General features: G+C 39.8%; 1 non-coding gene across 1 annotated transcript; it reads right to left on the bottom strand.

Moving 5' to 3' along the window:
* Positions 1 to 51,853: 51,853 nt before the first annotated feature.
* On the bottom strand, positions 51,854 to 51,961 carry LOC148571732 (small nucleolar RNA R71). Its single transcript, XR_015908470.1, has one exon. It is a non-coding gene; the product is annotated as a small nucleolar RNA R71 (small nucleolar RNA).
* Between the last annotated feature and the right edge of the window lie 20,128 nt (positions 51,962 to 72,089).

The raw sequence follows: 72,089 nt of genomic DNA, 5'->3' as shown, positions 1-72,089 counted from the left end.
CAGAAGATTGCGGAGGATCCACTACACGGACTCGAGGAGTAGGGATCATTCTCCTCGGGACGGGAGAGCTCGGCATGGACAGTTTCGACGTCACCTGTGAAGATCCTTCCCCGTCCGTTTTGGTCTAGATGTTCTGAGTGGCAGCAGCCTTTCTTGCCTTCTTGAAAGCTTTCATCGAGTCATTATTATTGGCCATCTCTGTAAAATAGAAACCAGCAGTTTTATAGACCAGGAAAAAAGACGAAAGCAAAGTAAAAACAGGAAGCAATATATATCAAGTAATACCCAGTGCAGTTCGAACAAGGGAGGGGTCCCCCAAGGATTTTTTAGTATCTAGATGAGGAGGTTCCCCCCAAAGGTCCTCCAAAACAGTTACTAAAGCCTGCTCAATCTCGTCGAGCATTTCCCACGTATATTGGGATACTACTACATTCTGCTGCCAACTCAGAGAGAAGGATGGCTCATCATTCGCTTCCAAAAAAAAGGGGCGAGCTCCCTCAACAGCTCGAATCTTGAAGAAATAATTCTTGAAGTCCCTAAAAGACTCATCATACATGGTAAAAACCTTATGTCCTTGTGCAGATCTAAAAGAAACCCACGAGGCTTTCTTTTTCGAAGAAATCCTAGGCTTAGTTTAAACAAACAAATGAAGGAAAAGAGTTTGAGAAGGGGTAACATCCAATTCTTGGCAAAGAAGCTGAAAAATCTTAATAAAACCCCAAGAGTTCGGATGAAACTGGGACGGAGCTACATTACACGACCATAGCAAATCGGTCTCAAAAGAAGTAAAGGGAAAAGTGATGTCCAACTGGCTGAAAAAATAGTCGTAAGCATAAAAGAAAGGGCGCTCCCCTTGGGTCGGGACAGGGAAGCAAACCCTCTCCTCGGAGTCAAGTGCCACCAATTCATAATTCCTCTCTTGATCTCTACTCTTGCAGAGACGGTGATGTTTTCTAAGCTCTACGCAAAATTCAAAATTGGCTAAAGAAACACACAGCGACACCAGGGAGTCCAACCAATCAAACATCCTCTCGGGAACCTTAGAAGACGCCTCGACAATATTTTTGTGAGAAGACATGGCCAACTAGTCCTACAAACAAGAAAAGAAGATCGGATTACTAAAAAACATCTCGGACAAAAGACAAAACAACTCGGCTAGTATGGTTCAGACAGCACAAACAACAAAAGGAAAACCCCAGGACCCATACAGAAGGTCCAGGGGCATCCTTTGGAGGCAGTCAGGGAACAAGGATTCAGGAAAACCTACAAAACTAACATCCCAACAAAACTCGCATCAAAGACAGAGAGAAACCCTTTCTCAAAAAAGCAGCATCCCCAGAAAGCTACAAATCAAACAAAACCGAAGTAGCTACCTTCCAAATTTACAGTCTCAGCTTATTAGCAAGCAAAATAGAAAAACATATCAAGAAGAAGTCATCAAAGATGCCACCTTTTCACAGAGAAATAAATTCCCCCAAAAAAAGCAAAACAACACGAAGAAATAGTCATTATCTTTCACGGAATTCATCAGCAAAACCTATCAACATGACAAAAAGGAACAGTCTTTCGAGAAAACAAGCAGTATGAACCCTAGAATGCGAAGGGACCATTTCAAAAGCAAGATAAATCCCCCAAACAGTAAACAAGCAGGCGCACAGTGATACGATAAAGATTCAGATTTTCCAAGTCGAGACGTCAAGAGAAAAATCGAAACTCTATCAAAAGCCGAAGGCAAAACGACGAAAGAAGTACAAGGAAAGAAAAACCAACCTGAACAAAGGAGGAAGCTTTGAACGAGATTGAAGATGGAGAGATGAAATCACCCATAAATCACCAAATGACGCCGCAATGCAAAAAATGCAAAATTCAGGCGAAAAAAGAAAGCGAGAGAGTAAAGGGGGAAATTACAAAAGCGAAGAAGAGAAACCGTTTTTGGGTGTAAAATTCAAAATAAATGAGCCAAGGGAAACGGAGCACTAAAAAACAATTAATAAAGGTATTAAACCCTCGCACGTTCCCAAGAACAGAGCGCTAATACAAAAGTGCGTGCTTTTAGAAGAAAACGTTCCACATTCAAAAAGGAAGACTCTACAAAGAAAGAAGTCGACAAATGCTCGAGTTCGGCTTCACCAGAGAAAGATCAAAGTCCTAAAACTAAGCTCAAAAAGAAAGACCAAGCTCGAGCAGGGGCACTGTTCATACCCTGGGTCGAGCTATCCGACCCGGGATGTTTAGCGACAAGACGACCGACCTCTTCAGGTCCGACTATCCGACCTCTTCTCAAAGAGCTCGGCCAAACTGCCAGGAAAGCCCAGTAAAGGGCCCAAATAGAGGAACACGACCCAAGTCCAAAGGCAGTCCAAGCCTATAGAGATAAAGGCGGTTCCCTTGAAGATAAGCTGACCTCACCCAAAGATAAGATAAAGATAAGATAAGATACGATAACTAACTTATCTTATCTAAGAAGGTCAGTCCACGCTATTATGAATATACTGGAGCACCCAGGTATAACTCATACTCTGATTCTACTAAAAACCTGCTTAATACCCTTGCTAACTTGAGCATTGGAGTCCCTTGCAAGTACCCCCACACTCTCGTGACGAAGGATCAGCAGTGCAGCCGGTCCAACAAGTCGGACACGACAGCTCTGGCCGCCACTCACCAGCCGGACACGTCAGCATCGACCAGTACGGAAGATCTCGTCCGAGATCGACCTCCAGTTTCAGGTAACCCTCGAAACACACCTCAACACTTTATCCTTTTTGATTTAATTGCTTTTCTTAGAAGTAGTTTAAACTCTATTACTTTAGATAGTTTAATTTTCAGTCTCACATTTGTGTTACATTACCATATTAGGATTAGTTTACAATTGTAGGTTAGAAAGTTTGATATTAGCTTTGGTAGCTAAATTTTCTTTACACTCTTTTATTTCTTTCTATTCTGGAATTGCAACTTGATGAAGGCAAAAATCATGATGAGTGAATGGGCTGAGAACTAGCTAAACTTCTAAGTTTGGTGTGGCCTCCCACCCACTTAATCTAGGCTTACAAACAATTAATAGCTTGATTTTGAAGAGTAAGCCCAGAGATTATGTTTGGTGTGGCCACCACCAAGGATCACCTAGCAGCCCAAGTCACCTAATTTGAAAGCACTTAATGCTTTGGGTAAGAACATGAACGTGGTTTAATGAGTTCAGAGGAATTGGAATCAAAAGAAAACGAAAAGATTGATGTTACTCCATTCTTATGAACACATTAAATACACAATGATGGAACCAATTTATTAAGATGGCAAAGAATTAAGTTTGGTGTCCCAAGGGACACCCATCAGTTACAATCCAAATCACTCTTGATGAGAAGGAATGTGAAGGGGGTTCTTTTGTCATTACTAATGGGTTCAGTTTCAATTTTAGGAGAGAAGATGGGGCCCACATGGTAAACAACTCACAAAGCAAGGAAGTCAAAGTGTACTTGCACTTTGGAACTCAACACATGTAGAAGACACTGTGAGAAAAGAGTTGGCACCTCTTCCCACGCTAGGCGCCACTCTCCAAGTTGGAAAATATTTAACCCTTTTTATTTCCCACCCTTCGAACCACACCATTCACCCATTATAAAAGCCTCACCTCCCCATCTCCTATCCCACTTCAACAGACCCCAATCACACACGAAGAGCATACACCCCTCACCTTCCTTTCTCTTTTCATCTTCTACTATCTCTTTTCTTACTTTCTTTCTTCTTTTTCTTGATTGGGACAATCAAGTCCTAAGTTTGGTGTTGGAGCAAAACCTTGTTTTGCTTGCTCTTTCTTGCAACCCCCATTTTTTCACAACCTCAAACACACTCTCTCAACCTAATAGCACCACCAAAAAGCTCAGCCTCAAAGAAAAGAAAAACCAAGGAGCCAACCTCTGGATCTTCAAGCTCCTTCAATGACTACAAGTTCCTCTCCGCATTCAACCAAAATCAATTCTATGGTTGGATGAGTGAGAGGGAAATCATTCCAGAAGTTGGGTTTCAACTACGGAAGAATGAGCATATTGAAATCAACATTGAGATCAACAATACGGATTGGTCACATCTATGTAACCCACCAAGGAAAGTGATAGAGAGCTTGTTGAGGGAATTCTATGCTAAGGCAGTGCCTCAACCAAGGCAACACTATGGCTACATTAGCTATGTAAGGGGGAAGTCCATTGACTACAGCCCCTCTAGCATAGAAAGAATGCTAATGGTGAAGAGGACAAGCTCCACTCGGAGCTATGAAGAAAGAATAAAGCAGCAAGACCCTGGATTTGATGAGATCCTGAATAAAATTTGTGTGATGCATGTGCGTTGGATAAATGATAAGGATGGGATACCCAACCAACTGAGGAGAAGAGATTTGAGCCCCCAAGCTAGAGGGTGGCTAGAATTTGTGAGGAGGTCCCTAATCCCCACATCCAACACTTCAGAGGCGACCAAGGAGAGAGCTGTGCTCATCTACAGCATCATGAAAGGAGAGAACATCAACGTGGGGGAGATGATTGCCAACAACATCAACCAAGTACTAAAAAGCACTAGTGACAACACAAGGTTGGCATTCCCCAGCATTATACAGAGACTATGTGATGAGGCTGGAGTCGAAAAGATCATTGATGAAGTTCTTGTGAAGTAAGACAAATTCATAACTACCAAAAAGATGGCCAAGGTGGTGGCTATTCACCCACTCAACAGAGCCAGAGAATGAAGAGCTCATGCTCATGAACCACAACAACAACAAGAAGAGGAAAAGGAAGAAGAGTAACCTCAATTCCTGGCACTTCAACCACCACCACAATACCAATATCAGCAATTTCCAGAAGGATTCAACTGGAAACAATTGCAAGGAGATGTACACCAAATGAAGGGAGACCTACACCACTTGAGGGAAGATGTCAACCAACTCAAGGAGACTCAACAACAACAATGGAGCCAAGTCAACCAAAACATTCAACAACTCCAAGGGAATTGGGAGCATATGAGGAAGGAGCAGCAAGAACAATTTGACTCGGAAGAGGTGCGAAGTGCACTGGACAAAATAGTAGAACAAGGCAAATGGCAACAGAGGAACTTGGCCGAATTCAGACATCTCTATGATGCCAGAACCATATCCATGAGGCAGTATGACATCAATACAAAAGCGAAGCTGAATCACTTGTGTAACGCCGTGGCCGCTCTAAACCCAGGATACCCAACCTTCATGCAAGGAATGGAAGAGCTAAGTGCAAGACAAGAGGAAATCCTAGCCAAATATAAGGAAGATGAAAGGAATTATATGAGGAGGGCAGGATTTTGGAAGCCCAAGGATGCCAAAGCACAAGAAGGTTCCTCAAAGCCAGATGAAGGTGGCTCCTCCCCTTCCAAGAAGAAGGACAAAGGGAAAGGGCCAATGAACTAAAGATGAAGCTTCTCAAGGTTGTTGAGTCCCATGGTTGACACTTTCTAATTTCTGAAATCCTGTTTATGCTTTTGCTTTATTTACTTTTTGAATAAATAATCATGCTAGGATAGTTTATGTTTTATGCTTAGTTTTAATTCCTGTTTGAAGTCTTTATGAGTTTTTTTTTACAAGAAAGAAAATGCCATGTATTTCAAGTCCTCATTTCAACATAAATAAAAGTAGAGCTTGTCTCCATAAGAGTTACTGTGAGTTGTGCAAAAATATCAAGAGAGACCAAGGCCAAGAGAGATCATCAAACAAACTAAGAAATAAGAAACTAAGTATGGAACCTTGGATGAATTAAAAAGAAAATGAGTCATGGAGAGCAACTAGTCCTAGAAGGTATAATAAGGGAAGGTTAAAGGGTGTTCCTTGAATATCCATTGAACCAAGAGGTAGTAAGTAATAAAGGCCCAAGGCTCTGAGCATCAACTACTGGATAGAAAACAAAACATTAAAAAGCTCAAAAAGAATTAAAGATCTTAGTATATGCTTGTGGTGAAGATGTGTCAAGAAGAGACCTGGGCAAGTAAATTCTTAGGGGTGTCTCAACACCCAGTACCCTAAAACCAACTGGTTTGGGAGTGCTAATTGAAAGCTTAATTAAAGGGTTGTCTTGAGACAAAACACTTAGAGTCGTGGTCAAGAAAGCAAAACAACCATTACTACTTCAAGGTGACAATCAATAGAAAGGACCCCTAAAGCTTATACCTGAAAGAACCCTCAAGGACCCAAGAGCTTTTCATGACATTAAAACATTCATACATATGTTGAACACTTAGTCTTACTCTTAGTTGTATTGCAATCATTCAAAGCCAAGGCCTCAAGTTATAAAGGCTTTACTCACATTGATTTGCTTGGGACAAGCAAAGCTTAAGTTTGGTGTTGTGATGACTTGCATCATCTACCCTTATTTCTTGCATAAAAAAGATCATAAAAGAGCATAAATCTCATTTGATCAGTACAATTCATGCATTATTTGATGAATATTATGGTACACTACTTTGAAATGAGTTGTGCTGAATTTCAGGTGAAAAAGGCATCAAAAATGGGTAGAAGACAAACAAGAAGCTGGGCGTGTGAAACTGGTGTGCCACTTGGGAGCAAACGCCACAAAAATGCACTAGCGTGGCACGCCAGTACTAAATTCCAGAGGGGAGATCCAAGCATGCATGGGGGCGTGGCACGCCAGGGACTGGGCGTGGCACGCTAGTACAAAATTCCAGAACGCAACAATGGAGGAAATGAAAGGGGCGTGGCACGCCATGTTGGGTGTGGCACGCCTAACCCATCAACTACTATGGGCGTGCCACTTGAGCAAAGGGGCGTGGCACGCCAACTCGCCATTCCAAGAAGAACCTCTACTATGGCGTGCCACTTGGTATCGAAGGCGTGGCACGCCAGCTCTAAGAAGTCACTTGGGCGTGCCACTTGAGATCCCAGGCGTCGCACGCCAAGCTTGAAGAGTTCACAAATCCATGGGCGTGCCACTTGAACAGCATGGCGTGGCACGCTGGTACAATAATCTAGAGAAGGGGCTGAAGGCAATTGAAGACTGGGAGTGCCACTTGAAGTCGAAGGCGTGGCATGCCAACCTTTCAACCTCGCTTAGGCGTGCCACTTGAGCAACCAGGCGTGGCACGCAAATGCATAAAGATAACAAAACAAGGACTGGATGTGCCACTTGGTATCGAAGGCGTGGCACGCCAACCCAAGCATGTCACTATGGCGTTCCACTTGAAGGCTGAGGCGTGGCACACCAACTACTGGAACCAAGGCAAGATCATGAGCGTGGCACACCAGCCTTTAGGCGTGGCACACTGGTATAAGTTTCCACAGAGGATGAAGGAAGTCAATTACATGGGACGTGCCACTTGGTATCGAAGGCGTGGCACGCCACTCACTATTCTTCACTTGGGCGTGCCACTTGAATCCCAGGCGTGGCATGCCAGCGTCATTCAGAGAGAAAAGAAGCATTGGGGCGTGCCACTTGAGTTCATGGCGTGGCACGCCAAACAGAGGAACCACTCACTCACAAATGGGCGTGACACGCCAGACCCTGGGCGTGCCATGCTAGTTCAACTTTCTAGAAAAGCTTAGCCAAGCATAGAGCAAGGGCGTGGCACGCTAGACCCTGGGCGTGGCACGCTAGACCCTAGGCGTGCCATGCCAATTCAAGTTTCCAGAGGCAGAGATAAGTGGAAAAAGGCAAAGGACGTGCCACTTGAGTTCGAAGGCGTGGCATGCCAACACAAGAATTCCACTATGGCATGCCACTTGAGCTCGAAGGCGTGGCACACCAAGGTTGATAGAGATATGAGCGTGCCACTTGAAGGATTGAGCGTGGCACGCCAAGCTAGAAATGAAGGGCACGTGACACGCCAGTAAAGTGCCAGCCACACGCCAGCCACACGCCAGCTGGGAAGTCACGCTTATTGAGTGTTTTCTTTTCCCTCCAAAATGTAATTTTCCTTTTTCACTTTTGTAATTCTTTTATTTTACTTGGAGTAGTATAAATACCTCAAGGAGTACTGAAGAGGGGGGGTTAAGCAGTCAGTTTTAGATCCACTTTTACACTTCACTTTTGAGTACTTTTTGAGCTATGAGTAGCTAACTTCCCTCTCATTGAGAGAGGGAGCTCTGTTGTACTTGATAGATTGATAATAGTGAAATTCTTTTTCTCTTCATCTTCTCTTTGATTTGGTAGAAGGAATTTCGTTCTTAATGCTTAGTGTTCAATTACCTTGGAAAAGAGATTGAATGCAATTGGATTTCATGGGAACCTTGGGAAAGGAAACATGAAACCATGCTTGAAATCCCTTCTCACACTTGAGTAGAATCTGGGTTTTGGTGTTTGGATATGTGACATATAATCCTCCCTCTACTTGGACCTATAATGGTGTGTGGTATAATCAGGGACCAAGCATATCTCTCTTCATGAGCAATTAGACCAAGGAATTGGCTATTGATCAAGATCTGAGAGATTGAGTCACCAAGGGATTGGGGCTCAATGAATCATGATTGCCAAGAGGTCAATGAGTTGCATGATTGAAGAGGATATAAGCTAGATTTGATCCAAAGAGACAACATCTCCCAATCTTAATGAATTTCCCCATTCTCATCTATCCATTTCTTTACAGCTTTATTTTACATTCAGTAATTCCCCATTCCCATTTACATTCAAGTCATTTATGATTCTACACTTTACATTCTGCCATTTATATTTCTGCACTTTATTGCTTTTCTTTATATTCTAGTCATTTACATTTATGTTATTTACAATTCTGCACTTCACAATCTTATTGATCCGCTTGACTAATTCATCAATTAATTAAAACTGCTCGAATTTGCCAATCTCTGTGGATACGATCCCACTCCACTGTGGGTTATTACTTGACGATAATTTTGGTGCGCTTGCCAAAAGAACTAATTCATTAATTTTTGAATGGGGTGTGAATTGGACTCATCATGGTGTTTATGTATCAGGCAAAAAACGTAAAAACAAAACACTTAGAGTCAAGGTTAGGCTCAAGTGCAAATGCACTCCCTCAAAGCTCAAGGCTCTGAGCATCAATGATTAGAGAGTAAAGAAAAGAAATAAATGAGCTTAAAGAAGTCCTCTAATTAAATGCTTGTGGTGCTTATGTATCAAGTGGTAATACTTGAAAATAAAGCATTTAGAGTCGTAACTTTGTTATCAACTCATGGGGCAAGGCACCCAAAAGGAGAAGCTAATAAGAGAATGTAAAGCTTGTTTCAAGGAAGAAATATACGGAAAAGATTTCATAAAATGAGCTAGATAGAAGCATCAATCATTTACTTTTCTTTTGTGATTGTAGCATGCATAGAAAATTAGCCTACCATGAATATTAACTTGCTATTCTTCTCACCTTCGTTTGTCAAAACTTAATGCATGATATTTTCTTGCTTGGAGACAAGCAAGGTTTTAATTTTGGTGTTGTGATGACATGTCATCATGTCATATTTTTCTATGCTTTTTCATACAAGAAAGTGATTATTAATGCTTAATTATTGAGTAATTTTGTGCTTAAATAGTATATGACTTTGATCTTTTGATTTTACAAACTTTGTAGGAAATAAGTGGAAAAAGAAGCAAAAAAAGCACAAAATAAGCTAAAAAGGAGAAAAGAGGAATTCTGGGGCACATTTTAGAACTTGGACACACTTTGGAGCCTTAAGCCACGCTTTTAAAAGCGTCACCCATGATTTAAACAAAGAAAAGGCTCTTGGCGTGAAAACGTCACGACACGCACGCGTCGAGCAAGGAATTCTTAAGAACCACGCATACGCGTGCATGACGCGTACGCGTGGAAATGTCTGGCGCTCATTGATAAACCACTATTTTATGGTTTATCTTGTGCTCAATTGAGTGGATTTTATCAACTCTTTACCCACTTATTCATACTATTTGCATGGTTTTATATTTTCCTTCCTAATTATGTGCTTTGATTGAAAACATACTTCTTTGGCCTTAAGTTCCCTATGTTTAAGTCCTCTCTTATTACCATTAGATGCCTTGATATGTGTGTTAAGTGATTTCAGAGATTACAGGACAGGAATTGCTCAGAGGATGGAAAGGAAGCATGCAAAAGTGGAAGGAATACAAGAAGTTGAAGGAACTGCAAAGTTGTCAGCCTGACCCTCTCGCACTAAAACGGCTATAACTTTAGCTACAGAGGTTCAAATGATGCAGTTCCAGTTGCGTTGGAAAGCTAACATCCATGGCTTCGATTTGATATATAATATGCCATAGTTATCCTGACGCTAAGTGACGCGAACGCGTGCCCCACGCGGACGCGTCGCATCTGCGAATTGCAATCCGCGCGAACGCGTGGATGACGCCTCTGCGTCACTTTCCCACGACCAGTACGTACCAGAAAACGTTGGGGGCGATTTCTGGGCTATTCTTGACCCAATTTTCAGCCCAGAACACACAGATTAGAGGCTATAAAGTGGGAGAATGCATCCATTCAGAGAGAGTCTCCAATTAGTTAGTTTTCATGATTTAGATTTAGTTTTGAGAGGGAGATTCTCTCCTCTCTCTTTAGGATTAGGATTTAGAATTAGGATTTTATTCGCTTTCAGGATTATCTCTTTTTATCAGGTTCAACATTCCTTTTTAATTACTTGTCCTCTCAATTTAGTTTATGAATTCTTCTATGTTACAGATTACTCTTTTGAATTAATGTTATTTGAGGTATTTCAGTTTACAATTGTTTCTTTTATTATATTACTATTGCTTCCAATCTGAAGGCATTTTTATTCCAATAGATTTACTTTTCCCTTTTTGGTCTTGGTTAAGAAATCAGTAACTCAGGAGTTATCAAACTCAAACATGATTGATAATTGTTATCTTTGCTAATTGAATTGAACTTCAATAATCCCAATCTTTCCTTAGGGATTAACTAGGATTTGAGGATCTAACTAATTAGTCACTTGACTTTTCTTCACTTTAAGTAAAGACTAACTGAGTGGAATTAAGATTCAATCTTCATCATCATTGATAAGGATAACTAGGATAGGACTTCTAATTTCTCATACCTTGCCAAAAGTTTATTTTACAGTTATTTATTTACTTTACAGTCTTTTACTTATTTCAATTGCAATTTAAATTACTTGTTCCTCATCTAAAAAACCCCAATTTACAATCTTCATAACCAATAATAAGAACATACTTTCCTGCAGTTCCTTGAGAAGACGACCCGAGGTTTAAATACTTCGATTATCAATTTATTTAGGGGTTTGTTACTTGTGACAACCAAAACGATTGTAAGAAAGGTTGATTGCTTGGTTTAGTAACTATACTTACAATGAGACTTGTGACAACCAAAACGTTTGTACGAAGGGATTTCTGTTGGTTTATAAACTATATCTACAACGCAACTATTTTTATAAAATTCTTTACCGGCAAAAAAAAAACCTAACGTCAAAATGGCACCGTTGTCGGGGAACTGCAATCGTGTGCCTTATTATTGGTTATTGTAAATATTTTTCTTTTACTTGTTTATTTATCTTTATTTTTCTCTTTTTATTTCCATTAGCTACTATGAATTCTCACTCCTCTCGCTTCGAGTTTGGTTCTAATATTGTTGAAAGGAGTGAAAGTTATAACAGGAACATGCATCAAGGTCAGAGCAATCAAAGATGGATGGAGCCAAGAGGATCTGATCAACCCTTTAGGCAACAACACCCTCCAAGATATCATGGACAAAGACCATTCTATAATGCATACCAAGCAAATAGACATGGTGGACAACCTTGTGGTTACCAACAAGCCCCACCCTGCGCTTATAGGCCATCCTCTCAACATAACTTCGCACCACCACACTCACAAGCTCCTTTTCACCATTCGCCACCATATGATCCTCATTTACCCCGATTCCAATCCAATTACTCCCAAACACCACCACTTCCCAATGTACCACGTCCAAATCCATCACCCCGAGAATCAGAGGTTCGCCTCAAGGAAACAGTAGATCAACTTCAAATAACCCTTTATCAACTGGAGCAAGCAATAAGTCAATTATCTTCTAGACATTCGAACATTCAAGGACCTCCCACAACTCCGTGTTGACAATCTAATGATGAGCGTAGCATGAAGGAGATACTAGAAACTCCAGTGGACAGAACAGGGCATGACTTCGTACTAGAACAAGTAGAGGAAGCTGTCATTATACAAGAAGAAGAGTTGGTTGAAGACCAAGGAGACGCTGAGCCTCTATGGGAATCCAGAGTTGTGGAGAATTCTGTCAAGGACGTTACAATTGATGCTAAGGAGGATAGTATACAACCCCCAAGGTAAGTCTTTTATGAGGAACTAGACGGAATACTCCAAGAAGTAAGCTTCCTTGATGATGATAGTCACGAGTCAAGTTCTCCTAGTAATGAACTTGCATCCGCAAGTGAATTCTCTGAGATCGAAGAGTCTTCCCCAAGTGAATATGAAGACGATGCGGAGGTAGATTTCTCTCAACCTCCCGTTTATGACTTAAGTGACGAGGAAGACATAGAAGACTTTGATCAGGACATGGATGCAATTGAAGAAGTCTGCAAGACAGTGAAGAAATTCACCGAAGAGCACAAGGGAGTAGAACTCACAAAACCACTGGAAACACCTATCCCAAGGCCACTACCACCCAATACAAGCTTTAAGTGGGTACAATCCTTAACCTTTAGCTTTACTTTTCCACTTGAATATGGTTTGCTTAAAACAGATGGCCAGCTTAGAGCTCTCTGCGGCTTTAAGAGTAAGAGGGAAATGGCTCGCGCTCAAAGCTGGTGCACAAGGTTCAATAAGGTTCCACGCTTCAACTCGAAGTGCACGGATTGGCATCATAATCAATCGAATGGATCTAGGAAAACGTTTGATCACCTTTGTGAGAATCTACTTTCTAAACCGCCCAGATGGAAATATATAGATCAAGACGAAGGCAGATCTAAAAGAGCAAAGTTTGGGATCCTAGAATCTATTCTGACATTCGTCACCCCGGGAGCCTGAGAATATGTTTGAAGCTGCTCAGAAGCTTTACATGCCTAGTTTGGGACCCCGGAGGCTATTGGCATTCCAAACATTGGTGGAGATTTCTGGACGAATTTAAGCGCAAGCCGCCATAACAGGAAGCTCATCCAATGTCCAACTTAAGGACTTTAACTAAAAGTGCTAGGTGGGAGACAACCCCCATGGTATGGTCGTTTCTTTTTCAGTTTTATTTCGTGTTATTTATGTTTATTTTTATTTCCTTTTCATTTGAACCTAAATATTATTCATTCACATTACATACTACATAGTTGCATACCTGCATAAAAAAAAAAAGCGTGCGACGCGACCGCATCGCTCATGCGATCGCGTCAGTTGCACAAAATGACCCACGCGGTCGCGTCCCTGACGCGATCGCGTCACTTGCACAACACCAATCCCACGAGACAGCGTGAGCGACGCGATCGCGTCGCATGGATTGCACCACCACCACAGAGGAGACAGAGAGTTGTGCTGAAACGACGCTGGAATTGTGCATTTAGCACAATTTCCAGCGACGCGGTCGCATGCCTCACGCGACCGCGTCATTCATAATTTACTCATTCCATGCGATCGCATCACTCACGCGATCGCGTCGACCCCCATTTCACCCCCACCATGCGACCGCGTGCCCCATGCGACCGCGTGCCCCACACGATCGCGTGGATTTAAATTTACTAACCCCCTGTGACGCGAACCCTACCCATCGCGCCCCCAAACCCTTTCTCCTTCTACTCCCCTGCAATTCCTTGAGAAGACGACCCAAGGTTTAAATACTTCGGTTATCAATTTATTTAGGGGTTTGTTACTTGTGACAACCAAAACGTTTGTACGAAGGGATTTCTGTTGGTTTAGAAACTATATCTACAACGCAACTATTTTTATAAAATTCTTTACCGGCAAAAAAAAACCTAATGCCACTCATTTGCAACGAGAACGCTACGTTCACTAAGCCAGCATTTTCGGGCAAGTTAAAATTTGGAAGCAAAGTTTTGCAATCGACGCGCACGCGTGCTTGACGTGAACGCATCGATGGTGCACTTGGCACAAAGCATGCGCACGCGTGGCTGGCGCTGAAGCCTGAATTGAGATTTTGCTACCCGCACGCATACATGACGCACACGTATGGAGTAGCATTCACTAAGCTAACATAGCACTCGATAAGGAAACGCTATCAATTACGGGTACGCATGAAAAGAGCGCGCGAGCTTTGGGAGCTGAAGATTGATAATGACGCGTACGCGTACATGACGCGTACGCATCGGTGGGCGAAAAATGCAAAAGCACGCGCACGCGTAAGGGACTCGTACGTGTGGGTGCCCGAACACTCCGTTCTCTAAATGAACGCAACGCTCTCCTGGAAGCTACAACTCTGCTCAGTTTGTCTGATTCCAAGCCCAATTGAAAATTCAAAGCAAGCAAAGCCTAGTATCATCACTCAAAGGCACAAGAGATAGTTAGAATAGGAATTTCATTAGAATTATAATTTGTTTTCAATTTTAGTTTCATTTTCATTTTGTAAAGCCTATATAAAGGATTCAGTTTCATTTCAAAAGACACGCACAGTAGGAGTAGGAGTAGAATAGAGGCTCAGGCTGGAGGATTAGAGACTCCAGATCTCTCTTGGAGGATTAGAGACTCCAGAGAGCTTAGCATAGTTGATACTCTTTTATATTTCTGCACTTTTTACAATTCAGCTTATGTAATCCTCTGCTACAATTTTCTTTTTTCTACAAATTTTACATTTCTGTTCATGTTCATCAGTTTCAATTACTTTCCTGCAATTTAAATCTTCTGCAATTGTTCTGAGCTTTGATTTACTGCTTCATTTAATTTCTAGCACCCAACTCCCTTTACATTTGATGCAATTTACTTTCCTTGTCATTTAAGCTTCACTGCAATTTACATTCTGCACTTTATATTTTCTGCAATTTACTTTCTGTTGCTCTAGTTTTCATTCAATTCACTACTGTTAGCTTGACTAAACTGATCACCTCACTAAAGTTGCTTGATCTATCAATCCCTGTGGGATCAACCTCACTCTTGTGAGTTATTACTACTTGATGTGACCTGGTACACTTGCCGGTGAGTTTGTGTGGAATCATTTTTCCCTCATCAACGCCCAAAGTTCAAGTGGCACACCCAAGTGAGAAATGGTAGTTGGCGTGCCACGCCTTCGACACCAAGTGGCACGGCCATGTGTTTTGCCCTTCATCTCCTCCTCTGAAAATTTGTACTGGCATGTCACACCCTGATGTTTAAGTGGCACGCCCAAGTGTTGGATTAGAGTTGGCGTGCCACGCCTTCGACACCAAGTGGCACACCCAAGTGTTTGGGTCTTCAACCTCTTCACTAGAAACTTGAACTGGCGTGTCATACCTTGATGCTCAAGTGGCACGCCCAAGTGATGACTAGAGCTGGCGTGCCACGCCTTCGATACAAAATGGCACGCCCAAGTGGTTGTCCCTTTCTGGATTGATGAACTGGCGTGCCATGCCCAATGGTTCAAGTGGCACGCCCATAGTGTTTGATGGACTTGGCGTGCCACGCCCCTTTTTGTGGCCTTCAACATTGCTCTCTGGAAAATGATACTGGCGTGCCACGCCCAGTAGGTGGCGTGCCACGCCCTTGTTAAAACCCAAACATTCCTTTCTGAAAATCATTACTGGCATGCCACGCTTGGCTCCTGGCGTGCCACGCTCATGTAAAAGCTTTGAGGATCCTTTCTGGAAGATACAACTGGCGTGCCACGCCCATATACTTTCATGGCATTTGTTCCACGTGGCACGCCAGTTTCACACGCCTAGCTTTATTTTGTTGTTTTCTTCCCTTTTTATTGCTCTTTTCACCTGAAATTCAGCACAAACCTGTTTCAAAGCAATGTACCATAATATTCATCAATTAGTTCATGAATTACAATGATTAAATGAGATTATGCTCTTTTATGGTCCTTTTTAGATAAGAAAAAAGGGTAAATGATGCAAGTCATCACAACACCAAACTTAAGCTTTGCTTGTCCCAAGCAAATCAATGTGGGTAATTTTTAATTGGATTGAAACTTGACCTTAGAGAGATGCATTCACTACCAAAGCTAGGATTAAGTGTTAACTCATGCATGAATCTTATTTATTTGATGTCATAATGAACTCGTAGACTCTTGAGGATTCTTCCAAGTATTTGTCTTAGGCTCCCTTTCTATTGATTGTCACCTTGAAGTAGCAAGGATTGTTTCTTTTTCTTTGATTGTTCTTTCATTTTCAGTTCTCCTTTTGCATTGACCACGACTCTAAATGTTTTGTCTCAAGATGACCCTTTAATTAGGCTTTCAGTTAGCACTCCCAAACTAGTTGGCTTTAGGGTACTAGGTGTTGAAACACCTCTAAGAATTTACTTGCCCAGGTCTCTTTTCTTGACACATCTTCACCACAAGCATCTACTAGGATTTCTAACTCTTTTGAGCTATTTAGTGTTTCCTTCCATCCTAGTAGTTTATGCTCAGAGCCTTGGGTCTTTGTTGCTTACTACTTCTTGGTTCTATGGATATTCAAGGGACATCCTTAGCCTATACTTGTCATACCCTCTAAGTCTAGTTGCTTATCATGACTTATTTTCTTTCAAGTTCATCCAGGGTCCTATACTTAGTTCCTTATCTCTTAATTTTGAATGGTCTCACTTGGTCTTAGTCTCTTTTACTCTTGTTTTTTCAACAACTCACCATAGACTCTTATGGAAACAAACTATTCTTTTATTGATGCTAGTAATACTTGAATAACATTCTTTCCATCTTTTGCATGTAGGTTGGATAATTGGGGTTCATGTTGGCTACTGCGTTATACAAGTAGCTCAATTTTGTTTGTACGTAGCAGTCATATTCCCTTCTTGCTATGGTTCTGGCTTCATAAAGATGCCTAAACACGGCAAGGCTCCCTAGTTAGGGTTGTTATTGTTCCATAATTGTTCTGAGGATGCCTTGCATCTCTTCCCAGTTGAACTAGTCTTGCTGCTCCTTCATGTGCTCCATACTTTCTTGGAGTTGTTGTATGTCCTCATGCACTTGGTCCCAATGTTGTTGTTGTTCCTTGAGTTAGTTGACGTCCTCTCTTAGATAGTGTATATCTCCTCTCATTTGGTGTATGTCTCATTGCAATTGCTCCCAGTTGAACCCTTCAGGAAATTGTGGGTATGGTGGTGGTGGAAGTGCTAAGTATTGTGATTGATCTTTAATTTCTTCTTCTTGTTGTGGTGGCCCTTGTGGTACATGAGCATGAGCTCTGTGCTCCCTGGCCCTCTGAAATGGGTTGACAGCCACCACTTTGGACATTTTTTTGGAGGTTATGGGCTTGTCTTGATCCACCAACACTTCATTAATAATCTTCTCGACCCCAGCTTTAACACACAGCCTTTGGATGATACTTGGGAAGGCCGACCTTGTGCTGTCCTTGGTACTTTTCAGCACCCTATTGATATTGTTGGCGATCATCTCCCCAATATTGACATTTTCTCCCTTCATTATGTTGTATATGAGCACAGCTCTCTCCAATATCACCTCAAAAGTGTTGGATGTTAGGTTGAGAGACCTTCTTACAAAGTCCAGCCACCCTCTAACTTGGGGGCTCAAATCTCTTCTCCTCAGTTGGTTGGGTTTCCCATCTTTGTCATTAATCCACTGCACATTCAGAACACATATTTCGTTGAGGATTGATGATTGGACTTTTGTGTGGTCTAGAATTCACAGTTGAAGTCTCGTTGTAAAGTATAGCTTCTAAACTAACAATAATCCTTTCATGCAAAAATTTGGTTGTTACAAGTAACAAACCCCTAAATTTATAAACTGAAGTATTGAACCTCGGGTTGTTCTCCCTAGGAATTGCAAACAAGTGTTCTTGTTATTGGTTATGAGTTGTATATTTTGGGGTTTTTGATGAGAAACATGAAAAGTAAATGGAAATGAAATTCAAATAACAAAAGGTCTTGGCAAGGTTTGGTGGTCAAGGATCTCTATCCCTATCACTAACCACAACCTGAGAATTGGCAAGGATCAACCCCATTAAGTCATCCTCTAACTAATAAAGGAAAGTCAAATGAGCTATGTTAATCCAAGTCCATAAGTCCTAGTTCTCCACCAATTCAATTAGTGAGATCTAGAGTTAATGGCTCCCAATCGTCAATCAGTTAGACATTAGTAACTCAAGAGTTTCCAAGTTACCTCCCCAAGCCAAGAGCATTAAAATCTACTCTAACATCTTCTCAAGCATTTTGACAAACACTTGGAAGGCAAAAGAATAAAGCATAGTAAATCAACAACAAGAGTAAAATCTAACAACAACTAATTGCAAAGAATTAACAACAACAACTAAAAGAAGCACAATTATTATGAATTATCTTAACTTGAATTGTAAGAAAAGAGAAGGAACAAGAGTAGATCTACAACAAAATATAGAAGCAACATAAAGGAAATTATAACAAAAGAATAGAAGAAGATGATTGCAACAACAAAGAATTAAGAAGCAAAAGTAGAGGGAAGCATGAATGAAAACCTAGATCTAAGAACTAATCCTAATCCTAATTCCTAATCCTAGAGAGAAGTGAGAGCTTCTCTCTCTAAAAACTAACTTTCCCTCCAAAACTAATCTAAACTAAACTAATGATCAAAAATATCTTAATTCCCCTTTAATCCATGGCTTAAATAGCATCAGAAATGAGTTGGATTGGACCCACAAGGCTTCTAAAATCGCTGGCCATGAGTTCCATTAAGTGAATTGTGTGCATCCATCGGCGCGTACGAGTACCGTGCTCATCCGCGCCCATATGCGAAATACAACCATGGAAAATCTTATATCATTTCAAAGCCCCAGATGTTAGCTTTCTAACGCAACTAGAACTGCATCATTTGGACCTCTGTAGCTCAAGTTATGGTCAATTTAGTGCGAAGAGATCGGCTTGACAGCTTTTGCGATTCCTTCATTTCTTCATGAGTTCTCCATTTTTACATGCTTTTTCTTCATTCCATTGATCCAATCTTTGCCTCCTAAATCTGAAATCACTTAACAAACATATCAAGGCATCTAATGGAATCAAGGTGAATTGAATTTAGCTACTTTAAGACCTAAAAGCATGTTTTCACTCTTAAGCACAATTAAAGGAGAAGTTATAAAACCATGCTATTTCATTGAATAAATGTGAGGAGAACATGATAAAACACTTTAAATTCAACATAAGATAAACCCTACAAATGGGGTTTATCAACCTCCCCACACTTAAATCAATCATGTCCTCATGCTTAAACCAAGAGAAAGCAAATGGTATCAACATTTATTCAATGTAAACTAAACTGTATGCAACCTATCTAAATGAATGCAACTAAATGCAAAATGAGTCTACCTACTTAGTTAAAAATAAATCAATCTTCCAAGAGCATGTATAAATGGGTAGGGCTAAGATCCTATAACGATTCATGAATCCTACCAATTCAAATATCAAGATGAAGTTCAAGTAGACTTGCAAGAAGAAAGCTCATGAAAGCCGGGAATCACGGAATTGAGCATCGAACCCTCACCGGAAGTGTTTGCACTCTAGTCACTCAAGTGTATAGGGTCGATTCACTCAATTCTCTCCTAATCATGCTTTCCAAGATTTGTTTTTCATCTAACAATGAACAATTATTCAATGCAAGCAAACATTCATCATGAGGTCTTTTCATAGGTTGTAATGGGGTTAGGGTCAAGGTAGGATCATATATGGTTAAGTGAGCTAAAAATTTGAATCTTTGATCAACTTAGACTTCCCACCTAACCTATGACAACCTATACAATTCAAAGCTAACCTAACTACCCATTCTTCACTTTTTCACATACTCATGCAATTTCTTTTTTCCATTTTACAACACATATGCATTGATTATTATTGAGCTTCACTTCGGGACATTTTGTCCCCTTTTTTATTGTTTTTCTTCTTTTTCTTTCTTTTTTTTTCTCTTTTTTTTCTTTTCTTTTCTTTTTCACATTTATTTTTTTTCTTTTTCTTTTGTTTTTCTCATTTTTTTCTTTCTTTCAAGCTACATACAAGAACATCAATGCATAAGGTATATACATTTAATCAATACATGAGCATGCACCCAATTTCCAATTATAGAAATACAAAGCACCCTTTTATCCCAACCAATGTTCCTAAATCTCTCCAAACTTAAATAATGAACACTCTCACTAGCCTAAGCTAATCAAAGATCCAAACAAGGGACTTTTATTGTTTTTCTCTTTAGGCTTATAATGTGCTAAAATAAAGAACAATTGGGGTAAGCGTAGGCTCAAAATTGATTAACAATGGGAGTAAAAGGTGGGCTATTTGGGTAAGTGAGCTAATGAAATAATAGCCTCAATCATATAAATGCATGAATACACAGAATAATGGACATATAGATTCAAACAAACCAAAGATTACAATCATAGAAAGAGAATAATGCACACAAAAAGGAAAATAAGTGGTTATAAGATGTAACCACACCATTAGGCTCAAAACTCACATACTTGTGTTCTTAGCTCAAAAACCATGTTCCAAAATACATTCTTCAAGCAAGTACAATAAAATGTTTTTTTTAAATTGGTAGGTTGATAGGGTGCCCTAAAAACAATTTTTCAATAATTTTTCTTGGAAAAGAAATCATCACCCTAACTAAGTAGTCCTAACATAAAAAGAAATGGTGAAATATGTACAAATTCTAACTAACATGAATCCTATCATGCAATGCAACAACTAACTAACAAAGACAAAAATTAAGAATTGGTGTTGAAAACAGGAAATTGTTACCCATGGAGATCGGTCAGATGACCTCCCCACACTTAAAAATTTTTACCATCCTCGGTGCATGCAAAGAAGAGTAAAGTGGACGGGTTGCTACAACTATGAGCTCCTTCAAAAGGTTGTGCGGATGACTTATTCGTTGCCCTATTTCGAAGCTTTTCCTTTCTCCCTTCTTGGTGGCTAACCTAAAAGGAAAGAAAAGGAAAGAAGAATTAAGCCTATAACAAAGATATCAAAGCAAATAGAACATAGGCGGGGGCTAATGCCAAATGAGAGTAAGGTGCTCACTACATGTTAGCTACACATGTAAGTGAGAAAGCAATATAGACAAAGGGCATATCAACTAATACTTGATGCAAGAGTAAAGTCAAAGCATGAAGAGCACATTGAGCATCAAGTTCAAATAAGAAAGAGTGGGTCATGAGAGACAATATGAGATCATATTAATGTACAAAGACACAAGAGTCATACAAGATGAAGCATTGATTTAAAAGTTTCATCACCCAACAAGATCAAACAAGTCTAGAGGCACCAAAATAATGCAAGAAATTCTCAACAATTGAGTAGGAAAATGCAACACCATTATTAAAATAAAGAACTCGGAAAAAAATAAAGTAAAAACAGGCTATAAAAACAAAATTGAAATGTAAAGAATAGAAGTAAGCGAATGCGATAAACAAAAGAAAATGGAAGATGAGAAAAAAAACTCTATTTTTTTTACCGGCGCGGATGCGTCATGCACGCTTACACGCCGATGTGCATATTGGCAGAAGGGCGCGTACGCGCCAGGTGCGCGCACGCGTACAGGTGGTTGTGCTAGTGGCACAATGTTGGCCCAAGGTTCGCACAAATCTCTGGTCCATTGCCCGGAAACTGCGTCTGTGGATCGGCGCGCACGCGGCATGTGCTCGAGCGCGCGCATATGAAAAATAAGGACATCGATGCGTAAGTGCGCAGTGCACGCACGCGCACACGCAGTTGTGCTATTGGCCCAGCTTTTGCGCAAAATTGGCCCAACTCTCTGGAAAGAATATGGGCCTGCATATACGTAGGGATGCACACGCGCACAACGTGTATACGCGTCCTTGAATCCCTTTTTTTTTAGAAATACTATAAACAGCTAAAAATCTCCCTAACACTACCTACAACTCAAGATCAACTAAAATGCAGAATTAACAAAAAATTTCAAGTGCAAACAAATATAACTTGCACTTTAAACTACATGAAGAGGAAAACTACCTATAATGGCAACTCAAATCACTTATTAATCAAAGATACAAGAGAGTGGAAAGAGTGTACCATGGTGGGGTGTCTCCCACCTAGCACTTTTAGTTTAAGTCCTTAAGTTGGACATTTTGGGAAGCTCTTGTCATGGTGGCTTATGCTTGTTCTCATCCTTGAATCTCCAAGGATCCTTGCTCCTCAAATGGTTGACAGAAGTTCCAACCATCTTCACCAAGTTTGGATGGAGTTCCACCCAAGATATGAGCTCCCATAGTTGGTCTCCCTGCTTCGATCCGAGGTCCCATATCTTATTTTTGCACCCGTCTTCTCGTTGATCTTCATGAATTTTCCGTTCGGGTGGTTGACAAGTATGACAAATGGAATTCTCTTTAGCGCACCAAGTCTTCCTCCTAGACCCATGTAAAGTAGCATTCATCCAATCATAGTCCCTATACTTTGAAGCTTTGACCTTGATGAGCCTAATTCCAAACCTCCAACCACTACACAACTCCTTTTTACTCTTAATTCCTCAAAGAGCTCTAAGTTGACCATCATTTTCAATTAAACCATATTCAAGTGAGAAAGTAAAGCTTAGGGATAAGAGTTTTAGCCACTTGAATATTGTGTTGGATGGTGACTTGGGGAGGGAGACCTCCCCACACTTAGACAATACGAGGTCTACTTCTTTAGGCTCTTCTTTAGTTGTTTCCACCTCTTCGCAAGCTTCTTCAATTTCAACCTTTTCCCCTTTATCATTTGGCTGGGTGTTGTCTTTAAGAACTTCAATTTCTTGCCCAATGAGAGGTGATTAAATTTTGGATAAGAATTCATTAATAAATGAATTCATCTCTTGATCAACCTCTTCATATTCTTCAATTTCGATATACGCCAATTCAACTTTTTTCCCTTGGTAGCTTTCTTCCGATTCGCTCTCTTTCTCATTGCTCACTAAGGGTATGGGAGGTCATGCACATTCTTCTATAATTTCAACTTCATGTCCAATGGAAGAGGATTCCATTGTAGAGAGAAATTCATCCATGATTGAATCCATCTCTTGATAAGCTTCTTCCAAGTCTCCAACGATGATATGCCTTGGAGGTTGTGCACCCTCATCAACATCAATATCAAGCTTCTTGAAAGAATGCTCCATGATGCCACATTCCCTTAGACTTTTAACATCTCCTAAATCTTCAACCATTTCTTCCTTTTCTTCAATGATCATAGGCTCCTCCAATTGTTCTAACACAAAATTCGACTATTCCTTCTTCTCCACCGGATTTTTCAATTTCTCCTTCATACTTTACTCTTCTTTTGCTTTTTCATATATGGCCACGGAAGCACCTTGAGTATTTAAGCATTGGTAGGCTAAAGTATGTACTACTTTAGTCAAGTTAATCACAAACTCTAGGGTGTTCCTTTGCATATCCGCTTGTCCTTGAAGTAGCAAGGTAAGAGAATCATCTATTAGGGCTTGAGGTGGATAAGAGGGTTCATTATTTTGGAGAAAGGGCTCATAGTGGGAAGGTGATTCTTCTTGGTAAGGGTATGGAGATGGTGTGCATTGAGGTGGTTCTTGATAGTAGTCATGATATGATTGTGGTGGTTCTAGAGGTGCTTGCTCATAATGGTCATGAGAATATGGTATGGGTGATTGGTCATATGATGGATATGAATCATAGGAAGGTGCTTGGTGTAGAAAGGCTTGTGAGTATGGTTGAGGTTCATGTTGAGGATAAGAGTCATAGGCACATGATGTTGGTAATTAATTTTCACAAAAAGTTTCACCATAGCCATTGAATTGACATGCATTAGGATGTGAATTATACCTATGAATATTCAGAGGTTATTGCCTATAGGAGTGATCAATTCCTTGAGGCTCCTCCTATCTTTGTTGGTTCCATCCATAATGAGTGTTGATGAGCGGATATTTTATACGCTTTTTGGGGTTAATTTCATATAGTTTTTAGTGTGTTTTAGTTAGATTTTAGTTTATTTTCAGTAGCTTTTAGGAAAAATTCATATTTCTGGACTTTACTATGAGTTTGTGTATTTTTCTGTGATTTCAGGTATTTTCTGGCTGAAATCGAGGGAGCTGAGCAAAAATTTGATTCAGGCTGGAAAAGGACTGCTGATGCTGTTGGATTCTGATCTCCCTGCACTCAAAATGGAGTTTCTGGAGCTACAGAACTCCAAATGGCGCGCTTCCAATTGCGTTGGAAAGTTGACATCCAGAGCTTTCCAGAAATATATAATAGTCCATACTTTGCTCAAGGATAGATGATGTAAACCGGCGTTCAACACCAGTTCTATGCTGCTGTCTGGCGTCCAGCGCCAGAAACAAGTTATGAGTTAGAGTTCAACGCCAGAGTTAGATCCAAAGTGGCATTGAACGCCCAAAACAGCCCTATGCACGTGAGAAGCTTTAGTCTCAGCCCCAGCACACACCAAGTGAGCCCCAAAAGTGGATTTCTGCACCATCTATCATAGTTTACTCATTTTCTGTAAACCTAGGTTACTAGTTTAGTATTTAAACAACTTTTAGAGATTTATTTTGTATCTCATGACATTTTTAGATCTAAACTTTGTACCTTTTGATGGCATGAGTCTCTAAACTCCATTGTTGGGGGTGAGGAGCTCTGCTGTGCCTCGATGAGTTAATGCCAGTATTTATGTTTTTTATTCAATCATGTTTGTTCCTATCTAAGATATTCATTTGTGCCTTATTATGATGAATGTGATGATCTGTGACACTCATCACCATTCTCAACCTATGAACGTGTGCCTGACAACCACCTCCATTCTACATTAGATTGAATGAGTATCTCTTAGATTCCTTAATCGGAATCTCCGTGGTATAAGCTAGAATCCATTGGCAGCATCCTTGAGAATCCGGAAAGTCTAAACCTTGTCTGTGGTATTCCTAGTAGGATTCTGGGATTGGATGACTGTGATGAGCGTCAAACTCGCGAGTGTTGGGCGTTGTGACAGACGCAAAAGGATAGCGAATCCTATTCCGGTATGATCGAGAACCTACAGATGATTAGCCGTGCGGTGACAGCGCACCTGGACCATTTTCACTGAAAGGAAGGATGGTAGCCATTGACAACGGTGATCCTCCAACATACAGCTTGCCATAAGAGGGACGTGCGTGCGTGAAGAAGAAGATAGAGAGAAAGCAGAGATTCAAAAGGCAAAGCATCTCCAAAACTCCAACATATTCTCATTTACTGCATAACAAGTAACCTTTAATTCATGCTCTCTTGTTCATTTGCAAGTCAATTGATAGCCACTAATTAATATCCTGACTAAGAGTTACAAGATAACCATAGCTTGCTTCAAGCCAACAATCTCCGTGGGATCGACCTTTACTCACGTAAGGTATTACTTGGACGACCCAGTGCACTTGCTGGTCAGTTGTGCAGAATTACATAGTGTGAAGTAATTTTCGTGCATCAAGTTTTTGGCGCCGTTGCCGGGGATTGTTTGAGTTTGGACAACTGACGGTTTATTTTGTTGCTTAGATTAGGAAAAATTTTTCTTTTTGGTTTAGAGTCTTTTATTATTTATACATTGTTAAAATACTTTAAATTTATAGCTCAATTAGTTAGAGCGTGGTGCTTATGTTCTTGGTAATTGGCTATCCTATTTTTTAAAATCTTTTTCAAAAATAATTTTTCTTTGAATAAATCTTGTGCCAAACTCTAAGTTTGGTGTTTTCTTGTTGATTTTTCTTTGTTTTTCGAAAATTTTAGTTTGGTTTTCTAAAAATTTTATGTTTGGTTTTCTTTCTTCATGTTCTTGTGTTCTTGTGAGTCTTCAAAGTGTTCTTGAGTTTTCCTTGTATCTTGATCTTAAAATTTTTAAGTTTAGTATTCCTTAGTGTTTTCCCTCCAAAATTTTCGAAAACAAGGAGCATTAGATCTAAAAATTTTAAGTCTTGTGCTATTTTATTATTTTTCTCTTTCCTCACTAAATTCAAAAATATCTTTTCTCTCTATTTTTAAAAACAAATTTTCGAAAATTATTTTTAAAATTCAGATTTTTCTTTTTTCAAAAATTTAAAATCTTTTTCAAATCATATCTTTTTCAAAACTTCCTGATCACTTTCTCTCTCCTCATTTTTTTTTGAAAAATATTCACCTATTTTTATTTATTTTATCTTAATTTATTTTATTTTCGAAATAATTAAATAAATAAATAAATAAATAAAAATAAATATTTTTTTTATCATCCCCCTTTCTCCATCATGGATCTAAGTGGAAATGAACAGTCCAGGAGGACTCTGGGGTCATATGCTAACCCCTCTACTGCTTCATATGGGAGTAGTATCTGCATACCCTCCATTGGAGTCAGTAGCTTTGAGTTGAATCCTCAGCTCATTATCATGGTGCAGCAAAGCTGCCAATATTCCAGTCTTCCACAGGAAGAACCTACAGAGTTTCTGGCACAGTTTTTACAAATTGCTGACACAGTACATGATAAGGAGGTAGATCAGGATGTCTACAGATTATTACTGTTTCCATTTGCTGTAAAAGACCAAGCCAAGAGGTGGTTAAATAACCAACCTAAGGCTAGCATAAGGACATGGAAACAGCTGACAGAAAAATTCCTGAATCAATACTTTCCTCCAAAACGGATGACACAGCTAAGGCTAGACATCCAAGGCTTTAAACAAGGAGATAATGAATCTCTTTATGATGCCTGGGAGAGATACAGAGAGATGCTAAGAAAATGCCCCTCTAAAATGTTTTCAGAGTGGGTTCAGTTAGACATCTTCTATTATGGGCTTATAGAAAGAGCTCAGATCTCTTTAGATTGCTCAGCTGGTGGATCTATCCACATGAGAAAGACAATTGAAGAAGCTCAAGAGCTCATTGATACAGTTGCCAGAAATCAGCATTTGTACCTAAGTAGTGACTCTTCCATGAAAGAAGAGGCTAAAACAGTAACTGCTGAACTCAGTCCTGCAGAGCAAGCTGCTGAATTCAATCAACAATTGGATTTTCTAACAAAGCAGTTAGCTGAATTCAAGGATAAACTACAAGAGACAAGGATAGCTAATATAAACATGGAAGAACAATTGAAGCAAACAAAGCAGCAGTTGTCAAGACAATTAACAGAAGAATGCCAAGCAGTCCAATTAAGTAGTGGGAAAACATTAAATACCCCACCTCAAGGCAGCAAGAAGCCAAGAAATGAGCAAACCATCCAAAATCCACCAGAGGACAGTAAGAGCCCAGGGAAAAATAATTCTGGCGCTAAAACGCCAGAAACAAGCAAGGATCTGGCATTGAACGCCCAAAAGGAGCACAGTTCTGGCGTTCAGAAGCCAGGAAGAACTGGGAAGCTGGCGTCTAACGCCACTCCAGCTCCTAACTCTGGCATTCAATTGCCAGTGAGGGATCAGACACACACAAGTGTTGATGACAACCCATCTAAAAAGGCTTCCTCAACCACTTCTGTAGGAAATAAACTTACAGCAACTAAGATTGAGGAATATAAAGCCAAGATACCTTATCCTCAAAAACTCCGCCAAGAGGAGCAGGATAAGCAATTTGCTCGCTTTGCAGATTATCTCAGGACTCTTGAAATAAAGATTCCATTTGCAGAGGCACTTGAGCAAATACCTTTTTATGCCAAGTTCATGAAAGAGATCTTGAGTCATAAGAAGGATTGGAGAGAAACTGAAAGAGTTCTCCTCACTGAAAAATGCAGTGCAGTCATTCTGAAAAGCTTCCCTGAAAAGCTTAAAGACCCTGGGAGTTTTCTGATACCATGCACATTAGAAAGTAATTGTACCAAGACAGCTTTATGTGATCTTGGGGCAAGCATCAACCTAATACCTGCATCCACTATCAGAAAGCTTGGTTTAACTGAAGAAGTTAAACCAACCCGGATATGTCTCTAACTCGCTGATGGCTCCATTAAATACCCATCAGGCGTGATTGAAGACATGATTGTCAGAGTTGGGCCATTCGCCTTTCCCACTGACTTTGTAGTGCTGGAAATGGAGGAGCACAAGAGTGCTACTCTCATTCTAGGAAGACCCTTCCTAGCAACTGGACAAACTCTCATTGATGTCCAACAGGGGGAAATAACCCTGAGAGTCAATGAGGATGAGTTTAAGTTGAATGCTGTCAAAGCCATGCAGCATCCAAACACATCAAAAGACTGCATGAAAGTTGATCTTATTGACTCTTTGGTAGAAGAGATCAACATGGCTGAGAGTCTTGAATCAGAGTTGGAAGACATCTTTAAAGATGTTCAGCCTGATTTGGAGGATTCAGAGGAAATGAAAGAGCCTCTGAAATTTCCTCTGGAAGAGGAAAAACCTCCTAAAGCCGAGCTCAAACCATTACCACCATCCCTGAAATATGTATTTCTGGGAGAAGGTGACACTTTTCCAGTGATCATAAGCTCTGCTTTAGATCCACAGGAAGAGGAAGCACTTATTCAAGTGCTAAGGACACACAAAACAGCTCTTGGGTAGTCTATAGGTGACCTTAAGGGCATAAGCCCAGCTAGATGCATGCACAAAATCTTATTGGAGGATAATGCGAAACCAGTGGTTCAACCACAGAGGCGGCTAAATCCGACCATGAAAGAAGTGGTGCAGAAAGAGGTCACCAAATTACTGGAGGCTGGGATTATTTATCCTATTTCTGACAGCCTCTGGGTGAGCCCTGTCCAAGTTGTCCCCAAAAAGGGAGGCATGACGGTGGTTCATAATGAAAAGAATGAACTGGTTCCTACAAGAACAGTTACAGGGTGGCGCATGTGTATTGACTACAGAAGGCTCAATACAGCCACCAGAAAGGATCATTTTCCTTTACCATTCATAGACCAGATGCTAGAAAGACTGGCAGGTCATGATTATTACTGCTTTTTGGATGGCTACTCAGGCTATAACCAGATTGCAGTAGATCTCCAGGATCAAGAGAAAACAGCATTCACATGTCCATCTGGAGTGTTTGCTTATAGAAGGATGCCATTTGGGCTGTGTAATGCGCCTGCAACCTTTCACAGATGCATGCTCTCTATTTTCTCTAATATGGTGGAAAAATTTCTGGAAGTCTTCATGGATGACTTCTCAGTATATGGAGACTCATTCAGCTCCTGTCTTGATCACCTGAAACTAGTTCTGAAAGGATGCCAAGAGACCAACCTGGTTTTAAACTGGGAAAAATGTCACTTTATGGTGACTGAAGGGATTGTCCTTGGGCATAAAATTTCAAACAAGGGAATAGAGGTGGATCAAGCAAAAATAGAGGTAATTGAAAAATTACCACCACCTGCCAATGTTAAGGCAATCAGAAGCTTTCTGGGGCATGCAGGATTCTATAGGAGGTTTATAAAGGATTTTTCAAAAATCGCAAAACCTCTGAGCAATCTGCTAGCTGCTGACACACCATTTGTGTTTGACACAGAGTGTCTGCAGGCGTTTGAAACGCTGAAAGCCAAGCTAGTCACAGCACCAGTTATTTCTGCACCAGATTGGACAGTACCATTTGAGCTAATGTGTGATGCTAGTGATCACGCCATTGGTGCAGTGCTGGGGCAGAGGCATGACAAGCTTCTGCACGTCATTTATTATGCTAGCCGCATTTTAAATAATGCCCAGAAAAATTACACAACCACAGAAAAAGAATTGCTTGCAGTGGTTTATGCCATTGATAAGTTTAGATCATACTTGGTAGGATTAAAGGTGACTGTGTATACTGACCATGCTGCTCTCAAATATCTACTCACAAAGCAGGATTCAAAACCCAGGCTCATAAGATGGGTGTTGCTTCTGCAAGAGTTTGGTATAGATATAAGAGACAGAAAGGGGACAGAGAACCAAGTGGCTGATCATCTGTCCCGGATAGAGCCAGTAGAAGGGGCGTCCCTCCCCTCTCCTGAGATCTCTGAGACTTTTTCGGATGAGCATTTATTTGCCATTCAGGAAACACCATGGTTTGCAGACATTGCAAACTATAAAGCTGCAAGGTTCATACCCAAAGAGTACAACAGGCAACAAAAGAAAAAATTAATTACTGATGCAAAGTACTACTTGTGGGATGAACCCTATCTCTTTAAGAGATGTGCAGACGGAATAATCCGGAGATGTGTGCCTAGAGAAGAAGCACAGAGGATCCTATGGCATTGCCATGGATCACAATATGGAGGCCATTTCGGAGGTGAGCGAACAGCCACCAAGGTCCTCCAATGTGGCTTCTATTGGCCCACACTCTATAAAGATTCCCGAGAGTTCGTACATAACTGTGACAGTTGCCAAAGAGCTGGTAATCTGCCTCATGGTTACGCCATGCCTCAACAAGGAATCTTGGAGATTGAGTTGTTTGACGTATGGGGAATTGACTTCATGGGACCTTTTCCACCATCATACTCAAACACTTATATTCTGGTGGCTGTTGACTACGTATCAAAATGGGTAGAGGCCATTGCCACACCCATCAATGATACTAAAACAGTGCTGAAGTTCCTCCAGAAACATATCTTCAGCAGGTTTGGGGTCCCTAGAGTACTAATCAGTGATGGGGGCACTCACTTCTGCAACAAACAGCTTTACTCTGCCATGGTCCGGTATGGGATTCGCCACAAGGTGGCGACTCCATATCATCCACAGACTAATGGACAAGCTGAAGTCTCTAACAGAGAGCTAAAAAGAATCCTAGAACAGACTGTAAGTACCCGTAGAAAGGATTGGGCAAGAAGCTTGGATGATGCTCTGTGGGCATACAGAACAGCATTCAAAACTCCTATAGGGACTTCCCCATACCAACTTGTGTATGGTAAGGCATGTCACCTGCCCGTGGAACTGGAACATAAAGCCTACTGGGCAACCAGATTCCTAAATTTTGATGCCAAATTAGCTTGAGAAAAAAGATTGCTCCAGCTAAATGAACTAGAGGAATTCAGATGCACTACTTTCGAAAATGCCAAGCTTTATAAAGAAAAATAAAAAAAATGGCATGACAGGAAGCTGTCATCTAGAATCTTTGAACCAGAACAAAAGGTTCTGTTGTTTAACTCTAGGCTCAGGCTATTCCCCGAGAAACTGAAGTCCCGGTGGAGGGGACAATATGTGATTACAAGTGTATCACCATATGGTTATGTGGAGCTTCAAGATATTGATTCTGATAAGAAGTTCATTGTTAATGGACAGAGAATCAAGCACTATCTTGAAGGCAATGTTGAGCAAGAGTGCTCAAGGCTGAAACTAGATTAAAGCTCAGCAAGGTCCAGCTAAAGACAATAAAGAAGCGCTTGTTGGGAGGCAACCCAGCCATGGGGCATCACTTCCTCTAAGCATTTTGCCCTATTCTTGATTTTATTTGTTTATATAAAGTTCATTGATCCTAAGGTAAAGAGTCAATTGTATAAGTTCACAGGGTTATAGAAGGATTCTGCACGCAAAACAGAGAAAAAGAGCTCACTGGCAAGAAAACGCCAGTAAAAGTCTGTTTTGGGCGTTCAACGCCCAACAGAAGCATCCACTGGGCGTTGAACGCCAGTAAGGATAGCCATCTGGGCATTGAACGCCAGAAAGAAGCTCTTTCTGGGCGTTTAACGCCAGATTTACAGCGTTCTGGGCGTTCAGAAAAACGCCCAGTAACAAAGGACTTCCGGGAGTTCAACGCCAGAAATAAGCAGCAGCTGGGCGTTGAACGCCCAGGAGAAGCAGCATTTGGGCGTTGAACGCCCAAAACATGCAGCGTTTGGGTGTTCAAATGCCAGGATGGTGGGGAGGAGGTAAATTCGTTTTTTTTCATATTTTTCATCTTAATCCTAATTTTCATGTTCCAATTCATGATTTCTTGCATAAACATGTTAAGAACCCTGATTTCTAAAATCCCTAATTTCTAAAAACCCTTCTTTAAAAATATTAAATGTATCTTAATCCATAAGCACAAATCCTTTTTTTTTCAATCCAACTCAACTCTTTTTTAAAATTTTCAAAACAAATCTCTCTCTTTTCATTCAAAAATCTTTTCAACTATGCAATATCTTTTTCAAATATCCATACTATCTTTTTCAAAATTCCAAATCTATCTTTTTTAAATATTTTTCATATCTTTTGTTATCATATTTTTTTTCTAAAAATCATATCTTCTATCTTATCTTTCTCCCTATTTTTCGAAAACCCACCCCCTCTCCCTTTAAATATGGGTTCGGCTTCCCTCCCCTCCCATTTACCATTGCACCTAGCTCTCCTTCTCTCCCTCTCCTTTCTTTTCTTTTTGCTTGATGACAAGCAAACCTCTAAGTTTGGTGTGCTTATTCGTGATCACTAAGATCAAGGCTCCTAAAGGAAAACAACCCACTCCAAGAGGCAAGAAAGAAAGAGTTCCAAAACCACTTTGGAATCAAGGGAAGTTCTTAACTAAAGAACATTCAGACCATTATTACAAAATAATGGGTCTAAGATCAGTGATCCCGGAAGCTAGATTCGAGCTGAAAGAAGACGAATATCCGGAGATCCAGGAGCAAATTCGAATCAGGAACTGGGAGATCCTAGCTAATCCTGAATCGAAAGTGGGAAGGAATATGGTCCAGGAGTTCTATGCTAATATGTGGCATACAGACAGGCAAAGACTATCTGGATCTGCTATCTATGACTATCAGACCTTGGTCAGAGGAAAGATTGTTCATACCCATCCTGACAAGATCAGGGAGATCTTAAAGCTACCTCAGCTGAAAGATGATCCAGACTCCTTCAATAGGAGAATGATGAGAACAGACAAGGGCCTGGATAAGATTCTAGAGGATATATGTATCCCTGGAGCCAGGTGGACCACCAGCACGAAGGGTGTTCCAAATCAACTCAAAAGAGATGATCTCAAACCAGTCGCTAGAGGATGGCTGGATTTCATTGGGCATTCTCTGCTGCCCACTAGCAACCATTCTGAAGTCACTATTAGAAGAGCAGTGATGATCCATTGCATCATGATGGGAAAAGAAGTGGAAGTTCATCAACTGATTTCAACTGAATTTTACAAAATTGCAAACAAAAATTCCAAAGATGCCAGGTTGGCTTATCCAAGCTTGATTTCTATGCTCTGCAAGGACGCTGGAGTAAGGATGGGAATAACTGAGTATATCTCAATTGAGCAACCAATCACCAAAGCATCAATGGAAAAACAACAAGCACAGGATGACCCCATCAAGAAGAAAACACAGGAATTTCTCCCAGAAATCCCTCAATATGAATACTGGGAGTATCTTGAAACATCAGTTACCAAGATGCAAGAAGCTATGGAACAAATAATGAAAGAACATACGGAACAAAGTAGCATTCTTTGCTATTTGATTAAAGAACAGGAGGAGCAAGGGCGCGACTTAAGGGAATTGAAGCGCCAGAAATTATCTCTTGAAGGACCAAGCACCCCGCAGATTAGAGGAATATCCACTCCCCAGAACAAAGGTTGTTAAATTCCAATCTTAGCCTTAACTCTGTGATAACTGTTCTTATTCTAGTTTTACCTTAGGAGTCATATAGTAGTAATTAGTATCTATATTTTTGATTTTATCTCCAATTAAGCTATAATTTAATTTTCTCATCATCATCAAACATGAATAAAATAGAAGAATTTCTTTAGAATAAGAGGCAATAATTTTCGAGTTTTTAATAAGAACATTCTAATTATTTACATATGGTGGCAATGCTTTCTGTCTTCTGAATGAATGCTTGAACAGTGCATATGTCTTTTGAATTTGATGTTTAAGACTGTTAAATATGTTGGCTCTTGAAAGAATGATGAACATGAGACATGTTATTGATAATCTGAAAAATCATAAGAATGATTCTTGAAGCATGAAAAAGCAGCAAAGAACAAAGCTTGCAGAAAAAAAAATTATAGAAAGAAAAAGAAAAATCAAGCAGAAAAAGCCAATAACCCTTAAAACCAAAAGGCAAGGGTAAATAAAAAGGATCCCAAGGCTTTGAGCATCAGTGGATAGGAGGGCCTAAAGGAATAAAATCCCGACCTAAGCGGCTAAAATAAGCTGTCCCTAACCATGTGCTTGTGGCGTGAAGGTGTCAAGTGAAAACTTGAGACTGAGCAGTTAAAGTCAAGGTCCAAAGCAAAAAGAAGAGTGTGCTTAAGAACCCTGGACACCTCTAATTGGGGACTTTAGCAAAGCTGAGTCACAATCTGAAAAGGTTCAACCAATTATGTGTCTGTGGCATTTATGTATCCGGTGGTAATACTGGAAAACAAAGTGCTTAGGGCCACGGCCAAGACTCATAAAGTAGCTGTGTTCAAGAATCAACATACTAAACTAGGAGAATCAATATCACTATCTGAATTCTGAGTTCCTATAGATGCCAATCACTCTGAGCTTCAATGGATAAAGTGAGATGCCAAAACTGTTCAGAAGCAAAAAGCTACTAGTCCCGCTCATCTAATTAGAATCTGAGCTTCACTCAAAAACTCTGAGATATTATTGCTTCTTAAATTATTTGTATTCTATTTTATTTATCTAGTTGCTTGAGGACAAGCAACAGTTTAAGTTTGGTGTTGTGATGAGCGGATATTTTATACGCTTTTTGGGGTTAATTTCATATAGTTTTTAGTGTGTTTTAGTTAGTTTTTAGTTTATTTTCAGTAGCTTTTAGGAAAAATTCATATTTCTAGACTTTACTATGAGTTTGTGTGTTTTTCTATGATTTCAGGTATTTTCTGGCTGAAATCGAGGGAGCTGAGCAAAAATCTGATTCAGGCTGAAAAAGGACTACTGATGCTGTTGGATTCTGACCTCCCTGCACTCAAAATGGATTTTCTGGAGCTACAGAACTTCAAATGGCGCGCTTCTAATTGCGTTGGAAAGGAGACATCCAGGGCTTTCCGGTAATATATAATAGTTTATACTTTGCTCAAGGATAGATGATGTAAACTGGCGTTCAACGCCAGTTCCATGCTGCTGTCTGGCGTCCAGCGCCAGAAACAAGTTAGGAGTTGGAGTTCAACGCCAGAATTGGATCCGAAGCTGGCGTTGAACGCCCAAAACAGCCCTATGCACGTGAGAAGCTTTAGTCTCAGCCCCAGCACACACCAAGTGGGCCCCAGAAGTGGATTTCTGCACCATCTATCATAGTTTACTCATTTTCTGTAAACCTAGGTTACTAGTTTAGTATTTAAACAACTTTTGGAGATTTATTTTGTATCTCATGACATTTTTAGATCTGAACTTTGTACCTTTTGACGGCATGAGTCTCTAAACTCCATTGTTGGGGGTGAGGAGCTCTGCTGTGCCTCGATGAGTTAATGCCAGTATTTCTGTTTTCTATTCAATCATGTTTGTTCCTATCTAAGATATTCATTTGTGCCTTATTATGATGAATGTGATGACCCGTGACACTCATCACCATTCTCAACCTATGAATGTGTGCCTGACAACCACCTCTGTTCTACATTAGATTGAATGAGTATCTCTTAGATTCCTTAATCGGAATCTCCGTGGTATAAGCTAGAATCCATTGGCAGCATCCTTGAGAATCCGAAAAGTCTAAACCTTATCTGTGGTATTCCTAGTAGGATTCTGGGATTGGATGACTATAACGAGCTTGAAACTTGCGAGTGCTGGGCGTAGTGACAGACGCAAAAGGATAGCGAATCATATTCTGGTATGATCGAGAACCTACAGATGATTAGCCGTGCGGTGACAGCACACCTGGACCATTTTCACTGAAAGGAAGGATGGTAGCCATTGACAACGGTGATCCTCCAACACACAGCTTGCCATAGGAGGGACGTGCGTGCGTGAAGAAGAAGATAGAGAGAAAGCAGAGATTCAAAAGGCAAAGCATCTCTAAAACTCCAACATATTCTCATTTACTGCATAACAAGTAACCTTTAATTCATGCTCTCTTGTTCATTTGCAAGTCAATTGATAGCCACTAATTAATATCCTGACTAAGAGTTGCAAGATAACCATAGCTTGCTTCAAGCCAACAATCTCCGTGGGATCGACCCTTACTCACGTAAGGTATTACTTGGACGACCCAGTGCACTTGCTGGTTAGTTGTGCGGAATTACATAGTGTGAAGTAATTTTCGTGCATCAAGTGTCATCATTGAAGTTCACATTTCCTAAAACACAATTAGGACCAAACTCATAGCCAAAGTGAGAATTCATAGTGGAAAAACAAAATAAATCTAACAAAAAACTAGAAACAAGCAAAATACAAACCTATTCACACTATTCACATATATACAATAACCAATAACATAACACCATTGCAATTCCCCGGCAACGGTGCCATTTTGATGATTGGACTTTTGTGTGGTCTAGAATTCACAATTGAAGTCTCGTTGTAAAGTATAGCTTCTAAACCAACAATAATCCTTTCATGCAAAAATTTGGTTGTTACAAGTAACAAACCCCTAAATTTATAAACCGAAGTATTGAACCTCGGGTCGTTCTCCCTAGGAATTGAAAACAAGTGTTCTTGTTATTGGTTATGAGTTGTATATTTTGGGGTTTTTGATGAGAAACATGAAAAGTAAATGGAAATAAAATTCAAATAACAAAAAGTCTTGGCAAGGTTTGGTGGTCAAGGATCTCTATCCCTATCACTAACCACAACATGAGAATTGGCAAGGATCAACCCCATTAAGTCATCCTATAACTAATAAAGGAAAGTCAAATGAGCTATGTCAATCCAAGTCCATAAGTCCTAGTTCTCCACCAATTCAATTAGTGAGATCTAGAGTTAATGGCTCCCAATCGTCAATCACTTAGACATTAGTAACTCAAGAGTTCCCAAGTTACCTCCACAAGCTAAGAGCATTAAAATCTACTCTAACATCTTCTCAAGCATTACTTGGAAGGAAAAAGAATAAAGTATAGTAAATCAACAACAAGAATAAAATATAACAACAACTAATTGCAAAGAATTAACAACAACAACTAAAAGAAGCACAATTATTATGAATTACCTCAACTTGAATTGAAAGAAAAGAGAAGGAACAAGAGTAGATCTACAACAAAATATAGAAGCAACATAAAGGAAATTACAACAAAAGAATAGAAGAAGATGATTGCAACAACAAAGAATTAAGAAGAAAAAGTAGAGGGAAGCATGAATGAAAACCTAGATCTAAGAACTAATCCTAATACTAATTCCTAATCCTAGAGAGAAGTGAGAGCTTCTCTCTCTAAAAAGTAACTTTTCCTCCCAAACTAATCTAAAATAAACTAATGATCAGAAGTATCTTAATTCCCTTTCAATCCTTGGCTTAAATAGCATCAGAAATAAGTTAGATTGGGCCCACAAGGCTTCTAAAATCGCTGGCCATGAGTTGCATTAAGTGAATTGTGTGCATCCATCGGCACGTACGCGTACCGTGCGCGTGCGCGCCCCTATGCGAAACTTAACCATGGCAAATCTTATATCATTTCGAATCCCCGCATGTTAGCTTTCCAACGCAACTGGAACTGCATCATTTGGACCTCTGTAGCTCAAGTTATGGTCGATTTAGTGCGAAGAGGTCGGCTTGATAGCTTTTGCGATTCCTTCATTTCTTCATGAATTCTCCATTTATACATGCTTTTTCTTCATTCCCTTGATCCAATATTTGCCTCCTAAATCTGAAATCACTTAACAAACATATCAAGGCATCTAATGGAATCAAGGTGAATTGAATTTAGCTACTTTAAGACCTAAAAGCATGTTTTCACTCTTAAGCACAATTAAAGGAGAAGTTATAAAACCATGCTATTTCATTGAATAAGTGTGAGGAGAAGATGATAAAACCCCCTAAATTCAATACAAGATAAACCCTACAAATGGGGTTTATCAAGGATATCATCAAATCTTGGGTCTTGTTGCTTTATCCTCTCTTTGTAGCTCCGGGTGGAGCTCATTTGCTTCACCATCAACATCCTATCTATGTTGGAGGGGCTATAGTCAATGGCTTTCCCCCTAACATAACTCAGATAGCCATAAGTTTGCCCTGGTTGTGGCACTGCATTGGCATAGAATTCTCTGACCAAACTCTCTACCACCTTCCTTGGTGGGTTGCACAATAGTGCCCATCCTCTGTTGTTGATCTCCCTATTGATCTCAGGATGTTCATTCCTCCCAAGTTGGAAGCCAACCTCCGGAATGATTTGCCTCTCACTCACCCAACCATAAAATTGGTTTTGGTTGAATGATGAGAAGAACTTGTATTCATTGTAGCTTGAGGATCCGGAAGTTGGTTCCTTGGTCTTTCTCTTCTTTGATGAGGAAGCTCTTGGTGGTGCCATGGGAGTGGAAAAAATTTTGAAAGGTTGAAGAAAAATTAAAGAAGAGGTAAAGAATGGAGAGCATAGCAAGGGTTTGCTGTACAACACCAAAATTAGGATTTGATTGTCCCTAATCAAGTAGAAGAAAGGAAGAAGTAAGGGAACAAAAAGAAGAGGAAGTGCAGAGGTTTGGGTGTGAAGTTGGGTTTGAAGTGTGGAGGGAATTAGAGGGTTAAGTAGCTTTTATAAGAGAAAGAGTAGTCTGGAGGGTGGGGAAGGTGGGAAGTAAAAACAATTAATTGTTTTCCCACTTAGGAGTGGCGCCTAGCGTGGGGTGAGGCACCAATCCTTGCCTTTTTGCTTTCTTCAGATGTTGAGTTCCAAACTGCAAGTACACTTTGACTCCTTGCTTGATGAACTATCAATCATGTGGGTCCCACCTCTTCTGAAATTGAAAACCGAAAACCCCATCAGTAATGACAAAAAAGAATCCTTCACATTCCCTATATTATGAGTCAATTAAATTGTAATTGATGAGTGTCCCTTGGGATACCAAACTTAATCTCATTGCATCTAATAAATTGGTTTCATCATTGGGTTTTAATATGTTCATAAGGGTGGAATAGATTTACTTCTTTCACATTCCTTTTCTTCCAATCCCTTCGTACACATCAAAACCACCTTTTATGCACCCACCAATTTATTAAATGCTTTCAAACTTGAATCGTGTTGGGTTCGCTATGTGAACTTCTTATGGTGATGGCCATACCAAACTTAATCTCTGGGCTTACTTTCAAAATTAATTTATTCAGGTGGTTGTAAGCCTGAATTAAGTGGGATAGTGGCCACACCAAACTTAGCTCTTTAGCTAGTTCTTAGTAAGTGATTATGCAACCTTGTACTCCCAGTAAACAAAAGAGAATAAACTAAAGAACTATCAACTGAGAGACTGAAATTAAAACTACCTAACTTAACAGTCATAAACTACTTTTAGAAAGTAAGAAATTAAAAAGGATACAGAGTGTTGGGGTGCCTCTCAACTAGCGCTTCTTTATCATCACTAGCTTGACATTCCTCATTCTTTAGTTGAGATTGTAGCTCACTCTCTGCTCATCCAGTGAGTCTCCTAAGTAATGCTTGAGTCTACGGCCATTTACAGTGAAAGTTCTCTGTGTCTTGTCCTCCATGAGCTCTACATGTCCATAGGGAGACACCTTGAGGATGGTGAAGGGTCCAAACCATCGAGACTTAAGCTTCCCTGGGAAGAACTTGAGCCTTGAATTGTATAGCAGCACTTTCTGACCTTCTGTGAACTCTCTCCTTGCTATCTTTTGATCATGCCATTTTTTTGTGTTTTCTTTGTAAATTTTGGCATTCTCATAAGCTTGATTTCTGAATTCTTCCAGTTCGTTGAGTTGCATTAGCCTTCTCTCCCCAGCAGCTTGATGGTCAAAATTTAATATTTTTAGAGCCCAAAATGCTCTATGTTCAAGCTCAACTGGTAAGTGACAAGCATTTCCAAACACCAATTGGTATGTAGACATCCCAATAGGTGTCTTTATGGAGGGTAGAATCTTGCTAGAAACTTGTTCACAACCTCATTGATGCACCACTATTTCGTGGTACATTTTGTACTTAATTGAGTGGATTTTATCCACTAAACTCACACTTATTCATATAATTCACATGTTTTACATTTTCCTTCCTAATTTTGTGCTATGATTGAAAACATGCTTCTTTGGCCTTAAATTTGCTAATTTTAATCCTCTCTTATTACCATTCGATGTCGTGATATGTTTGTTAAGTGTTTTCAGGGTTAATAGGGCAGGAATGGCTTAGAGGATAGAAAGGAAGCATGCAAAAGTGGAAGGAATACAAGAATTGAAGGAATTGCTAAGCTGTCAAGCCTGAAATTTAGATTTCTGTCTTTGTTTAATTTAGTTTCTCTTCTACTTTTATTTGTATTAGCATTCTAGTTTTTATTTCCTCTTGTTACTATGAATTCTCACCCCTTTGGCTATGAGTTTGGTAACAATTATGTTGTAGGAAATGAAAGCTACAATGGGAACATGCATCAAGGCTGGGACAATCAAAGATGGGAGGAGCCACAAGGATTTGATCAACCCTTGTGACATCTAACCTCCACTAATTTACTATGAGCAAGAGCCATTCCAAGGTGCGTACCAAAACAATAGCTATGGTGGGCCCCCTTGTAGTTACCAACAAGCCCCACCATATGCCTATGAACCCCCTCCTCAACATAGCTTTGAACCACCATACTCACAAGCCACCTACTACCAAACACCCTCATATGATCCTAACCCTTATCCCTCATACCAATTACCTTATGAACCATATGAACCATATATGGAGCCACCCCAATTCCAACCTAATTACTTCCAAGAACCACCACCTCCATACACACCTTGTCCATATCCATCAACCCAAGAGGCATATGATCCTAATTATGCAATCTAAGCGGAACAAGTGTCAAGAGATCATCTCAAGGAAACACTGGATCAATTTCAAGCAACCCTTCATCAATTGGAGCAAGTGGGAAACCGGAAATCACACGAAACTCTCATGGCTAAAGAATCTCCACTTGAGAACAATGGATTGAAGTGTGTTGTGCAACAAGTGGAAAAGATGGAGAGTGTTGAACCACCACACCCTTATTACGATGAACCACCCTTATATCATGAACCCTTCCTCCCAAGCAATGAACCTTTATATCGACCCCAATCTTTAATGCATGACACTCTTGGTGTTCTTCTTTAATTGCAAAGAAAGATGCAAAGGGAAGAACTAGAATTCACGGCTACCTTGACCGAGGTAGTAAATCGATTAGCTTTCCAATATTTGGACACTCAAGGAACTCCCATGGCTACATGTGGAGAATCAATAGAAGAGCGTAGCATGAAGGAGACACTAGAAACTCTGGTGGACAATGAGGAACATGATTTTGTATTGGAACAAGTGGAGGAAGCCGTAATAGTCGAAGAGGAAGAAGTGGTCGAAGACTTAGGAGATGTCGAACCTCCATGGAAATCTAGAGTTGTAGAGTATTCCTCCAATAAGATTGAAATTGATGTCAAGGAGGCTAGTGCACAACCTCCATGGCATATTTCTTATGAAGAATTGGATGGGATAGATCAAGAAGCAAGTTCCCTTGGTGATGATGATCATGAATCTAGTCTTCCTAGTGATGAAGCTACATCCGAAAATGAACTCCTTGGGTATGAAAAATCTACTTTGAGTAAGTTTGAGAATGATGTGGAAGTGGAAGTCATTCGGAAAGGATGGACGGGAGTTGAGTTTGCTTTGTCAAGATCGTTGGAGACTTCTCTACCTAGGTTGCCATCTAGTCCTCCACTTGAGTTGGTAAAACTTATCTCTATTCACTTTACTGTCCCACTTGAGTATGGTATTCTTGAAACGGATGGTCAACTTAGGAGGCTTTGTGGCATTAAGTGTAAGAGAAGGATGTTTAGTGGTTGAAGTTGCAAATCAAGGCTCATCAAGCTTGATATTTCAAGAGTTAGATGTAACGGCTCAACTGGTGATAATTTGGTTAGATCTAAAAGAAGAGTTTGGTACTACATTGAGAATTCAGACTGCTTGCCACCCGGTTGGGACAATGGTGATCCACTTCAAGACGGGTGTAGAAACAAGATTTGGGATCCGCGAATATATGAGGATCAATTTTGGGAGTTCAGAGCTTGTGAAGAACTCCATCAAAGCTTGGGGAATTTACTTGGTATTGATAGAGCTTATTGGGAATCCAAGCATTAGTGGCAGTTTCAAGATGAGTTCAAGCTCAAGCCACCATGACAAGGAGCTCACCAAATGTCCAACTTAAGGACAATAACTAAAAGTGCTAGGTGGGAGACAACCCACCATGGTATGATCCTCTTTTTTATTAGTTTTAATTTATTTCTGTCAGTCTTAATTTCCAGTTCTGCATATTTACTTTTATTTTGCATTACAAAAAAAAAAAGAGGGAATCGACACGCAAGCGTCTACGACGCGCACGCGTTGTATGTGTATGCACAAATGAACAGAGAGTTGCGCGAGAGCCGAGCGGGAGGGGTGCTAGGCGCATAGCCAGACCCACGCGTCTGCAATTTTGCCAATTCACGCGTAAGCATCAGCGATGCGTACACATGGAATGAAATATCGGCGTAGTAAGGTAATTGAATAGAGAGATGGGCTGCCACTGTGCTGGAATCACGCATCAGTGTGCACTTTTGGCCACCCACGTGTACGCGTGATGCACACGGGCGCGTTGCACCCTGTTTTTCATTTCTTACTTCTTTCTCTCTCCTTTCTCCTTCTTTCCTCCTCTTTTCTTACTTTCTTCTTCTTCTTCATTTCTCTAACTTCTCATCCTTATTCTCTTTCATTCTATTTTCCTTATTGTATTTTCATACTTCCACTCATTGCATTTTAATTTTGTGCTTGTTTTTATTTTCTTTTCTAAATTTGATACTTTTTCTTCGGTGTTGAATTTTCTTGCTCAACTGTTGAATATCTCTTGCATTATTCCAGTGCTTCATGACTTGTTTTATTCTGATTTGGTATTATTATTCATAAGTCAATGCTAATCTTTTATGATACTTGCATTCCATTTGCATTGATATGCACTTATACTATCTTGCATTACCAACACTCTTTTCCCCATTGTTGCAACTTTTGCACTATTGATATGCCATTTGCTTCTACTATTTTCTCACTTGCATATTATAGCTACCATGTAGCTGAGACCCTCATTATTTGGCATTAACCCACTCATATTTTATTTGTTTTCTTATCTTTATTTCTGGGTTACTTTTCTTCCCTTCTCTCTTCTTTCAGGATGGCCACCGAGAAGGAAAAGGAAGAACTTTTATATGGGGTGACAAACAAGTCCTTACACACATTCTTTGGAGGCACCCATCCACTTGCACATCTTAGCATGCACCGAGGACGGTGCAACTTTTAAGTGTGGGGAGGTTGATACCGACTTCCATGGGTTAGTTATTCCTGTTTCAACACCAATGTTTAATTTTTCTTGTTAAATTAGTTGTTGCATTTACATGTTTGATTGCATGTTTGTTTAATTTTGTGCATGTTCTTCTACCACTACTTGGTTGGAGTGATAAGTTCTTTTTCAAGACCCTTTTTATAGCATTTCACTAATTTAAATTAAAACTTTTTTGTTAAACTTGTTTGAAGATTGTAATTTGGAACATAGTTTATAGCTAAGAACACACAACCTGTGAGATTTTGAGCTTAATTATATGGTTACATTATTTAACCATGATTTATATTCTTGTGTGTTTTCTTCTCTATGATTGCAATCTATAGTTTGTTCCATTCTATATGTCCATTGTTTAGTATATATTCATGCATACATATGATTGAGGCCATCAATTGTTATTAGCTCACTTATCCCAAATAGCCTACCATTTCATTTGCCTTTATTTGTCACTTTGAGCCTTTTTAACCCCCAATTGTTTTATATTACCACATCACTAGCCTTAAGTGGAAAAATAATTAATTACCCCAATTGAATCTTTGGTTAGCTTAAGATAGAGAGTGTGTGTCAACTAAGTGTGGGGAAATGTGGGAACTTGGGTTGATGAGAATGTATTGTGTTTTTACTGACAAATATTGGAAATTTGGGTGCTTACTCATGTGAAATCAGAAAAACCATATGCATTGATATATTATATTTTCGTTTATGATAAATAAAAAAAGAAAAAAAAGAGAAAAGAAAAGAAATAAATGAATAGGGAATAAAAGTCACCCCAATGTTAAGTTCAATAAAAAGATCAATGCATATGTGATGAAATTAAAGAAAATTTGATACATAAGTATGTGAAATATACAAAAGAGGAATTTTGGGTAGCTAGGCATGATTTTAGAATTATATAGAGTATGCGTGTGTGTTAGTTGAGAATTTAGGTTAGTCAAAGATTCAAAGTATAAGTCACTTGGCCATACATGTATCCTCACCCTTACCATAGCCCCATTACAACCTTAAAAAACCCTCATGATGTTTGTATTTGTACATTAAATATTTATTGATTGGTTAGATGAAGAACAAAGTTTTAGAAAGCATGACTAGAGGAGATTAGAGTGAATTAACACTAGATACTTGAGCGATTAGAGTGCATATACACTTCCAGTAAAGGTTCAATCCTTGATTCTGTGTTCCCGGCTTTCATGAACTATCTTCTTACAAGTTTACTTGTCTCTTATTGTATGATTTGAATTAGTGGAATCCAGTTTATGTTTGTCTTGGAGAATTTGTTTACTTTTAACCAAGTAGGCAGAAGTATTTTTGCATGTAATTGCATTCATATAGATAGGTCGCATTTCATAAATTCCACCATTCCTCTTCACTCTTTTAGCTATCTTGAGCTTAGCACGAGGACATGCTAATGTCTAAGTGTGGGGAGATTTGATGCACCACTATTTCGTGGTACATTTTGTACTTAATTGAGTGGATTTTATCCACTAAACTCACACTTATTCATAAAATTCGCATGTTTTACATTTTCCTTCCTAATTTTGTGCTATGATTGAAAACATGCTTCTTTGGCCTTAAATTTGCTAATTTTAATCCTCTCTTATTACCATTCGATGCCGTGATATGTTTGTTAAGTGTTTTTAGGGTTTATAGGGCAGAATAGCTTAGAGGATGGAAAGGAAGCATGCAAAAGTAGAAGGAATACAAGAAATTGAAGGAATTGCTAAGCTGTCAAGCCTGACCTCTTCGTACTAAATTGATCATAACTTGAGCTACAAAGGTCCAAATGAAGCGGTTCTAGTTGCGTTGGAAAGCTAACGTCAGGGGCTTCAAAATGATATGCAATTTACCGTAGTTTCCATGCAGGTAAGTGACGCGCACACGTGCATCACGCGTACGCGTGACCTTGCAAAAGTTCAGCGACACGTACGTGTGGGTGACACGTACGCGTGATAGAGCCACATGCTACATGTATCAGAAAATGCTGGGGGCGATTTCTGGGCTATTTTTTGCCCAATTCCAAGTCCAAAAACACAGATTAGAGACTGCCGAGTGGAGGAATCTGGAGACAACATTCATTCACATAATTTTAGGATTTAGATGTAGTTTTCTAGAGAGAGGCTCTCTCCTCTCTCTAGGTTTTAAGGTTCTTAGCTTTAATTCTTCTCAAATTTAGATTTCTATTTCACTTTGATTTTGTTTTCTTCTACTCTTATTAGTTCTAGCACTTTAGTTTATCTATTTCTCTTGTTGGTTTATTTATTTTCCCAATTTAATTTATGAACTCTTCATGTTAGATTTGATTTTCTATTTAATGCAATTTAAGGTATTTCATATTTAGGATTGCTTTCTTCAATTTATGTTATTGATACTTTCAATTGGTTGTTTGTATTTTATTATCTCTTATTACTTTTCTATGCTTTTATGTTGTGCCTTCCAAGTGTTTGATAAAATGCTTGGTTGGATTTTAAATTAGCTTTTTATGTTCTTAGCTTAGATTGAGTAATTAGAGACTCTTGAATTGTCAAGGTCTCTTGTTGATTGACAATTGAAAGTTGCTAGTTGATTTGAATTCCACTAAATCTAGTTTTTCCTTAGGAGTTGACTAGGACTTGAGGAATCAAATTAATTTATCCACTTAACTTTCCTTCATAGTTAGAGGTTGACTAAGTGGAGCAATAGATGATTCTTGTCACAATTGATGATGATAATAAGGATAGAATTCTAATTATCAATCCTTGCTAGGACTTTTCTTAATTGTCAGTTTATTTCCGTGTCATTTAAATTCCTTATTCAACTTTTTAAAAACCCAAAAAGATACAATTCCATAACCAATAATAAATACACCTCCCTGTAATTCCTTGAGAGATGACTCGAGGTTTGAATACTTCAGTTATTATTTTTATTGGGGTTTGTTACTTGTGACAACCAAATTTTTTTTTGCATGAAAGGATTATTTGTTGGTTTAGAAACTATACTAGCAACGAGAATTCATTGAGGAATTCTAAACCGTCAAAAATCCGTTCATCACTTATCCCAAGTGGTCAAGCTCTCCTTGGGAAATGCTTCCAACCACTTTGCTGCCTTATCTCTGAGAGAAAAAGGGAACAAAAGTAGTCTGTAGGTGTCAGGGTGTACACCATTGGACTTTACAGTGTCACAAATACTCAAGAATGTAGTGAGATGTTGGTTTGGGTCCTCTTGGGCACCCCCTCTATATGAACAATTATTCTGGACAAGTGTGATGAATTGAGGTTTCAACTCAAAGTTGTTAGCATGAATCGTTGGCTTTAGAATGCTGCTGCCATAGTTTCCAGGATTTGGGTTGATATAAGAGCCTAAAACTCTCCTCTCTTGCCCAACATGATTGCCAGCATCTTCTCCAACATGGTTATGCACCTCTTCCTCCATAGTAGCTCCCAGATCTTCCTCCACTACTTCCTTTCCAACTATGCCTTTGCCTCTTGCTTCCCTCCTTAATCTAAGGAAGGACCTCTCAGGTTCACTATCGAAAGAGGATGAAGTTTCTCCCCTTCTACTTGTCATACATTCAACTAACAGCAAGCAGAGGACAAGTGAAGGAAACACTCTTGTTAAGACTGGTGGTTAGTTTGGTTGGTGCAATTAATCAAACAGTTAATAGAGAAAAGAGAAAAGATGGAAATATGAACAATGAATAGCTAAAATGATCAAAATAAAAGAATGAGAAAATTGATGAACTAAAAAAAATTAACAAGGTAACTAAAAGTGCTTAACCTAGCTACCCATCAATCTAATCATTGTGAAATTCAAACTAATCCCCGGCAACGGCGCCATAAAACTTGATGACCGGAATTCACTCCCCATATAAAATGAATCCGTTCTTTGGCAAGCGCACTAAAAATATCGTCAAGTAATAACCCACTAGGAGTGGGATCGTATCCACATAGATTGGTAGATTTGAGCAATTTTAATCAATGGGTGAATCAGTCAAGCTGAGCAATATAGAGTGTGATTACAGAATTGTAAATGAGCAGGAATGTAAATGACTCAAAAGTAAAGAGAAGCAGTAAAGTGCAGAAAAGAAAATGCCAAGAATGTAAAGTGCAGAAACATAAATGACTTAATTGTAAATGTGAATGGGGAATAACAGAATGTAAAGAAAGCTATAAAGAATGTGGAAGATGAGAATAGGGGAAATTCATTGAGATCAGGAGATGTTGTTCTCTTTGGATTAACTCCAGCTCATCTCATCTTCAATCATGCAACTCATTGACCTTTTGGCAATCATGATTGATTGAGCCCCAATTCCTTGGTGACTCAATCTCTCAAATCTTGATAATCAGCCAATTCCTTGGTCTAATTGTTCATGAAGAGAGATATGCTTGGTCCCTGATTATACCACACATCCTCATAGATCCAAATAGTGGGTGGATTATATGTCACCATATCCAATCACCAAAACCCAGATCTACTCAAGTGTGAGAAGGGATTTCAAGCATGGTTTCATGTTTCCTTTTCCAAGGTTCCCATGAAACCCATTTTGCATTCAACCTCTTTCCCAAGATGATTGAACACTAGCATTAAAACGAAATTTCTTCTAGCAAATCAAAGAGAAGATGAAGAGAAGAAGAAATTCACTATCATTAATCCATCAAGTACAATAGAGCTCCCTCTCTTAATGAGAGGGAATTTAGCTACTTATAGCTTAAGAGAAAAATACAAGAGATGGAAGAGATGACGTGAAAAGTAAATCTAACTATACTTCAACAATACTACCACTCAACAACCCCTTCTCAATACTTTCAAGGGTTATTAATACTACTCCTAGCACTAGAATTAAGAAAAATACAAAAGAGAAAAGAAAATTACAACTAGAGGGAAAGAGAAACTCCAAAAACGTGACTCTCTAGGCTTGGCGTGTGACTGGCGCTTGAGTGGCGTGCCATGCCTAGCCACTGATTTTGGCTTGGCACGCCACACCCAGCTCCCCAAGTGGCATGCTTGATAAACCCCTATTTTATGATTCATCTTGTGCTCTGATGAGTGGATAATTTATACGCTTTTTGGTATTGTTTTTACATAGTTTTTAGTATGATTTGATTAGTTTTTAGTATCTTTTTATTAGTTTTTAATTAAAAATTACATTTCTGGACTTTACTATAAATTTGTGTATTTTTCTGTGATTTCAAGTAATTTCTGGCTGAAATTGAGGGACTTGAGCAAAAATCATATTCAAAGGCTGAAGAAGGACTGCAGATGCTGTTGGATTCTGACCTCCCTGCACTCAAAGTGGATTTTCTGGAGCTACAGGAGTCTAAATGGCGCGCTCTCAATTGCGTTGGAAAGTAGACATCCAGGGCTTTCCAGAAATATATAATAGTTCATACTTTGCCCGAGTTTAGACGACGCAAACTGGCGTTCAACGCCAGCTCTCTGCCCTATTCTGGAGTTAAACACCAGAAACAGGTTGCAAAGCAGAGTAAAACGCCAGAAACAAGTTACAAACTGGTGTTTAACTCCAAGGAAGACCTCTACATATGAAAGCTTCAATGATCAGCCCAAGCACACACCAAGTGGGCCCGGAAGTGGATTTCTACATCATTACTTATCTTTGTAAACCCTAGTAACTAGTTTAGTATAAATAGAACTTTTTACTATTGTTTTTACAATCTGGGGATCTTTTGTTAATCTTTAGATCATTTTGTACACGTTTAGGGGGCTGGCCATTCGGCCATGCTTGGACCTTGCTCTTATGTATTTTCAACGGTAGAGTTTCTACACACTATAAATTAAGGTGTGGAGCTCTGCTGCTCCTCATGAATTAATGCAAAGTACTATTATTTTTCTATTCAACTCAAGCCTATTTCTTCTCTAAGATATTCATTTGCACACAAGAACATGATGAATGTGATGATTATGTGACGCTCATCACCATTCTCACTTATGAACGCGTGCCTGACAAACACTTCTGTTCTACATGAAAGCAAGCTTGAATGCATATCTCATAGCCTCCTGATCGTGAGATCAGAGTCTTTGTGGTATAGGCTAGAATTATTGGCGGCCATTCTTGAGATCCGGAAAGTATAAACCTTGTCTGTGGTATTCCGAGTAGGATCTGGGAAGGGATGGCTGTGACGAGCTTCAAACTCGCGAGTGCTGGGCGTAGTGACAGACGCAAAAGGATTACTGAATCCTATTCCAGTATGATCGAGAACCGACAGATGATTAGCCGTGCGGTGATAGTGCATTTTGGGATCGACCCTTACTCATGTAAGGTTTATTACTTGGACGACCCAGTGCACTTGCTGGTTAGTTGTGCGAAGTTGTGACAAAGAACTAAGATTATGAACATGCGTATTAAGTCTTTAACGCCGTTACCAAGGAATGAACAATCACGATTTCGTGCACCAAGTTTTTGGCACTGTTGCTGGGGAGGGAACGAACAACAATTTCGCATTTGTTTCCGGCAACAACAGTGCCAAGTTTTTGGTCCGGCAACAACACCAAGTTTTTTGCGCCGTTGCCGGGGATTGTTCGAGTTTGGACAACTGACGGCTCATCTTGTTGCTCAGATTAGGTAATTTTATTTTATTTTTAAGCTTTTTATTTCTTATTTTAAAAAAATACAAAAAAATTTTCTTCTTTTTCGTTCTTCCCAAAATAATTTTCGAAAAAAATATAGAAAAAAATTAATAAAATCATAAAAACCAAAAATTTGATGTTTCTTGTTTGAGTCTAGTGTTAATTTTTAAGTTTGGTATCAATTGCATCTTTTTAAGTTTTCTTTAAATTTTCGAAAACCCATGCATGATGTTCTTCATGATCTTCAAGTTGTTCTTGATGATCTTCTTTGTTTGATCTTTGTATTTTCATGTTTTGTGTCTTTTCTTATTTTTCATATGCATTTTCAATTTGTTAGTGTCTAAAGTTTGAAAATTTCTATGTTTGGTGTCTTGCATGTTTTTCTTTTCTTGAAAATTTTTCAAAATAAGTTCTTGATGTTCATCATGATCTTCAAAGTGTTCTTGGTGTTCATCTTGATATTCATAGTGTTCTTGTATGCATTCGTTGTTTTGATCTTGAATTCTCATGTTTTGAGTCTTTTCATTGTTTTTCTCTTTCATCATTAAAAATTCAAAAATCAAAAAAATATCTTTCCCTTTTTCTTCTCATAAAATTCGAATATTTGAGTTGACTTTTTCAAAAATTTTTTAAATCTAGTTGTTTCTTATGAGTCAAATCAAATTTTCAATTAAAAATTTTTTTATCTTTTTCAAAAATCAAATCTTTTTCTTTTTTTTCTTTCATATTTTCGAAAATTTCAACTTGATTTTCAAAATCTTTTTCTTATTCTTACTTCATATTTTCGAAATTAATGCTAACAATTAATGTGATTGATTCAAAAATTTTAAGTTTTTTACTGGCCTATTAAGAAAGGTTCATTCTTTAAATTTTAAAATCCTATCTTTTAGTTTCTTGTTAGTCAAGTAATCAACTTTAATTTTAAAAAATCAAATCTTTTTAATTTTCTTTTTAAATCTTTTTCAAATTAAATTTCAATCATATCTTTTTCAATTTCAATCATATCTTTTCCAAAACTTAATTTCAAAATCTTTTCTAACTTCTTATCTTTTCAAAATTGATTTTCAAATCTTTTTCAATTAACTACTTGACTTTTTGTTTGATTTTTAAAGTTTTCTATTTGAAGAATATTTTTTTCAAAACCACCTAACTACTTCTCTCTCTCCAATTTTCGAAAATTACTAACCCCTTTTTCAAAATTCTTTTTTAATTAACTAATTGTTTTAAAATTTAATTTAATTTAATTTCGTTTTTCTTCTTAAAATTTTCGAATTTTAACTTTAATTTTTATCTTTATTTCATTTAATTTTCGAATTCTAACTAATAATTGAAATAAAAACAAAAATATTTTTCCTTTTATTTTAATTTAAATTCAAATTTCTCTCTTCTCCTTCTTCTATCCTTCTCTTCTTCTACTCACATAAAGGAATCTCTATACTGTGACATAGAGGATCCCTCTTCTTTTCTGTTCTTTTCTTTTACATATGAGCAGGAACAAGGATAAGAACATTCTTGTTGACGCTGATCCTGAACCTGAAAGGACTCTGAAGAGGATGCTAAGCGAAGCTAAAGCACAACTCTCTGGAGAAAATCTGACAAAAATTTTTGAAAAAGGAGACATGGCCAAAAATAACAACAATGGTGGAGATGCAAGGAAGATGCTTGGTGACTTTACTGCACCAACTTCCAACTTACATGGAAGAAGCATCTCAATCCCTGCCATTGGAGCAAACAATTTTGAGCTAAAGCCTCAATTAGTTTCTCTGATGCAACAGAATTGCAAGTTTTATGGACTTCCATCAGAAGATCCTTTTCAGTTCTTAATTGAATTCTTGCAAATCTGTGATACTGTTAAGACCAATGGGGTTGATCCCGAGGTCTACAGGATTATGCTTTTCCCGTTTACTGTAAGAGATAGAGCTAGAATATGGTTGGACTCTCAACCTAAAGATAGCCTGAACTCTTGGGATAAGCTAGTCACGGCTTTCTTAGCCAAGTTATTTCCTCTTCAAAAGCTTAGCAAGCTTAGAGTGGATGTTCAAACCTTCAAATAGAAAGAAGGTGAATCCCTCTATGAAGCTTGGGAGAGATACAAGCAACTGACCAAAAAGTGTCCTTCTGACATGCTTTCAGAATGGACCATCCTGGATATATTCTATGATGGTCTATCTGAATTATCTAAGATGTTATTGGACCATTCTGCAGGTGGGTCCATTCACCTAAAGAAAATGCTTGCAGAAGCTCAGGAACTCATTGACATGGTTGGAAATAACCAGTTCATGTACACTTCTGAAAGGAATCCTGTGAGTAATGGGATGCCTCAGAGGAAGGGAGTTCTTGAAATTTATACTCTGAATGCCATATTGGCTCAGAACAAAATATTGACTCAGCAAGTCAATATGATTTCTCAGAGTCTTAATGGATTGCAAGATGCATCCAACAGTACTAAAGAGGCATCTTCTGAAGAAGAGGCTTATGATCCTGAGAACCCTGCAATAGCAGAGGTGAATTACATGGGAGAACCCAATGGAAACACCTAAAATCCCTCATGGAGAAATCATCCAAATTTCTCATGGAAGGATCAACAAAAGCCTCAATAAGGCTTTAATAATGGTGGAAGAAACAAGTTTAGCAATAGCAAGCCTTTTTCATCATCCACTCACCAACAGACAGAGAATTCTGAGCAGAATCCATTTAGCTTAGCAAATATAGTCTCTGATCTATCTAAGGCCACTCTAAGTTTCATGAATGAAACAAGGTCCTCCATTAGAAATTTGGAGGCACAAGTGGGCCAGGTGAGTAAAAGAGTCACTGAAACTCCTCCTAGTACTCTCCCAAGCAATACAAAAGAGAATCCAAAAAGAGAGTGCAAGACCATAACCTTACCTGGTGTGGCCGAACCCAGAGAGAAGGAGAAGGACGTGAATTGTAAGACCCGGTTAATTAATGGCTAATTAACCCATAAATGAGAATTTATTCTAGAAAAGCCAAAAATATTATTTTTATGGCTTAATATGATAGAGGAGATTGGGACGAGAATTTCGGTACCAATTTTATAGAAATCGGACCAAGATTAGACCGAACGGGCCAAACCGGTCCAACCAGACCCAAAGTGGGCCCTTGGCCCAACTAAACTAAACTAAAACCCTAGTTTTCAGCACTCTCTCTCTCCTCATTTGTTACACACACATGCTGAAATGGAGGCCATGGAAGGAAGAACACTCTCTAAAGTTCTCTCCCTTGGTTGATCTTCAAACCACCATAACTTTTGATCTAGAGCTCCGATTGCCGCACCGTTTATGGCCACGTGTTCACCTTGGAGAGCTCTACAAAACCCATACAATTAATCTTGAGGTAAGCCACGTTTTGCTCTTCGAATTTCCAGCCTTGATTTCAAGTTTCATGAGTAAAAATGTTGAGATTTTGGGTTCTTTGATGTTATAAGACCCAACTCTCTTGAAGGAGAAGGTTAATATTGTCTCCTTGGACCTTGGGTGTGGTAAGATTCTCAACCCTAGTGTAATTTGTTGTTCTATGATGTTTGGGTATTGAGATGTTGTGTATGGGTATGATGATTGTGGCTTATGTTGTGTATATGTGAATATTGGAGCTTGAATGTGATTTTGGAAAGCTTGGGAGAGGGTTTGGTGTGATAAAATCTGTTCTTGGAGGTGTTGATACCTTGAGAGCTTATGGACAAGTGGTTTGGAAGTGCTCCGGTTGAGCTTGGGAAATCGGCTAAGGTATGGTTTCGGTTTCCTGTATCTAATATGTAATGTAGTAGGAAATACTTAGGCTAGAGGCCCTAAGATAGGCATTTAATTGTTGATGTTGTTGAATGGTTGAGATATATGATGTGATCATATATGTGATTATGAATATTGATGCCTTGATTGTGTGATATATGAGAAATGCATGTTGTGATATATGCTTGATGGATGATTGAGGTTGAATTGATGGGTGATACCATGTTGATGGTGAGTATGATGTTGATTATGTATAATGATGGTTGATTGGAAATGGTATTATTGGAAATTGGGGTGAGGGAGGATGTATGACATGATATTGTGTTTGTCCTTTAGCCATTTGATTGAGAAGTGTTAAAAGAGTTGGATGGTGATTTTGGAAAATTTGGTAAAATGTCAATGTGTGAGTTGAGGATGGCTTGATGTTGATTTTGGTACATTTTGATTGATTTCAAAGAAAAGGGATGAAATTGGCATGTTTTGATTGGTTTTGAAAAGAGTTGAAAGTGGCTTGTTTTGAAAATGGCACTTTATGGTTTTGTATGAAAACACGGTTTTTGGGCATACTTTGACTGGACATAACTTGGACTACGGATCTCTGATTTGTACCAAATCTATTTAGAAATGAAATTGGATCCGGGATGTCCATCACAACTCTGATTTGTAAATTCTGCAGCTTTTAACTTAGAAAATTTTTATCAGAATGACCCCCCGCGCGTAGGCGCACTTGGCGCGTACGCGCCGTTCTTCAAGAAAGCACCATCCACCCGTGCGCATGGTGTGTGTGGGCGCGTCGATGCACTGCACCAAATGCCCAGCTATTTTCCCGAGAGTTGTGCCAGAGTTGTGCCAGTTTTGTGCCTGGGGCGCAAGAGCACCCACGCGTACGCGTGGCTGACGCTTGCGCGTCGTTTGGCTAATTTTCAATCCGCACGTTCGCGCGTATGATGCCTGTGCGTCGATGAGTTTTAAGGCCATCCACGCGTGCGCGTGGAGTGTGCGTACGCGTGGCCCTGTTTTCATCCCAAAGTTGATTTTTGAGTTTTAAAAGCCAAATTTCATACTTCTAAGCCTCCGATCTCACCACTTATGTCTTGAATCATTATGATATGCCTAGCATGAGAAAAAAGGGCTAGTGAATGTGGTAACTTGCGAGTGAAGCAAGGGGAAAATGAATGATCATTGAGGATCAAAGATGATTATGTGAGATGCGGAGGATGGCGGTGGAAGTGCTTGTTGTGCCATGTGCCGAAGGGCCGTAACTGTTAATGAATTGGCTGGTTATGGATTTAACCGTGAGCCGGATGGCTAGATTATTGCCGTGTTACGGCGGAGCCATGATTATGGCTAAGTATAAATGCATATATGCTGTTGAATGAATTGTGAATGTTTGCACTTCCACCATCGGAGATGAGGGTTTCCCTGGGAGGAAGCAGTGGCTAGCCACCACGTGCTCCAGGTTGAGACTCGAAGCTCTTTTGACCCTATGTCGTAAGTGTGGCCGGGCACTGTGAAAGGCCCGGATGAGCTCGCCCCCGTAAATATTCACCAGTGAGGGTGATGGATATGGATCATGATTATGATCAAGTTTATGATGAGTATAACTCGAGTTGGGGATGCGCGACAGAGGGACAGTTCAATGGTTAGCTACCAGGACTTGTTGGGTTGGCTCTATAACCAATAGATGATATCATCAGCCACTAGGGACAGGCATGCATCATAAGCATACTACATGAATTGTTTGAGATTGCCTATTTGACTTCATATTACTTGCTAATTGTCTAAATGCCTTATCTGTTCCTATTTTTAAATCTCCTGTCTGATATAACTGTGTTTGCTATATTATACTCCTGCTGGTGGTTGGGAGGTCTGAAGGAATTGGAAAGGGAAGTATTAGTTAGACTGAAGGATCTTTAGTCAGTTGCCACTTACGGTTTAGTTTGTTTATAAGCTTTGATATTATCTGGAGGAAGTTCTAGGATTGCCTTCGGCTTTCCTCTATTATTATGTATTATATATGTGGAAGCTGTTACCGTGCTGGGGACTTCTGGTTCTCACCCATGCCGATTTTGTGGTTTTCAGATGCAGGACGCGAGGCTTCTCGTTAAGGCATGCTAGAGACTTCCGGATTAGCGAAGATCTTTGTTCTCGGGGCTCTGTTTTGGTTTATATGTTTTGCATAGATACTTTTATCTCCATTAAATAATACAAACTGTGATGACTCCTTCTAGAGGGGATTTTGGAGATTAGATTTCTGTATTTGTGTCCCTTTGGGTTTCCTTTGGGGTTTTCCTTATTTTATTATATGTATATATTGCTATGCTCGGACCGGTTATCTTCGCAGCCGGATTTTGAGTCTTGATATTCCCGTTTTTGATACTCTTTATATATTTATGATCTTGCGCTAGCTTATGCTTTGCTCGTTACGTTATCGATCGGAGTGTTGCGCGTTCGAGTTACGGTTTTTGTTTACCCCCTTTTTGACAAAGGCTCCTAGTTATAATCAATTATTCATACTACTATACGTACTAAATTTTTGTTTTAGAGGTCGTAATACCTTGCCATCTCTGAATTATGACTTAAGCATAAGACTCTGTATGGTAGGGTGTTACATTATGGTATCATTGCAGTTCGTTCCTGTAGAGCCTGAGGGACGGACTGACTATGCTTCTGTGCATTCTCTGTATGTGTGTTATATGCTGTTTGTATATCTACTTGATATAATTGGCATAAACGTTCATGAGCATACATTTGGGACTTTGAAGCACTAGACTTCCGATATTGAGACTGATCAACTTAATATCGATTGTTTGGTGTGTATAGGAACCAGATGGCACCTCGTGGACGCGGTAGAGGTCGTGGGAGGAGTCGTAATAATGCTCGTGCGCCGGAGGATAACCCTAATGACCCGGTGAACTTTATGACTGCGCTGGAGAACATGGATATTGCTATGCAAGCCACTGCTGAGGCTCTTGGTCAACAGATGAACAACCATGGTAATGACGAAGGTGGAGTTCAGGGCCCGATGACACAGGCAAACTTTTTGAAGGTTAATCCCCCGAAGTTCAAGAGAACTACTAGCCCGACTGAAGCCGATACATGGTTTCAGGCTATGGAACGAGCATTGCAAGCGCAGGTGGTACCTGAAGGGCAGCGTGTGGAGTTCGCTACCTATTTGCTCACTGGTGAAGCGTCGCATTGGTGGCAGGGTATCCGACGCCTCCTGCAGCAGGGTGATAATTATATCACCTGGGATGTCTTCCAAGAGGAGTTCTATAAGAAGTACTTTCCGACTTCTGCTAGGACGGCCAAAGAGCTTGAATTGTTGCAGCTGAAGCAGGGTACTATGTCCGTATTTGAATATACTGACAAGTTTGAGGAGCTGTTCAGATTCTCTCGTATGTGTCAAGGGACTCCGGTGGAATATGAAGAATGGAAGTGTGTTAAGTACGAAGGAGGACTCCGGAGCGACATTTTCGGTTCGGTGGGGCCAATGGAGATTAGGACTTTCTCCGAGTTGGTGAACAAGTGTAGGGTTGCTGAAGAGTGTGTGAAGAGGGCAGCCACTGAGAAAGAAAGTCACAAAGGATCATTTCCACAGAATTGAGGGAAGAGTTTTGCACTTAGAGGTCCATCTTTTAAGAAGGGAGGTTCCTTTAGGAGGCCCAACAACAACTACTCCCAAGGGAAAAGGTTTGGAAAGCAGCCTCAGAATGATCAAGCTTGTACTAGGTGTGAAAGTCACCATCCGGGAGTACCATGCAAGGCCGGATGGGGTTTGTGCTACAATTGTGGAAAGGCGGGGCATAAAGCCGCAAGTTGTCTGGAGCGGCAGAAGCAAGGTGCTGGGAAAGCACAACAAACTGGTCGGGTGTTCAGCACCTCAGCTGTGGGTGCAAAGGGATCCGAGACACTCATTCGAGGTAACTGTGAAATGGCTGGTCAAACTTTAAATGCTTTATTTGATTCGGGAGCATCGCATTCATTCATTGCATTTGAGAAAGCCCATGAGTTAGGATTGAAGATCGTAATCTTAGGTTATGACCTAAAAGTGTATAATGCTACCCATGAAGTCATGGTAACTAGGCTAGGATGCTCGAAAGTTTCATTTAGGTTCAAGCAACGTGATTTTGTCCATAGTTTAATCTGCTTACCGATGATCGGTCTTGATCTTATCTTATGATTGGACTGGTTATCTGAGAACCATGTCCTGCTTGATTGTTCTACAAAGTCAGTGTACTTTATGCCGGAGGATACGAAAGGGCCGATCGTGGTGAATAATTATTACTTGAATTCGATGATGGTGAACTATCCCAGAATCGAATGTCAGGGTATCCTATTGTTAACCGCGGGTGTTTCAGGTGATGACCAAAGGTTGGATTAGATTCCTGTAGTGTGTGAGTTTCAGGAAGTGTTTCCCGATGATATTGAGAAATTTCCACCTAACCGAGAGGTCGAGTTTGATATTGAATTGGTGCCTGGGGCGGGACCAATCTCAAGTGCTCCTTATAGAATGTCACCATTAGAAATGGCCGAGCTAAAGTCTCAGTTAGAGGAATTGTTGGGTAAGAACTTTATCCGACCAAATGTTTCCCCGTGGGGTGCTCCAATGTTACTGGTAAAGAAGAAAGATGGAAGTATGCGGCTCTGTGTGGATTACAGGCAGTTGAACAAGGTCACCATAAAGAATAAGTACCCATTGCCGAGAATTGATGACCTCATGGATCAGTTACAAGGAGCTGGGGTTTTCTCCAAGATCGATTTGCGATCCGGTTATCACCAGATAAGGGTGAGGGGTGAGGATATCCCTAAGACCGCTTTCAGAACTCGTTATGGTCATTACGAGTATACTGTAATGTCTTTTGGGTTGACAAACGCTCCTGTAGTGTTTATGGATTACATGAATAGAGTGTTCCGTCCGTTTCTGGATAAATTCGTTGTTGTCTTCATTGACGATATACTAATTTACTCCAAGACTGAAGAGGAGCATGCGGAACACTTGCGGACCATGTTGCAGATTTTGAAGGAGAAGAAACTCTATGCAAAACTGTCTAAGTGTGAGTTCTGGAAGAGTGAGGTGAAGTTTTTGGGTCACGTGGTGAGTAAGAAGGGAATAGCCGTAGATCCAACTAAGGTGGAAGTTGTGATAGATTGGAAGTAACCAACCACAGTAACTGAGATAAGGAGTTTTCTGGGTTTAGCTGGCTATTACCGAAGGTTCATCAAAGGCTTTTCGCAATTAGCCTTGCCGTTGACAAAGTTAACCCGCAAAGACACTCCGTTTGTTTGGACTCCTGAGTGCGAGGAGAGCTTTCAGACATTGAAGAAAAAGTTGACCACTGCACCTGTGTTAGTGTTACCTGAGCCGAACGAGCCTTTTGAGGTGTACTGTGATGCCTCACTAAAGGGTCTAGGGTGCGTGCTGATGCAGCATCATAATGTGGTGGCTTATGCCTCACGACAGTTGAGACCTCACAAAGTTAGTTACCCTACGCACGATTTGGAACTTGCTGCGGTTGTGTTTGCCTTGAAGGTGTGGAGGCATTATCTCTATGGGGTTAAGTTCCAAGTCTTCTCTGACCACAAGAGCTTGAAATATCTCTTTGACCAGAAAGAGCTTAATATGAGGCAAAGGAGGTGGATGGAATTATTGATGGACTACGCTTTGAGTTGAATTACCATCCGGGAAAGGCGAATGTAATGGCGGATGCGTTAAGTCGGAAGTCGTTATATGCGGCTTGGATGATGCTTCAAGAGGAGAAGTTGCTCAAGGGATTCGAGAGTCTAAAAATTGGTGTTCGAGAAGTATCTGGAACCTTGTGTTTGAGCCGATTAGAAATCTCGAGTGACTTTAACTCTGAACTCCTGAAGGCTCATGAAAATGATGAAGCGTTATGGAAGGTGTTACTGGCTATCGAACAAGGAAAACAGTGGAGAGTGTCGGAAGAAAAAGATGGGTTATGGATATTCAAGGGTAGGATCATTGTGCCGGATGTTGGTACCTTGAGGCAAGATATCTTAAAGGAGGCACACAAAAGCGGATTCTCCATTCACCCAGGAAGCACTAAGATGTACCATGATTTAAAGGCAATATTTTGGTGGCCGGGTATGAAGAATGATGTGGCGGAATATGTTTCAAAGTGCTTAACTTGCCAAAAGGTAAAGAATGAACATCAAAGACCTTCTGGGATGTTGCAACCTTTAGAGGTTCCACAATGGAAGTGGGAAAGTATTGCAATAGACTTTGTGTCGGGATTGCCAAGGACTAGGACCGGTTTTGATGCTATCTGGGTGATTGTGGACCGACTAACGAAGTCAGCTCACTTTTTGCCCATTCGGATGACTTACACCCTTGAGGATCTAGCACAGTTATACATAAAGGAAATTGTGAGACTTCATGGTGTACCTGCTACTATAATCTCTGATAGAGATCCTCGTTTCACTTCGAGGTTCTGGGGTGCATTTCAGAAAGCTTTTGGAACCCGATTAAGCTTGAGTACAGCGTACCATCCTCAAATAGATGGTCAATCCGAGAGGACGATCCAAACACTAGAGGATATGTTGAGAGCTTGTGTTTTGGACCAACCGGTGAGTTGGGATCGGTATATGCCGTTAGTAGAGTTTGCATACAATAATAGTTACCATGCGAGCATCGGAATGGCTCCGTATGAGGCATTGTATGGGAGAAAATGTCAATCTCCGCTATGTTGGTATGAAGCTGGAGAGAAAGGCTTGTTGGGGCCGGAAATGATAGCTGAGACCATTGAACAAGTTAAGAAAATCTGAGATAGGATGCTTACGGCGCAGAGTCGCCAGAAGAGTTACGCCGATCAGAGGCGGAAGCCCTTGGAATTTGAGGAAGGAGATCATGTTTTCCTTAAGGTTACTCCGACCACAGGAGTAGGTAAAGCGATTAAAGCAAAGAAGTTGAATCCTCGATACATTGGTCCATTTCAGATCCTGGAGAGGATTGGGCCGGTGGCGTATCGGGTGGCTCTACCACCTCATCTTTCGAACCTGCACGATGTGTTTCACGTGTCGCAGCTTCGGAAGTACACTCCTGATGCTAGCCATGTGTTAGAACCTGAATCGGTTCAGTTAAGGGAGGATTTGACGCTTCCAGTGGCTCCAGTTAAAATTGACGATACTAGTATCAAACGGTTGCGTGGAAAAGAGGTTTCATTAGTCAAAGTGGCTTGGAGTCGAGGCGGTGTTGAGGAACACACTTGGGAACTTGAGTCGGAGATGCGAACGGATTATCCGCACTTATTCTCAGGTAATTGAATTTGAATTTTGTGGGCAAAATTCCCAATTAGGTGGGTAGAATGTAAGACCCGGTTAATTAATAGCTAATTAACCCATAAATGAGAATTTATTCTAGAAAAGCCAAAAATGTTATTTTTATGGCTTAATATGATAGAGGAGATTGGGACGAGAATTTCGGTACCAATTTTATAGAAATCGGACCAAGATTGGACCGAACGGGCCAAACCGGTCAAACTGGACCCAAAGTGGGTCCTTGGCCCAACTAAACTAAACTAAAACCCTAGTTTTCAGCACTCTCTCTCTCCTCATTTGTTACACACACACGCTGAAATGGAGGCCATGGAGGGAAGAACACTCTCTCAAGTTCTCTCCCTTGGTTGATCTTCAAACCACCATAACTTTTGATCTAGAGCTCCGATTGCCGCACCATTTGCGGCCACGTGTTCACCGTGGAGAGATCTACAAAACCCATACAATTAATCTTGAGGTAAGCCACGTTTTGCTCTTCGAATTTCCAGCCTTGATTTCGAGTTTCATGAGCAAAAATGTTGAGCTTTTGGGTTATTTGATGTTATAGGACCCAACTCTCTTGAAGGAGAAGGTTAATCTTGTCTCCTTGGACCTTGGGTGTGGTAAGATTCTCAATCCTAGTGTAATTTTTTGTTCTATGATGTTTGGGTATTATGTTGTGTATGGGTATGATGATTGTGGCTTAGGTTGTGTATATGTGAATGTTGGAGCTTAATTAGTGATTTTGGAAAGCTTGGGAGAAGGTTTGGTGTGATAAAATCTGTTCTTGGAGGTGTTGATACCTTGAGAGCTTGTGGACAAGTGGTTTGGAAGTGCTCCGGTTGAGCTTGGGAAATCGGCTAAGGTATGGTTTCGGTTTCCCGTATCAAATATGTAATGTGGTAGGAAATACTTAGGCTAGAGGCCCTAAGATAGGCATTGAATTGTTGATGTTGTTGAATGGTTAAGATATATAATGTGATCATATATGTGATTATGAATATTGATGCCTTGATTGTGTGATATATGAGAAATCCATGTTGTTATATATGCTTGATGGATGATTGAGGTTGAATTGATGGGTGATACCATGTTGATGGTGAGTATGATGTTGATTATGTATAATGATGGTTGATTGGAAATGGTATTATTGGAAATTGGGGTGAGGGAGGATGTATGGCATGATATTGTGTTTGTCCTTTAGCCATTTGATTGAGAAGTGTTAAAAGGGTTGGATGGTGATTTTGGAAAATTTGGTAAAATGTCAATGTGTGAGTTGAGGATGGCTTGATGTTGATTTTGGTATATTTTGACTGATTTCAAAGAAAAGGGATGAAATTGGCATGTTTTGATTGATTTTGAAAAGAGTTGAAAGTGGCTTGTTTTGAAAATGGCACTTTATGGTTTTGTATGAAAACACGGTTTTTGGGCATACTTTGACGGGACATAACTTGGACTACAGATCTCTGATTTGTACCAAATCTATTTAGAAATGAAATTGGATACGGGATGTCCATGCCGTTCAAAGAACGGGTTAAAAATGATTTAAAATGAGAAAGTTATGTCCGTCGGAAGATTGGGGGTTGAATTTGTAAATTCTGTAGCTTTTAACTTAGAAAATTTTTAGCAGAATGACCCCCCGCACGTAGGTGCACTTGGCGCGTACGTACCGTTCTTCAAGAAAGCACCATCGACGCGTGCGCGTGGTGTGCGCAGGCGCGTCGATGCACTGCACCAAATGCCCAGCTATTTTCCCGAGAGTTGTGCCAGAGTTGTGCCAGTTTTGTGCCTGGGCGCAAGAGCACCCACGCGTACGCGTGGCTGACGCTTGCGCGTCGTTTGGCTAATTTTCAATCCGCGCGTATGATGCTTGCGCATCGATGAGTTTTAAGGCCATCCACACGTGTGCGTGGAGTGCGCGTACGCGTGGCCCTGTTTTCATCCCAAAGTTGATTTTTGAGTTTTAAAAGCCAAATTTCATACTTCTAAGCCTCCGATCTCACCACTTATGTCTTGAATCATTATGATATGCCTAGCATGAGAAAAAGGGCTAGTGAATGTGGTAACTTGCGAGTGAAGCAAAGGGAAAAATGAATGATCATTGAGGATCAAAGATGATTATGTGAGATGCGGAGGATGGTAGTGGAAGTGCTTGTTGTGCCATGGGCCGAAGGGCCGTAATTGTTAATGAATTGGCTGGTTATGGATTTAACCGTGAGCCGGATGGCTAGATTATTGCGGTGTTACGGCGGAGCCATGATTATGGCTAAGTATAAATGCATATATGCTGTTGAATGAATTGTGAATGTTTGCACTTCCACCATCGGAGATGAGGGTTTCCCTGGGAGGAAGCAGTGGCTAGCCACCACGTGCTCCAGGTTGAGACTCGAAGCTCTTTTGACCCTATGTCGTAAGTGTGGCCGGGCACTGTGAAAGGCCCGGATGAGCTCGCCCCCGTAAATATTCACCAGTGAAGGTGATGGATATGGATCATGATTATGATCAAGTTTATGATGAGTATAACTCGAGTTGGGGATGCGCGACAGAGGGACAGTTCAATGGTTAGCTACCAGGACTTGTTGGGTTGGCTCTATAACCAACAGATGATATCATCAGCCACTAGGGACAGGCATGCATCATAAGCATACTACATGAATTGTTTGAGATTGCCTATTTGACTGCATATTACTTGCTAATTGTCTAAATGCCTTATCTGTTCCTATTTTTAAATCTCCTGTCTGATATAACTGTGTTTGCTATATTATACTCCTGCTGGTGGTTGGGAGGTCTGAAGGAATTGGAAAGGGAAGTATTAGTTAGACTGAAGGATCTTTAGTCAGTTGCCACTTACGGTTTAGTTTGTTTATAAGCTTTGATATTATCTGGAGGAAGTTCTAGGATTGCCTTCGGCTTTCCTCTATTATTATGTATTATATATGTGGAAGCTGTTACCGTGCTGGGGGCCTCTGGTTCTCACCCATGTGGATTTTGTGGTTTTCAGATGCAGGACGCGAGGCTTCTCGTTAAGGCATGCTGGAGACTTCCGGATTAGCGAAGATCTTTGTTCTCGGGGCTCTGTTTTGGTTTATATGTTTTGCATAGATACTTTTATCTCCATTAAATAATACAAACTGTGATGACTCCTTCTAGAGGGGATTTTGGAGATTAGATTTCTATATTTGTGTCCCTTTGGGTTTCCTTTGGGGTTTTCCTTACTTTATTATATGTATATATTGCTATGCTCGGACCGGTTATCTTCGCAGCCGGATTTTGAGTCTTGATATTCCCGTTTTTGATACTCTTTATATATTTATGATCTTGCACTAGCTTATCGATCGGAGTGTTGCGCGTTCGAGTTACGGTTTTTGTTTACCCCCTTTTCTACAAAGGCTCCTAGTTATAATCAATTATTCATACTACTATATGTACTAAATTTTTGTTTTAGAGGTCGTAATACCTTGCCATCTCTGAATTATGACTTAAGCATAAGACTCTGTATGGTAGGGTGTTACATGAATCCTAGTGAGGAAGACCTCCTAGGACGTTCACTAACCAATAAGGAGTTTCCCTTTGAGGAACCAAAGGAATCTGAGGCTCATCTAGAGACCATAGAGATTCCATTGAACCTCCTTTTACCATTCATGAGCTCTGATGACTATTCATCTTCTGAAGAAGATGAAGACATTGTTCAAGAGCAAGTTGCCCAGTATTTAGGAGCAATCATGAAGCTGAATGCCAAGCTATTTGGTAATGAGACTTGGGAGGATGAGCTTCCATTGCTCATTAATGAATTGAATACCTGGGTTCAGCACACTTTACCTCAAAAGAAATAGGATCCTTGTAAATTTCTAATTCCCTGTAAGATAGGCACCATGACCTTTGAGAAGGCTTTGTGTGACTTGGGGTCAGGCATAAACCTATTGCCACTCTCTGTAATGGAGAAATTGGGAATCTATGATGTACAAGCTGCAAGAATCTCACTAGAGATGGCAGACAAATCAATGAAACAAGCTTATGGATTAGTAGAGGACCTGTTAGTAAAGGTTGAAGGCCTTTACATCCCTACTGGTTTCATAATCCTAGACACTGGGAAGGATGAGGATGAATCCATCATCCTTGGAAGACCCTTTCTAGCCACAGCAAAAGCTGTGATTGATGTGGACAGAGGAGAGTTAGTCCTTCAACTGAAGGAGGACAACCTTATGTTTGAAACTCAAGGATCTCCTTCTGTAACCACGGAGAGGAAGCATGAAAAGCTTCTCTCACTGCAGAGTCAACCAAAGCCCCCATAGTCAAACTCTAAGTTTGGTGTTGGGAGGCCACAACCAAACTCTAAGTTTGGTGTTGAACCCCCACATTTAAACTCTAAGTTTGGTGTTGAGAGGTCCTAACAATGCTCTGAACATCTGTGAGGCTCCATGAGAGCTCACTGTTAAGCTATTGACTTTAAAGAAGCGCTTGTTGGGAGGCAACCCAATGTTATTTAATTATATCTATTTATTTTCCATTGCTATTCTATGTTTTCTTTAGGTTGATGATCATGTGAAGTCACAAAAACTACTGAAAATCAAAAACAGAATAAAAAATAGCATTAAAAATAGCTCACCCTGGAGGAAGAGCTTACTGGCGTTTAAACGCCAGTAAGAAGAATCAAACTGGCGTTTAACGCCAGAAAGAAGCATCAAGCTGGCGTTAAACCCCAGAAACAAGCACCAGATTGTCGTTTAACGCCAGAACAGAGCATGGAATTAGCGTTAAACGCCAGAAACAAGCAGCAAGCTGGCGTTTAACGCCAGACATGCATTCTAAGGGCGTTTGCACGCCTAAATGGAGCAGGGATGTTAAGTCCTTGACCCCTCTGGATCTGTAGACCCCACAAGATCCCCACCTACCCCACCTCTTCTTGTCTCCTCTTCACACCTTTTCATAACTCTTTTCCCCAAATACCCTTCACCAATCACCTCCATACCTCTTTCCCAAATACCCTTAACCACTCACATCCATCCACTCTTCCCCATAAACCCCACCTACCTCCAAAATTCAAATTTTTTCCCTCCCAAACCCAACCCTAATGGCCAAAACCTACCCTTTCCCCACCCCTATATAAACCCCTCAACACTACTCCATTTTCACACATTACAACCACCACTCCTCCCCCTTGGCCGAATACACCTTCTCCCTCCATCTCCTCCATTTTCTTCTTCTTCTACTACTTCCTTTCTTCTTTTGCTTGGGGACGAGAAAACCTTTTAAGTTTGGTGTGGTAAAAGCATTGCTTTTTATTTTTCCATAACCATTAATGGCACCTAAGGCCGGAGAAACCTCTAGAAAGAGGAAAGGGAAGACAAAAGCTTCCACCTCTGAGTCATGAGAGATGGAGAGATTCATCTCAAGGGTCCATAGCTCAGTAGTAGAGCATTTGACTGCACAACAAGAGAGCCCACTCATGGACCTCAACAAGAGCATGAGAAATTCCCTCACCAAGAAATTCCTAAGATGCCTCAAGGGATACATTTTCCTCCACACAACTATTGGGAGCAACTAAGGATAGGAGAACCAAAATTACTAGGGATTAAGCAACAAAGGCAAGGAAGAGACATAGAGGAGCTCAAGAGCACCATTGGTTCTTCAAGAAGAGGAAGACGCCACCCTCACTAAGGTGGACCCGTTCCTTAATCTCCTTGCTCTTATATTCCTGTTTTTCGTTTACTATGCTCTATGTTTATTATGTTTGTGTCTTATTACATGATCATTAGTATTTAAGTGTCTATGTCTTAAAGCTCTGAATGTCCTATGAATCCATCACCTCTCTTAAATGAAAAATGTTTTAATTACAAAAGAACAAGAAGTACATGAATTTCGAATTCATCCTTGAAATTAGTTTAATTATTTTGATGTGTTGACAATACTTTTTGTTTTCTGAATGAATGCTTGAACAATGCATATGTATTTTGAATTTGTTGTTTATGAATGTTAAAATATGTTGGCTCTTGAAAGAATGATGAAAAGGAGAAATGTCATTGATAATCTGAAAAATCATAAAATTGATTCTTGAAGCAAGAAAAAGCAGTGAATACAAAAGCTTGCGAAAAAAATAAGAAAAGAAAAATGGCGAAAAAAAAGAAAAAAAAGAGAAAGAAAAAGAAAAAGCAAGCAGAAAAAGCCAAAAGCTCTTTAAACCAAAAGGCAAGAGCAAAAAGCCAATAGCCCTTAAAACCAAAAGGCAAGGGTAAAAAGGATCCAAGGCTTTGAGCATTAATGGATAGGAGGGCCTAAAGGAATAAAATCCTGGCCTAAGCGGCTAAACCAAGCTGTCCCTAACCATGTGCTTGTGGTGTGAAGGTGTCAAGTGAAAAGTTGAGACTGAGCGGTTAAAGTCGAGGTCCAAAGCAAAAAGAAGAGTGTGCTTAAGAACCCTAGACACCTCTAATTGGGGACTCTAGCAAACCTGAGTCACAATCTGAAAAGGTTCACCCAGTTATTTGTCTGTGGCATTTATGTATCCGGTGGTTATACTGGAAAACAAAGTGCTTAGGGCCACGGCCAAGAATCATAAAGTAGTTGTGTTTAAGAATCAACATACTGAACTAGGAGAATCAATAACACTATCAGAATTCTGAGTTCCTATAGATGCCAATCATTCTGAACTTCAAGGGATAAAGTGAGATGCCAAAACTGTTCAGAGGCAAAAAGCTACTAGTCCCGCTCATCTGATTGGAGCTAAGTTTCATTGATATTTTGGAATTTATAGTATATTCTCTTCTTTTTATCCTATTTGATTTTCAGTTGCTTGGGGACAAGCAACAATTCAAGTTTGGTGTTGTGATGAGCGGATAATTTATACGCTTTTTGGCATTGTTTTTACATAGTTTTTAGTATGATTTGAATAGTTTTTAGTATCTTTTTATTAGTTTTTAATTAAAAATCACATTTCTGGACTTTACTGAGTTTGTGTATTTTTCTGTAATTTCAGGTAATTTCTGGCTGAAATTGAGGGACTTGAGCAAAAATCAGATTCAGAGGCTGAAGAAGTACTGCAGATGCTGTTGGATTCTGACCTCCCTGTACTCAAAGTGGATTTTCTGAAGCTACAGGAGTCTAAATGGCGCGCTCTCAATTGCGTTGGAAAGTAGACATCCAGGGCTTTCGAGCAATATATAATAGTCCATACTTTGCCCGAGTTTAGACGACGCAAATTGGCATTCAATGCCAGCTCTCTGCCCTATTCTGGAGTTAAGCGCCAGAAACAGGTTGCAAAGCAGAGTTAAACGCCAGAAACAAGTTACAAACTGGCGTTTAACTCCAAGGAAGACCTCTACACATGAAAGCTTCAATGCTCAGCCCAAGCACACACCAAGTGGGCCTAGAAGTGGATTTCTACATTATTTACTTATCTTTGTAAACCCTAGTAACTAGTTTAGTATAAATAGAACTTTTTACTATTGTTTTTACAATCTGGGGATATTTTGTTAATCTTTAGATCATTTTGTACACGTTTAGGGGGCTGGCCATTCGGCCATGCCTGGACCTTGCTCTTATGTATTTTCAACGGTAGAGTTTCTACACACCATAGATTAAGGTGTGGAGCTCTACTATTCCTCATAAATTAATGCAAAGTAATATTGTTTTTCGATTCAACTCAAGCCTATTTCTTCTCTAAGATGTTCATTCACACACAAGAACATGATGAATGTGATGATTATGTGATGCTCATCACCATTCTCACTTATGAACGCGTGCCTAACAAACACTTCCGTTCTACATGAAAGCAAGCTTGAATGCATATCTCTTAGCCTCCTGATCGTGAGATCAGAGTCTTCGTGGTATAGGCTAGAATTATTGGCGGCCATTCTTGAGATCTGGAAAGTCTAAACCTTGTCTGTGGTATTCCGAGTAGGATCTGGGAAGGGATGGCTGTGACGAGCTTCAAACTCGCGAGTGCTGGGCGTAGTGACAGACGCAAAAGGATTACTGAATCCTGTTCCAGTATGATCGAGAACCGACAGATGATTAGCTGTATGGTGACAGCGTATTTTGGACCATTTTCACTGAGAGGATGGGATGTAGCCGTTGACAATGGTGATGCCCAACATACAGCTTGCCATGGAAAGGAGTAGGAAGGATTGGATGAAAGCAGTAGGAAAGCAGAGATTCAGAAGGAACTAAGCATCTCCATACGTTTATCTGAAATTCTCACCAATGAATTACATAAGTATCTCTATCTTTATTTTACGTTTTATTTATCTTTTAATTATTAAAACTCTATAACCATTTGAATCTGCCTGACTGAGATTTACAAGGTGACCATAGCTTGCTTTAAGCCGACAATCTCCGTGGGATCAACCCTTACTCACGTAAGGTTTATTACTTGGACGACCCAGTGCACTTGATGGTTAGTTGTGCGAAGTTGTGACAAAGAACTAAGATTATGAACGTGCGTATTAAATCTTTAACGCCGTTAACAAGGAATGAACGATCACGATTTCGTGCACCATGCTTAATTAAGTGTTTTTATCAATTCTTTACCCACTTATTCATAAGATTTGCATGGTTTTATAATTCTTTCTTTATTTTATGATATATGTGAAAACATGTTTCCTATGCTTTAAAAATATTTACTTTAATTATCCTTTATTACCATTCCATGCCGTGATCTATGTGTTAAGTAATTTCAGGCTTCATAGGGCAGGAATGGCTTAGAGGACAGAAAGGAAACATGCAAAAATAGAATGAACACACAAAATGGAGTTTTGAAGAAAATGTGATGCACGGAAAACTTGTCTCTCAACAAATTTCCCTTCGGCAAGTATACCGAATTGTCGTCAAGTAAAAACTCACAAAAGAGTGAGATCGAATCCCACAGAGATTAACGGATTAAGCAATCAATGGTTGATTGATTATTCTAGTTAGACGAATCATTAAAGAGTGATGAGCAACAAGAAAAGTAAATGGCACAAAAGTTGACGATCAAGAGATGTTGCAATCCTCCTGATCAAGTTCATTCTCATCTCTTCCTCAATCAATGCATTCATTGATCTCCTTGGCAATCTTAAGTGATTGAATTCCAATTCCTTGGTAATTCAATCTCTCAAATCTTGATCAATAGCCAATTCCTTGGTCAATTGCTCATGAGAAGAGATGAAGTATGGTCACTGATTATACCACATGTATTTCCAAATCAAAGTGTTGGTAGGATTATATGTCACTATATCCATCCAAACCCCAATTTGGTCCAACATGAGAAAGCATTTCTAACATGATCTCTTCATTCCTCTTCCAAGGTTCAGAAGAGATCCAAGTATGAATAGCTTCTTTTCCAAGACAACTATCCAATTGGATGAAGATTGAAAGCTTTCTAGTAAAATCAAGAGAAAAGAAAGAAGAAGAATAATGAAAACTATTATTGATCCATCAAATTAAAACAGAGCTCCCTAACCCAATGAAAAGAGTTAGTTGATCATTGCTCTACCAAAATAGAAAAGAAAGAAAGTGCAGAAAAGTAAAGAGGAAGATTAAAACTAAAATTGAAACTTCGAAATTCATAAATGAAAAGTACAAAGAAAAGAAAAAGAAGGAAAAGTGTGTGAGGGGAGGGAGTCCGAAGACCCCTCTTCAATCCCCCAATTCCAGTGTTTCCATGCCCTCTTGAATGTAAAAACTAAGGCCCTTATATAGGCTCTCCTAAATTACAAAATGAAATTAAAAGCAAATTACAATTAAATAAAAATTCCTATTCTAGATTCTTCTTGTGGCCTTGATTGGTTGACACTTGTGGGCTTGCTTCCTTGAGGTTGGGTGGTTCTTGAAAGAGAAGTGAATCAAACTGAGGTCCAGGGTGACTTGACGTTATTGCTGCCGTTAGCCATACTAACACTACAAGTGTGGCGTTAGTGCTAAAGTTAGTGTGGCTAACGTCACACTTGCTATCCAGTTGGTGTTTTGGGGCTTAAACGATGTCTCTGGTTTGTGCTCCAATTTCATACCCACTATAGAGTATTATATATCGTTGGAAAGCTCTGAATGTCAGCTTTCTAACGCAACTAAAATCACCTCAATTGGACCTTTTTAACTCAAGTTATTCTCCTTTGAAGTGGACAAGGTTGCTGGAATAGTCGCTAGCGTTACTGGAAAACGTGAGTCACAATAACGTTAGCGATTAGGGGATGAATATTGCTAGGTTCTGAAGTTCAAACTTACTGTCCACCCCATACTATTATATATTGTTGGAAAGTTCTGGATGTCTACTTTCCAACGCTATTGGAAGCGCATCATTTGGAGCTCTACAGCTCGAGTTACATCTCTTGGAAGGTGAAGAGGTCAGCTGGCCTTACTACAGGTTGATACCATGTTCATCTTTGCACATTTGGTACAGGTTTTCTCCCTCAAATTTAGTGTCCACCATGTAGTGCCATATATGGTTGGAAAGCTCTAGAATCCTACTTTCCAATGCCACTAGAATCACCTCATTTGGAGCTTTGTGGCTCAAGTTATTCTTATTTGAAGAAGGCATGGTCAGGCTGCTAGGTGAGATTTTTGCCTACGTTAATGTCCACGTTAGTGTAACTAACGTGGCCATTAACGTGGGTCCTTCTTTTCCTTGAAAATGTTAGTGGTGTTTACCTTTTCCACTAACGTTGGCGTTTCCCTTTCCTTCCACGTTAGTTCCCACGTTAATGAAACTAACGTCGAAGCTAACGTGGGTGTTCTAGCCTTCGCAAACGTTAGTGGCATTCACTTTTTCCACTAACGTTGGTGTTTCCCTTTCCTTCCACGTTAGTTCCCACGTTAATGTAACTAACCTGGAGACTAACGTGGGTCTTTTTGCCCGTCACTAACGTTAGTGGTGTTTACTTTTACCACTAACGTTCCATGCTCTTCTTCTTCAAAGTTAATGCCACTAACTTTCTCACCACATTTAGGGCTTCTCTTTTCTTCTACGTTAATGGCCACGTTAGTGGTACTAACGTAGCCACTAACGTGGTTCTTCTCTGCTTCTTGTTACCTGAAATCAATCAAACAAAGTACATCAAAGTCTTGCTCTTAATCATGGGATCATGCATCATCCATTTTATCATTCAATTCATGCATAATTCTCATGAAATCATTCAAAATTCACAATGTTTGCTTGAATCATGGTATGAATGCATTTTCAACCAAATACTTGCTTATTTCCTAAGAAAATACATGAAACCAACCTAAAGCATACAAAAAATGGCTAGTAAAACTAGCCAAGATG

Source organism: Arachis ipaensis, chromosome B3 (assembly GCF_059453495.1).
Source record: "Arachis ipaensis isolate K30076 ecotype BB chromosome B3, ASM5945349v1, whole genome shotgun sequence".
Lineage (NCBI taxonomy): Eukaryota > Viridiplantae > Streptophyta > Magnoliopsida > Fabales > Fabaceae > Arachis > Arachis ipaensis.
The sequence above is the reverse complement of the archived record's forward strand: the minus strand, read 5'-3'. Positions and strand labels throughout refer to the sequence as shown.